This window comes from Pelodiscus sinensis, chromosome 16, assembly GCF_049634645.1.
Source record: "Pelodiscus sinensis isolate JC-2024 chromosome 16, ASM4963464v1, whole genome shotgun sequence".
In the NCBI taxonomy this organism is placed as follows: domain Eukaryota; kingdom Metazoa; phylum Chordata; order Testudines; family Trionychidae; genus Pelodiscus; species Pelodiscus sinensis.
Window position 1 is genome coordinate 27,223,768 of NC_134726.1, and position 69,288 is coordinate 27,293,055.

The 69,288-nt window shown below is 50.0% G+C and overlaps 1 protein-coding gene across 4 annotated transcripts; it reads right to left on the reverse strand.

The window, feature by feature from the left end:
• Positions 1 to 17,213: 17,213 nt before the first annotated feature.
• Positions 17,214 to 58,399, reverse strand: MICALL2 (MICAL like 2). Of its 4 annotated transcripts, none has more exons than XM_075899568.1 (18): positions 57,592 to 58,399; positions 42,773 to 42,821; positions 38,901 to 39,042; positions 35,849 to 36,039; positions 34,230 to 34,351; positions 34,023 to 34,091; positions 32,937 to 33,590; positions 31,634 to 31,848; positions 30,462 to 30,537; positions 29,963 to 30,087; positions 26,190 to 26,306; positions 22,890 to 22,954; positions 22,008 to 22,131; positions 20,994 to 21,084; positions 20,491 to 20,564; positions 20,116 to 20,230; positions 19,194 to 19,240; positions 17,214 to 19,109 (listed from the first exon to the last, which is right to left on the reverse strand). In XM_075899568.1, the coding sequence occupies exons 1-18, from the start codon at positions 57,732 to 57,734 to the stop codon at positions 19,012 to 19,014; spliced, it is 2,517 nt and encodes an 838-aa protein (XP_075755683.1). In that variant the 5' UTR covers positions 57,735 to 58,399; the 3' UTR covers positions 17,214 to 19,011. The 4 variants fall into 4 exon arrangements, with proteins under 4 accessions (XP_075755683.1, XP_075755682.1, XP_075755685.1 ...); XM_075899567.1 differs by having other exon boundaries at positions 30,462 to 30,540; positions 57,592 to 58,398; XM_075899570.1 differs by lacking the exon at positions 34,023 to 34,091 and having other exon boundaries at positions 57,592 to 58,396.
• Between the last annotated feature and the right edge of the window lie 10,889 nt (positions 58,400 to 69,288).

Genomic DNA, 69,288 nt, shown 5'->3' on the forward strand with positions numbered 1-69,288 from the left:
GTGTGTGTGTCCATCCTCCCCCATCTTTTCTTTGCTGTTTGAATTATAAACTCTCCAGAGCAGGGGCTACCTGGCACCCTGGAGCTACAGCAATAATAGTAATTGAGGGTGGTCTCCAGCAGGAATTTAGTACCACTGCTGAGCCACAGTGAAAAGAATAGGGACTTCCATCCGGAGTTGATGCCACCCACGCTAACGCCTCATCTCTTCCTCTAGAGCGTATAGAGGATAATAAGGCTTCCTGATGTAGTGTCAAGGATCAGCAATGAGACAGTGAGTCTGGATCATTCACACAAGGTATGTCTACATTACAGAGTTTTGTCAGAAAAATGGCCATTTTTCCGACAAAACCTAAGTGACGTCCACACTGCAATTGCATTCTTCCAAAAGTCGAAAGAACAGAGGGGTTTTTCCACCATTGGTAATCCTCTTTCTACAAGGAAAGAGCTCTCTTGGAAAAAGGCACGTGTGAATAGGGAAGAGGGAGTTCTTTCGAAAGAAGAGGAAAGAGGAAAAAGCACAGGTGCCCTGGTGGCCACTCCGTCCATAGCAATCCCGTCCATAGCAATCCCATTCAGTGTGGACGCTCTCTTTCGAAAAAGCAGATCACTTTTTCAATGAACTTTTGTGTGTGGATGCTCTCTTTTGGAAGATCTCTTCCAAAAAAAAGGTTCTTCCAAAAGAAGCCTGCAGTCTAGTAGCCCCAGTGCCTAGGTGTCTCAGTGCCAGTAGTATTAACGGGACAGTCTCTACCACGATGACCCTACCTTGTTCCAGCATCAACAGGGTGCAGGTCCATTACCAAGCTCAGAGAACAGGAATGCTCCCAGGGAGAGGGAGCTGTAAAGAGAGCCAGGGTTTAAAGAACATGCTCAGAGAGTTACAAAGCCAGCCATAAACAAGAGAAAGAGGCACAGGCTTACTGTAGCCTTTTCAAAGGAATGTGTGTCTCTGTCAAAACCCCTGTGTCCCCTCTCAGCCAAAATGGGCCATAATCCTGTGATGGATAGGAGGAGTGCTGGCTAGCACCCAGTGACGAAAGGGTAAAACTTAGGTAGCTAGTAAAGGTGTTGGCAGGGGGCCAGAAGAACCAATGGGGTACAGTGCTGAAATTTGAATTGCATGTAGATACCTTGCATGCTCTCTTTTTTGTGAAAATTTCTAAGTTAAGCGCTGGAGGGAGCAAATGCAGAAATCAGAATTACCATGCCTATAAAAATATTGGACATGGGAGTGAACTGGGCCTTGAACTACGGATTAGCATGGATCACGAGTAGAGGGAAAACATATATTTAGTCATGAACAGGGTATTTTTCTTTATTTTGCTGTTTGGTAAAATTTCTCTGTGTGAAATCCATGTGCTCTCCTTCCCCCCACCCCACCTTTTACTATTTATGCTGTGCCCACAGATACCATTTTTTCTCTATGTTTTAATCTGCTCTTTTCTTAGTTGCTCTGTAACGTCTAGCAGCCAAATATGCTTATCAAATATATCTTTGTGTTTTTGTTAATAAAATCATCTTTTTTAAGGTGATGATTTGATTCTTGTGTCCTGGAAGGAAACAGGAAGTCTGTGTCTGTATATGCATGCCTAAGGGTGCATCTACACTGCACCATTATTGCGAGATAACTAGTGTTACTTCAAAATAATGTGAGCATCTACACAGCTATTCCATTATTTCAAAATAATTTCAAAATAACAGATGGCTTATTCCAAAATCTGTAAACCTCATTCTATGAGGAATAACACCTATTCTGAAATAGCTGATTCGAAATAAGATGTGTGTAGATGCTCTACTACTGCTATTTCGAAATAGCCCCTTACCAGGGCCATTCTAAATTATTCCTCCCCAGTGCCCCCTGGGGCTCTAAAAACAAACTGCAGTCTCTGGTGCTGACTGCATGCTTATTTTGAAATTAACTATTCCAGAAAAGTTATTATGAAATAGCTTATTTTGAAATAGCACATCTACATTAGGGAAGCCTGCCTCAGACTAATTTTGAGGCTTCTCTGGAGCATAGACGTGCTATTTTGAAATAAGCTATTTCGGAATAACTATTCTGAAATGTTTATTTCAAAATAAGTGTGCAATGTAGACGTACCCTCAGACAGAGATCAGCACCAGAGACCACAGTTTGTTTTTTCTTTTTTCCAAGCTCTGTTTTGGTAAAAGAGCTTGGGGATACCCCTCTGGAAGAAGTCCAAGTGCTTCCTTCCTGGGTTCAAGAAGAAAGGTATCTCTTTTGTTTCACTTGGTGGTGGCAACTACCTCCCAAGGCCAGGGACTCTGTGGCCTTGGTGAGCTTTTAAGCAGAAGCCTATAGAGGCAAGGTATTTTTAAGATCTCCTGTAGGCCTTCTGCACTGAGCGCGTGGAACAGCCCTGACAAACCCCACTGCCGTCCCTTTGTTGTGCTGTCTTCTTACTCCCAGGCCTGCTGCGCGTGGCATGGATACCCTCCTGCTTCCCAGGTCATCACTTGGGACTGGATGGAAAATTGCCCCTCTAAGCTTTTCTAGCACGGCTCCTAATGTGATCTCACCAGTCACCCAGGGCAGTCCCATTTCCCCATGTCCTTACCAAGCTACTATACCCACACATACCCCTGACCGCCTGCTCCCCCAGCAGCTGGGGAGGACAATTGTTATCCCCACTCCCCAGGTCTTTCTGGAACCTTCCTTAGCCCTCCAATCAATGAAGCACATGAGCAAATGCTTAAATGCAATTGAAACCTATAGAACTTAGACAGGTGTTTAAGCGCTTTGCAGAATAAGGATAGGCAGCAGAATCAGGGCCTATTAAGTTATGCTGTATATGTGTGACTACCATTCCCCCCTAAGTTCTCCATTGAACCCCCCCATCCCTCCTACAGCTAGGGTTACCAGGTAGACCCCCCCCCAAAATATCCAACACACTTGATCACGGGCGGGGGAGGGGGGGTAGGAAGAGGAGGGACCAGCCGGGAGGGCGGAGGGGTGGGGGCCACAGGGATGCACACAACCAGAGGCTCCCAGCTGGGAGGCGGGGCTGCGATTGGCGCTGGGAGCCTCTGGTTTTGTGCAGAAGCCGGGCAGGGGGAGCGGCTGGGAGTCCCAACCACTGCCCCCTCCCTGCCCCGCCTGGCTTTTGCACATGACCACAGGGCTCCCAGTGCCAATCATGGCCCCGCCTCCCGGTCGCTGCCCCGCCCCCACCAGGCTTCCGTCTGGCGCCCAGCTGGAAATTCAGAAAATACCGGACATTGCACGTGTCTTGTATTTTCTGAATTTTTCTACCGGAGAGAGGACGCAAATACTGGACTGTCCAGTAGAAAACCAGTCACCTGGCAACCCTACCTGCAGCCCTTGCACCAAGGAGAGGGGTAGATGAGGAACCTCTGTGTGCTCTCTGCCCCATCCGAGATCTTTTCATGTTGCAAGGTCAGGGGAGAGGTGGGTGATTATTTCATACACCCCTTCACCCAGCACTGGTTCAAAATGCACCCCCCCATACACACCTTTCACAGCCTTCCCAACCACTGCTGCAACAGTGGCATGCATGCACACAATGTGTCAATGCAAGAAGCCATGAGCTAGCAGCCAATGTAAATAACGTGCAACCAGGGGAAAAAATATCCTCTTTAAATCTCCAGCGACGCACGTTCCGTGCAACGCTACATTTCTGTAAGGGAAGCATCAGTTGGTCATAGCTGCAGGTGCTCCTGCATGGGGGAGGAGCGCAAAAATGAAGTTGTTTGCAGCTTTTGATTCCATCCCTGGAATTATTTACAGCTGCAGGCAATATTAAACTATGTAGAGCAAGTGTCCTCATTTACATGCTAATTCATTTATACCCTCTGGATTGATTTCTCCAATTCATTTTCAGCCCACTAACTCTTCTGATATGAATTATATTATCCCCTCCAGAATAGCAGTGGGGAAATGTAACGGTAAGAAGCCACCTCAGCCCTTCTGATTGCCCTGGTTGTTCAAACACCACATGGCCAACCACAGCTTTGGCTCCTAGCTGGTAGCATTCTCCTCTGCTAGAGGAAAGCCACTGGGTCTGCTCAGAGAGTAAACAAACATACATACCGGGGGAGGTCATAAAACACATAGGACTCACCAGCCAGTGGATGTAGGGTTGGTCTCTTCAACACAGACCATTTCCTGGCTCTGCACCGATTTTCACAGAGCAAACTTGAGGTTGACCTACAGTCACTGACAGCAGAAAATCCTGGGACCAGGGAGAAATGGAACTTATCTTCCCAAGGATCTTTATCCTGTGCTGGGCTTCTAGGGCCTGCTGGACACAGCATGCTCATTCCATCACCCTTACAGTGGGAGCAGGAAAGAGAAGAAGTTTTGTGCTGAGTGCTGGTGGGTAGAAAAAAAAGTGATGCAGCCAATGAAGAGGGATGGAAGGTTAGGCAGAAAAAAGAGATCAGCCCTATAATAAGCTATGATAGGGAGGAAATTAATACATACTGAAAGGCATGGCCACTTGGACCAACATGGAATTTGCATTCAGAGATGAGTTTTTGATGGAGCCCAAGAGACAGTTTAAGTTCACTGTCGAAGTACAGCTTTGAGAACATTTGGTTTCTTCTTTTTATAGTACATTTTCTTTAGGAACAATGGTACAACAAACAATATATTAGATAGCATTTCCAGCTCTTTGTTCCATTGGTTGAGTATTTTGCCTCTTGACTTCTGGGGAAAGTTGGCTATAAACATAAGGCATCAACATCTCTCTCCACTACTGGACCAGTAATGTTTCAGCAATGATCATTCAGGGTTTTGAGATATGGAAGTGGTGACAGAAATGTCTGTTGGATCAAATGAAGACAATATCCTCTTCCTGTCTCCCTGTGCTAATTGCATCCAGGAACTACTACTTTGTAATCAAGAATACATCCAGTTACGTAGAAGGTAGAATTACACCTGACTTTTCGGTCTTCAGCAAGCTGGTAGCGTGGGGTATCTCTGCTCATATCCTCTGGCTCTTAATCACTGGCTAAAATGGATGTAAACCCTGAGTCCTCTGGACATGAGAGTCTACAATTGGTGGTCATCATCAAGGAGAGAGTGCAAAGACAATGGACAAATTGCAATTATTTTGGCTGTCTGAATAGTTCTTTCCAACTGTGCCCATGAAAATAATTCTGTGTTGGAATGAGGACTAGTAGGCCTGGAGACCAAGTGAGGAGATGGCTATAAATGCAGGTGAGGAGGAAATGAACAAAGTATTTTAAAGACTACAAGACCCCTTGTTTCTATGGCATCTTTCTCTTTTGCTGCAGTACCCAGCCATCTCTATCTTAGTATGTCTACACACAATCTGGGTTTCTTTTTTGGAAGATGCTCTTCCGGTATTTATCCATGTCTACACGCAGCCGAAATTCTAAATAAACCCCTATTTTGAAAGACTCCCTTATTCCTCCTACAATGAGGTTTACGGGGGTCTTTTAAAATAGGGATTTATTTTGAAATTCAGCTATGTGTAGATGCGGGTAAATACCGGAAGAGCATCTTCCGAAAAAACCCCAGAGGAAGTAAGCAAATGCACAGCTCTATTTGCATCCTTCTCCCGAAATAAAAATTGTATGTAGAGACATACCCTTACTGATTACGCTAATAACATTTTTTCACAGAGAAACTGGCCAATCTGTGCTGTTGGAATCAAAACCTAAATATCTGGGCGGGGTGGTGGGAGTGGGCGGTTCTTGACGCTTTCCCAGTGATTATTTTTGACCCAAAATGGAAGCTACAGAAACTAAAACATAAATTGAAAAATCTCCCTCACCACAACAGAGATGTCAGCTCATCACTCCTAGTTACACCATTTGAGACCATTAACTTGGGAGGAAAGAGAAACAGTTACCCCTGGTACCCTTTCTTTAACACTTTTGAGCTGTGCCCCTATCTACCTAAGAAGGATATTTGGGGAAAAAAAGCTCTACCCCCACCTCTCTGAACATATGGGGGAAGGAGGAAATTGTCCTAACTGGAATAATAATAGACTGTCCCTTCCTTATGCTACTTCAAAGCTCCCAGGAAAATTGATAATTCAGTCAGTACAGTTTCTTTAAACTTCATCATTTAGCTCTTGAAACTGGGCTATTGAATTCATATAGTTCTTTGATCAAGACCAGTTAATTAAGTTATTCCCTTGATATGACTTATCATTTTAGCTCCAGACCTACATCACACTATACAATTCACATATTGGCTTTGATAGGCATTCCATAAGCTTCCCTGACCACAATCACTAAGTTCCTATAGATTCACAACTAGCCAAGTTGGTTTCACCTTTCACATGTCAAGTGCTGTTACTTGTAGGTACTTTCATCAAAGAACCATTCTGAGAACCAAATGTATGCCTGGTATAGCATCACTGAAGTAAACAGAATTACATCTGGGGTGAAACTGACCCCATAGCTTCTTCCATCAGAGTTTATCTTTAACAAACCCTAGTGTTTAAAGAAAACCTTCATCTTCTTTTAAATATCACCTGTTATACTGATAATTTTATGAAGCACATGGAAAGGAATCTAAACATTTGTATCTCCCCATCGCTTTCACACCTGAATGTCACAGCTTTCTTGTCCCAGAGCTGCGTAATTTTTTCATTATATTGGGAGTGTAGCATAATTGTTATAGGAAAAGAGGGAAGAGCTAAACTGAACTGTAAAATGAAAGTGGAACCAAGCACAAATGTACATGCTATACGCTCCACTAACGAGTCTAGGAGGGGTATTCAGCACATTTGATTAACTATTTTGCCCTCCCCTTAAATTCTTGAGGCATTTCCTGGTTCTTTACAGACATTCCCGATGAATCATTCTGGGACAGCCTGGATCCCAAAAGCTCTTGTTCTGGGAAGTCGTTAGTACCTGTGTTGTCCCACAATGATGCGATCAGGAATACTGGCAGCAAATGAGAAGGCACCATGAGGATTTCAGCAAGTGGCTGGGATAGAAAGTTTCAAAAAGTTAGTTAAAAACTCTTTCTATGCTCCTTCTCCCCACTTCACACCCCATCCTGGAAAGTTTGGGGGCATTCAGAGATTCAGTCTGTGGTGGTTATTAACCCTGCTTTCATTAGTCATTCACCATCACAAAAAAAAAAAAAAAAAAAAAAACCACCACCACTAAAAACCCAAACAAACAAACAATACACCCTGAAACACCAAACCGAGCACCTTGAACATAATGGCTACGTCTAGACTGGCATGATTTTCCGAAAATGCTTTTAACGGAAACATTTTCCGTTAAAAGCATTTTCGGAAAAGCACATCTAGATTGGCAGGACGCTTTTCCGGAAAAGCACTTTTTGCGGAAAAGCGACCATGGCCAATCTAGACGTGCTTTTCCGGAAAAAAGCCCCGATCGTCATTTTCGCGATCGGGGCTTTTTTGTGGAAAACACTACTGTGCTGTCTACACTGGCCCTTTTCCGGAAAAAGACTTTTACCCGAACGGGAGCAGCATAGTTTTTCCGGAAAAGCACTGATGATTTTACATTAGATCGTCAGTGCTTTTCCGGAAATTCAAGCGGCCAGTGTAGACAGCTGGCAAGTTTTTCCGGAAAATCATCTGATTTTCAGGAATAACTTGCCAGTGTAGACACAGCCAATAAGAATAAACATGAAGCAATAACGGTGTGTTGTCTCTCCAGAAGGATTCCTTTGAGATCCAGCATCTATTAGTATTGAAACATAAATGTCTAGTAGATGATTGTGGGGATGCTTACATCAGAATTGCTGCATCACACCAGACATTTTAAATAACCATGGAGGAACATTAAAGAGTTTGATAGTTTGGTTCAGATAACCACCTGGAAATGCATCTGAACTATAGTGTCCTCTTTGGTCTAACATCCTGAGCAGGAAACCGCACAAGAACCAGAGAAGCTTTCATATGACATTTTGGCCCTTTGGGAGACCTCCTGAGTTTCTCACCACCAAATTGAAACAGCCAAACCTGAACTCCTATTCTTTCTCCCCAAATCACCCCACTCATCATCACCCTTCAAGCCATGTAACCTATCTGTTTATCCCTTCCCATTTGCAATATCCCATTCCCCATATCCAGCTTCTTCTGTTTCTTCCCCCACATCACCAGTGAAGTCTGACTCTGTGTGTCCATCTCTCATCGAGATGTCTCCCCTCTTGATGTCTGCAGCCTCGCCCTGCTCTTCCATACAAAATGCAACTGGACAAGTGCTAGCCCAGTGATGCAAACAAGTCAATCCTCCTCCAGCCTTTTTCCTCTACTACACCAAGTGGAACCTTCTTGTTTTGAAGTCCAGACTTCAAGGCCTTGTATAACTCTGCCACAATCCCACACAGTTCTAGTTCCTCATCACATCAGCCCCAGCTCTCGGCTACTCCAGTAGTAGTCTTGAGACCACCTTCATTTGCTTCACCCACCACCTGCTCAGTGCCTTCTTCCCCATCCATCCTCATGTGTGAAACACCCTGTGTGGTAGGGTTTCTAGAGCTGCTCCCCTTGCCTCTTTCAAATCCCTTCTGAAGGCTCTTTGCTTTCATGAAGCCTACCACAAATCTGAATAGTGGTCTTCTCGGTCATCAGCCACTCACCTCCCAAATGAGATCTGAGCTCCATTTCTCTCCTGTCCTGTTCCCCATCACAGGGCACATAGAATCCTAGAATCCTAGGACTGGAAGGGGCCTCAAGAGGTCATCGAGTCCAGTCCCCTGCCCTCATGGCAGGACCAAATACTGTCTAGACCATCCGAGATAGACATTTATCTAACCTACTCTTAAATATCTCCAGAGATGGGGATTCTACAACCTCCCTGAGCAATTTATTCCAGTGTTTGACCACCCTGACAGTTAGGAACTTTTTCCTAATGTCCAACCTAAACCTCCCTTGCTGCAGTTTAAGCCCATTGCTTCTTGTTCTATCCTCAGAAGCCAAGATGAACAAGTTTTCTCCCTCCTCCTTATGACGCCCTTTTAGATACATGAGTCTCACTGATCAGCCACATCACCTTAGCGAAGGGATCCCTGTCCTCCCTCCTCTCCCCTTCCCTGCCATCTTGTTGTCCACCAGCTCCAAAATTAATTTGTCAGCTCCTGGGACAGGGATCCATGAAACCCAGGTGGTTCATCCAGACACCTCTCCTTAGCTCTTCCCCTGTGCCTCCTGACACTGTCTGTAGGTGTTTCCTGGCACAAAGTGGTTGGTTAAGAACTTCTCCTTAGCAAGGTTTGATCTGCACTGGCTTGCAGATTACATAGAGAGAGACCTTTCCTTTAGTGTGTTATAAATCACTGACACCGTAGACAATATAGGAAGAGGCGGGGGGGGGGGGGGAGGAATCAGCATTTGGGCTCAGATTTTCAGAACGTATTTAGATGCCTATCTCCTGTTGGAGCCTAATTTCCTTTGAGCATCTGACCTTAGGGCTTGGATGATGGAGAATGAGGGGAACACAGCCCCAGCTTTTCATCAGGTCGCTTCCCCCCACCCTCCTTCATCTCTGCCTCCTCAGTGCAGTGACTCAGCTTGTCCCAACTCCCCCTGCCCCCTCCCCAGCTGCCCACATCCAACCCCACTCTGCAGCTGTAGTAAAAAACGCAAAACAGCATCCATTTGCTCTTCATCGGCCAGCTCCTCCTCCTCCTCCCTTCCCTTGCCAGCAGCCCCCCACCCAAGGTGATAGGTGCCAAACTGGAATTCAATTTTAGCCTTTAATGCTCATCTGATGATAATTTGCAAGGCACTCTACCCACTGCCCCCCTCCTGATGAAGCATGCCAGGCCCACCCCACGGTCCTGCTCTCAGCTCCTAAGGAAAAATGGTTTAATTTGTCACAGACCAATTATAGCTTCTCATTCGCCCCTGAATGACTCCTGGTGGCTAGTGTCTAGGACAAAGGGTCCCTCTGCGAGGAGATTAGGCATGGCTATTAACAAGAGGAAAAGTGTCCACTGTCTCACCTTGCTACGGCTGCTGTCTCCAAAGAGCTAGGAAAACAAAATGCTTGGTGACTGACAGCTGGAGGGAGGGCTCACTTGGAAGAATAGCCTCTTGGTATTCACGTAATACCCATGCCTGGCAGGTAAGGGAGACCCAGCTAGAAGGAACAGCAACATGGCTGTCAATAGCCTTCCCTCAGTCGTTTGTTACACAGTACCCCAGCAGGCCTGGTATGAGCCCAGCCTTGGAAGGCTGTGTGGAGAGGAGCTTGCCATGCAGGGTGTAACATGGACAGAGAATAAGTGCAAGGGGGGTGGCATAGGTGTGTTTTACCAACCACTTGCCAGTAGCACCAGAGTTGCCCCTTTAACTTCTCCCCATTCTCCAACCTGGAAGGATGGTTGGGGCGATTCCCCTGGGAGAGTCAGTCTCCCTGGAGCACACCTGAATATTCCTGCATTGGGAGTGGACACAGTTCCCACTCCCCCAGTTCCTTTATCACCAGGAGCTTTGCATTCCCCCACCATGCTGGACTCTGGGTTTAGCCTTCAGGACCAAAGTGCTCCTGGTCAGTAACACCCTCAAAAGCCAGGCTGGTTTGTCCAGAGAGTCTGTGTCCCGCCTGGCTGACAGTTAAGAGGATATGAACGGAGAGAGAGCTCACATCCCAGGCCCAAGGATTTTCCACTAGGGCTGAGGAGCTGGCGTGTTACTCAGCTGCTATATCCATGAGATTCTTTCTGCACATTGATCTGTTGTGCAAGACACCCCAGCCAGCCAGATAAGAGCATAAGAACGGCCGTACTGGGTCAGACCAAAGGTCCATCTAGTCCAGTATCTTGTCTGCCGACAGTGGCCAATGCCAGATGCCCCAGAGGGAGGGATCACAACAGGTAATCCCCACATGATTCTCCCATCACTCACTTCCAGAGAAACAGAGGCTAGGGACACCATTCCTACTGATCCTGGCTAATAGCCATTGATGGACCTACTCTCCATGAATCTATTTAGCTCTTTCTTGAACCCTGTTAAAGTTCTAGCCTTCACTGCATCCTCTGGCAAGGAGTTCCACAGGTTGTGTGCGCACAGAGAGAAGAAAAACTTCCTTTTGTTTTAAACCTGCTGCCTATTAGTTTAATTTGGTGACCCCCTCGTTCTTATATTGTGGGAATACGTAAATAACTTTTCCTTATTCACTTTTTCCAAACCAGTCATGATTTTATAGACCTCTATCATATTCCCCCTTAGTCTCCTCTTTTCTAAGCTGAAAAGTCCAACTCTTTTTAATCTCTCTTCAAAGAAGAGAGCAGCCCCCTTCTTTATGGTCATTGTAATGCCCGGTGACAGCAAGATAAACTGGAGGGTGCTGCTCCTCTGTCTCAAGCTGATCCAGGGTGCACAACACCTGCTGGACTCCCTTGTTCCATGTGGCTTTGATCCGTAAGTGCTGACTCCATGGGTGCTCCAGTCACAGAAAAGAAACGGTGGGTGCTCTGCACCCACCAGGCCCGGCTGTTCAGCCAGGCCCAGCCGACTGGCTCTTTGGTGGCTGGGGGAGGCATTTGGCTTTGGGGAGGGAACAGGAAGAGGTGGAGCGAGGGTGGGGACTTGGAGAAGGGGTGGGGTGGGGATGGCACCTCAGGGCAGAGCTTCCCAGATCTTCCCTGGAAGAACAGGGAAAAGATGAAAGTTAATTTCCTTTTGTGCTCATCGAGACTAATTCGGCGCATTCCGCTTGTTTACTCTGAACTGTTAATGAGCCATCTGAAATTACCTCTGAGATGGTCATTAAAGAAACCTGCCAGGGGGAGGGATGGAAGGCTGAGTGTACAGAAGTGAAGGCTCCATCTGCACGTACAATTGGCTAGGATGGACTGTTGGCCCCACACCTCCCCTCCAGAACGCCTGCTCTGCCTGCTGGAGTCACACACCCTGCGCAGGAGCCCAAGGACATGGTTGATGGGGGTGCAGAATCTCCCTTTTACTTCTAGCTACAGAAAAATGAGCTGCCACACACTGGTCACATGTGAACCAAGGTGGGCAGCAAACCCCAGCAGGAGCCCATAGGAAACTAGTTCAAACCAGCTCCTGAAATAGCAGCAAAAAATTCACCTTTCCTCCCACATTCCCATCATGGGCCCTGGGAGGAAATGCACCTGTGCACGTGCACACACAGGTATTCTCGCTCTCTCTGGAGTCTTGCAAACGCCCTCTCCCTTACAACCCAAGGCTCTGGGCTTGATGGTATCACAAACGCTAAGTGGAATAGAGTTCGCAGGAAATTTCTCCTCATCTTTCTAATGATTCACAAGGGAGAACTAACGGGTAACTTGCTTCACAGCAGATTATAGGAGGGGAGGCTGGGTTGCATAATTATTTAGGGGAAGATAGCTGTGGGGGAGGGACTCGCGGGAGAGTCGGAGTCCCCCTCCCCTCCCTCGCCCCAGCAGACCTGAGGCCACATGCTGCTGAGTTCTAGGGCAGACAGTAGAACCGTTCCTATCAGAAAGGGGTTCACCCCTGGGGATTTTCTCAGCAGAAGCTTCGAATAAAGCTGTCTTTCCCTGATCCCCCCCTTCCCGAGGTTTTCCTTGGGCTGGAGCTCAGCCCTTGGTTAATCAGAGCAGGGGGCCTGCAAATCCCAGAACACAGGACCTGCAAGGCAGAAAGAGGAATCAGTCTGCCACACGCTTGTTTTTAAAATGTAAAAATGCAGGACAGCATGTTAGCAGGACCTAGCCTGCGAGGGGATCAGCCATAGCTGAACCGCATGAGTCTGAATCACTACTTCAAACACAGGCAGCGTTTCCCACTCACCTTTGGCTGATATAAAGGTAGCCCTAGCACAGCAGAAGCATGCCTGATATGGACCAGATGGGACAGCACCTGGCTTTGCGCTGCACACAGACTAGTGCCTGGCTCCTACGTACACCTGTGCATCATGGAACGCCAGGAGGCAGTGCAGGGGCTAGAAAGAAAAACATGCAAAATCTCTGTGGAATCAGCGCAACGGCTGGTAACTGGGTCTCCCCCACTGTCCTTTAAAACCACCCATGGTAGCTCCCTGACAAATGCAGGTAGGTCAGGCAGCGCCATGGGCATCCATGAAGGAGAAACGCCATACTCCTCCCCCACCCTTCGTCATTGTAGCCCCTCCTGCTCACTAGCCCAGTATGAGGCTATTCAGCAGAGGGAAAGCCTTGTGACACAACTCTAGGAGACTAGGCTCCTTTGTGTGCACTGCATGGTGTGTCAGCGTGTGCGCACCTCACACCAGACCTGCTCCAGCAGCCTTCTCTCTGCCCGCAGCCTGTGTGTTCCCAGCTCAGTCCTTGCTGAGACCCTGCTGGGAGAGCAGAGTGTTCATTGTTCAACACAACCCCCCTTAGAACTTGTTCTAACTCCCACAACAACTAAGCCCCACAACAAACAAGCCCACGAGCTCCCTTTGTATCCCTTAAACACCTCTCGGGGGGCTCTATCAGTCCTTTTTGACCCTACCTGTGAAGAAAACACAACAGGATTCCAGTTCAGCAGTCTCTCCTCTCTGCCGTCAGCCTGCATGCTCCCAGCTCAGTCAGTACTGAGACCCTGGCAGGAACCAGAAAGTTCTCCCAACATGCCACAGTTTGTAGCCCACAAAGTGTACTTCCCAGGGCTGCTCCTGAAGCACACCAGGCTTGGGCTACACCATTACAGCTTGCATCTACAGCCCGGAAAGCAAAGAACGTCCGTGCCCAGTGGAGGAGCTGTTCACACACAAGAGGGATCTCACTCTAGGATTTCTACTGTGGGTATAGCACTTCTGCAGCATTACACCATCATGTCTTTTATCCAGTTGCCTGGGTCCCTCTGAACACAGCGTTTATTGCTCTGGGAGCAGGCCCCAGGGGTTTATATCCCCCAAGCAAACCCATCCCAGGCCTTGAATGACAGACTTCATCCCTGCAGTCTAGTTCCCAACGCTGCAGAGGCCACATGACTAGGAGCACTGGCACCAGTCACACAAGCGCATGCTGGCACGAGAGCCAGGTTCTCCAGAGGTGATACCACAGCCTGCGCTGGCAACAGATTTAGGAGCTGAAACAAAATCCCTGAGTCTGGAGATTAGTCATGTCCATCATGTGGGATTTGTCAGGGGAAGAACAGCCTAGGATAATGGTAGCAGAGAGCTGCATTTCAGCCAGCCAAACACTCCAGCTGTTGCCCCATCTCTAGCCTCAGAGAAAGCCAACAGGGCAGACTGGATCTGTGCCAGCAGTCCTACAAAAACTAGCTTTGGGATCAACTATTCGATGATCTGGAATCCCATCCAGATGGGCTCAGCACTTGCTTCTGTAACTGCCACTGGGTAAAGGGGAGTTCTGTGCACCCTTCCTGCCAGGCTATGCTTCAGAGAAACACAGAAAGGATGGTCCATTGTCCCCTGCCCTCGTTGGCCTTGCCCTAGAGCATCCAGCTGGCACATTATGGCTCTGTAGTGGTGTGTACAGAGTAGGACCCCTGTGAGAACATTGGGTGCTAGAATCCCACAGGTAGCATTTGCCAGACCAATGGCACATCGTGTCTGGAATTCTGCCCCTGCTCTGAGACAGTACTCAGGCCCGGCAACCTCGGGCAGGAGAGGCAAAGGGGCTGCCTCTGACTGGACAGGTCAGAGTGAGAGACACACTCCATGATGCTGGGGGAGAAGCCATGTGCAGGGTGGGGAGGGGTACCTGGACTCATCGAAAAACTCTAACCACAAAGAAGAGTGGTGAAGAAATTGCAGCTCAGAAATATGCACAGGTGCATTATTTTGTCTTGTTCTATGTATTTCTGGTAGTCAGGAAAATGTGCCTGGGCTTAGAACCCTGTGCAAAGTTGCTATTTGCTTCATTATCACTTCCCTCGAAGCAGTGACCAGTAAGCACAGAGAGCTCTTTCGGCTACAAGGGAACTGGAGGGGTCAGGAGATGGGCCACAGGGTGGCAGCTCTAAGGAGGGGGTGCTGGATAAAGGATCTACACTCCGAAGTCTGCTGAGACACCCCTTGCCTGGGCAGTGCTTGGACACTGTTGAGAAGTGGGTAATAAGTGGCCTGTGGGCTGGAAAAGTTCACCAGTTAGTGCCTGGCAGGCCACTGGATGTTTTATTTAGCTGAGCCACTCACAGCTCCCATTGGCCATGATTCGCAAATACCACCACGGACTGGGCTTCCCAAAGCTCCCATTGGCTGAAAATGGTGATCCGTGGTCAATGGGAGTTTCGGGAAGCACCAGGCTATTGCTTCCAGCAGATGTACCTGCAGACGTGGCCCTGCTGTGGCCTGCCAGGAGCTAACCCTCGCAAACTGCATCTGGTCTGCAGGCTGCTTTTTCCCCACCCTGCTCTCCAGACTCAAAGCACCCACGCTGGGCTCCCAACACAAGCACCTGGAGAGCTTCTGCCCAGGGCTGTGTGTGATACAATATCATATAAAATAACTGTAGGAGCAGCAGCATCACCCTCTTTCTGTAATGATCTGGGTGGGAGGCATCTACTTAAGCTGTTTCTCACAGGGCAGGAGTGCTACTGTTTTCCAGCATTGCAGATAATTAACAGCAACCCGTGCCACAGCAGGTGTTGGCTAAAGCAGAGAATCGCCAAGGGGGAGAGGAGGAAGGGGTGCCTAAGTCCCACTGGAACCCAGGCGGACGACAAATTCCCAGCCTGCCATATTTATGAATGGACTGGAGCCGGGGGCGAGAGCTGTGAAACTGCAACACTCACAGAGGCCCCAAATGCTGCAGGCTAGTCATGGTCAGAAAGGAGGATGGATGTGGGATTCTGCATGTGTGCCCTCTCCTCTTCCCAGGAGAGAGGGCTCTTGTAATAGCCTCACAGGCAAACCCCTTCAGGGGGTTCAAACTTTTCCAGGGCTGTAGCTGGTCCGATGATTTCTGTCTTTCATTGATGATTTGCAGGTGACCATGGGGCATGGCTCAGTAGAAGTTAAGGAGGTGAACCCTGCCAGCAGCTGGAGTATTTCTATCCTCCAGTACAGCTAGGTGTGAATGAAATTAGTCTCTCAGCCACAGAAGCCAATCCAATCCAAGATTTTACCTCTCCCACCTTGTCCCTCAAACTCTTTCTATGGCTTGCACAGGCCTCAAGCCTACAAAGACTTCGGCCGACACTTACTTTTACGTGGGGACTATTAACGCTGGTGCTGCTCACCCTTGTAAAGTATGGGCCTAGTGCTTTGTTGGGTCAGAGCCATAACCTGAACCACGGATCGTATGTGGGTATGGGACAGTCACACCTGTGGGCAGGCTGTTGGAAGTCTTGTGCCATAAGTCCCCCTAGAGCTGCCCCTAACCCAAGGACTAGACATCCACCTTAGTATTTAACAACTATTAATACACACGCAGGCAACTTCCATTCTCCAGAAAAAGAGAATTACTGGACTTCTCTAGGCTTACCCTTCAAGGCCCTGTGATGAGCTAACCCAGCAGATCCATCTCCTTTCTCTGCTTCTCTGGAGGCGTGGGCTGTCGGGCAAGAACCATGGCTAGAAATGGGCCTTCAGGGCTGCAATTACCAGATCTGCTTTGTTTGATGAAACAATTGTTTGGCTACCGTGCTTCCAGCAGACATAACACATCCCTGGTGCAACGAGCTGGAGCACGAGGCAAAATTGGATCCATCAGCCAAAAGCACCAACTTCCCAGAGCTTGGGTGTGGAGACAACGGGAGAAGCAGGAAGAGAGCAGGTACAGCTTTCAGTCTGGGGTGGAGAAGAGGGAGCTTGTGATGTGTAAATGCAGTCAGTCAGCAATGAAGGCTGCAGACACATGTTGAGCCCACTGTAGTAAAGAGCAGGTATAGTTAGCAAAACAACGCTAAAGAGAGGAGCTAGAACAAAGGTCGCCTTGGACAAGTTACAAATTCACTAAGTGATTCCTGAAGAGGGAAGTCTCCCAGGTAACCCCTTCGTGCTAACTTGTTTCAAAGATCAGTGTGAATTTCAGACGATTGCTTTAGCTCCACAGAGGCAAACAGCTCTTCTCCACTCCTCCCTGCCTGTTTAAACTTACCCTACTGCCTGTGAAAAGTGCCCACCACCCTGCTAGGAGGAGGGAACCCTCTCTGCACAAAAAAGACACACCAGAGGCAGGGTCTAGCTGTCCCTTCTCAATCCCCCGCCAGCGCACTGTTCCCCCAGCCTGGCAGGAGAGCCAAGTTCACTCCTCACAGACTGGCCAGCCCTTGCAGATGATCCCACGTCCAGCAACTCCACCACCAGAGTCACGTCACACGGGTCTCCACGTTTCCTCTAAGTTTTATTATTTATTGAACAGAAACAGACCAATACAAAGCAAATCCCCAGAGGCCCCACTGACTGTAGACACACAACACACACTGTACCGAAAAAGGGCTGCAAAGGCTTCCTGAGCAAATCAGCTGTTCACTGCCCTGGGCAAAGTAACTTGGTCAGAGAACCATAATGCCACCTGGCGGAGGAGGAGAGCATGACACCAACATACTTCCGGGAGGCACAGACTGCAAACTTTTCCCACCGTGTGACCACCTACTTCCCCGGAGAGAGACAGAGTTTCTCTCCCACCAGAGCAGATGCTAAGGAGATGCATGGTATCGGAGCCAGGGAACAACCGCAGGGAGATTCCACAGCTTGCAAGTGCTGCAGAGGATCTAGTAAGATTTGTAAGCCCTCCTCCCAGTCTTCGTGCTCATTGCTGCAGCCGTGCTGAAGACCGAGTGTCTACTGGTCAGATCGGATGCACAGCTACGGTCCTTTTCTGCTTGTACCCAGAGGAGGGACGGGGAGAGAGGCGTTGACTTGAGACTCCTTCAGCCCAGTAAAGAATTTCCCCTGCACCCGCTGCCTCCCCTTCCCAGCCGGAACGCAACTCCCTGGGATAGCTGGTTTACCCTTAAAGGAGTCTCCCTAGACAACTGTTTAGCCCACTGTGAATGGGGGAGGGGTGAGCAGGCTCATGCCCACCGCCCCCTTGGGCTCCTGAGTTACCGGATCATTAGAAGAGGTTCTGCTGCCCCCTTCAGAGTGACGGGCTATAGGCAGCGAGGGTCCCACTTCCCAGGCACTCCCCAGGACAGCCCTGCAGAGAGGGGCAGGGAGTGTCATGTCATGGGGATGCCTGGCCCAGACACACCGGGCCTGTGGTTTGGAAAGCTAAAGGGCTGCTCTACGTCCCTGCAGCAGCCTCTCTCCTCTAAGTCCAGCCAGGTCCTTTCCGCCCCTCACCTCCTCACACAAGCCAGATGCCCATCTCCGTGCCCGCCCGCCCTTCCCTGTGCTGGGGCCTGTGGAGAGCATGCGGGGTGTTCCTCTGCCCCAGGTGCCCACAGCGACTCCCGGCCGTGCAGCCTTTCGGGGTAGGGCTGCACTGCAAGAAGACACCCCCCCCCATTGGGCTGCGGTAGCTGACTCGGGATTGCAGGGCTATAAAATCGCAGTGTTGCCGCTCACGTTCCGGCTGGAGTCGGAGCTTTGGGACCCTTTCCCCGCATCAGGGGGTCTCAGAGCCTAGGCTCCAGCCTGAACATCTACACTGGTGTCCTACAGCCCACGAGCCTGCGTCAGCCGAGACAGGCCAACAGCAGGTGCTGTCCTGCAACGCAGCCAACGAGCTTCCGAATGTTCGCGGAGCAAGTGTGTGCCGGGAGGAAGGCTGAGGAGCCGCTCCCCAGCACGTACCCATCCTGGGCAGGAGGGCTCCGTGGTACCTCAAGGGCTCGCGTAGTTGTGCTGATGAGCATCAGAACGGGTGTGAGCAGAGAGTCAACGTGCTAGCCGCCAGCGAGCAAACCAGCGGCGTGCTGGCTCAATGAGTTCCCAAGTCCCTGGCTCTGGCAGTGGCTGTAGCTCTCACTCAGCTGAAGGAAGGGGAGGGGAATAGCACCTGGAGCCCCCTATCTCCTGCTTCTGAGAGGAGGGAGAAGTCACACTGCCCCCCGCAGTCCTCATGCCTGAGTCCCCGTCTCATGGCAGAGCAGCTCTGGCTGACTCCAGAGCAGCAGGGCTGGAGAGGGAATGTTTCCTGGAGTCTGTGGCCCTTCACGCTGCCATGCAGGGAACCTCACTGCTGAGCTTTCTTCTTGCTTTTCTGCTTCCAGATCTTGGACCAGCGGAACTTGTTCTTCATCTTGTTGGGGGCTTGGCTCTCGTGGGATGCATCTGCAGGTGAGGAGAGAGCACAGAGCATGAGCGCCCTTGTCCTTACCGCAGCAGCCCGGGTCCGCTACAACAGACAGTCCTTACCCAGCTTCTGGATCATGTCTGCCAGCACCTGATCCTCCTCTAGCTCCCTGGGAAGGGAGAGGACCGTGTTAGAGTCAGGCCCCAGGAATGCAGTGAGCCAGTACCCCACACTCCCAGGAATGCAGTGAGCCAGTACCCCGTGCTCCCAGGAATGCAGTGAGCCAGTACCCCGCGCTCCCAGCAGGACAGGGGAAACTGCACAGCAAGCCACCGAGGGCTGCTCCTCGGCTCTGCCCAGTTGCTGTAGGTTGGGGGCGATGCCCTCAGCGGAGGGGCACAGTGGCATTGCTTGCTCTCGCATGCTCCACCCCCCGGGTGCCCTCAGCACTGCCACCCGGCCCCACAGGCAGCCGCGAGTAGACAGAAATGGGCAGTTCTGTAACTGCCCAGGCCCCAGTGTGTCTGCGCACTCTGGGTGGCCGATGAAGCTGATAACACACGCTAGGGTGGGGAGGGGGGCTTGGCCAGGCTAGGGAAGGCCGCCTTTAGTCAGAGCATGTGGAGCATAGGTCTAGGGCAGCAGGAGAGGTGGCTGCCAAAGGAGTCTACACAGGAACAAGGAGTAAGACAAGCACCAAATTGATCTTGCAGCTCTTCCCCGCGCAGCCGAGCAGCATGTGAGTGTTTCACAGCCAACCACCAGCCACGGGGAGTGGGGTGCAGGCGGTAAGGCCTACACAGGGCAGCTCTTCTGCACAGCGCGGGGCTTCCCTCAGCTCTAGTGTCTGCCCATGACCCAACCTCCATCACCCCCTTACAAGAGGGGTTCTCAGAAAGCTCCAGGCAGATGCTCTTCCTCGGTCCTTGCAGCCTCAATCCCAACATGAACTTTTTAACCTTCAGACCCTGTTTGGCAGGGAATGGAGAGCGGTGGGATACAAGCAGACTCCGTCTCGCCTCCCCTCCGCCCCAGGTCCTGTACCTGAGTCTGTCCTCATCCAGGCATTCCACGATATCGTTTCGGTCATTGACTATGTTCACGTACGAGTCCAGCAGCTCCTGCTCCCGCATCCTCTCCATGCGCGTCTTCTGCTCATCTGTGCAGCACAAGAAGAACCGGTCACAGCAACACTGTGCTACACTGCTGACATGTTTGTGGTGCCAGACACCCTGCCTCTCCTCACAAACCTCCCCCGCCCAGCACTGCTCTCTCCCTGGTCTGGGTTAGGTGGACCGGAGACCAGGTGAGCCTTCTGCAGAGGAGAATCCCAGCAAGATGCAGAGACAAGGACTCTGCAGAGACAGGGCCGGGTCAGAGCACCTCCCTTGGAGGATGGCAGCCGACTGCCTCACTTACCTGGTTTGCTCATTAGGTGCCGCAACTCACTCTCGATATTCCACTGCTTCTCCTCCAGCTTCTGCTGTTTCGATCTGCGGGATGCCAGACGGGCAATAGGTGATTCCCTCGCCTCATCCCAAAGCAGGGCCCACACAGGTCGCTTTGGAGCTGGGGGTGGGAAGCTGCTCTCCGAACTCCCTGGCAGGACTCAGGAGAGGACCCAGCCAGGGCAAGAGGGAGTCCTGGGCTGCCCCCTATCACTCTGTCTCCTCACACCCAGATGTGGGGCTAGAGGGGGCCATCAACCTTTGCCACTTGTGAGGGACCCCTGCCTCTCAGCACCCCAGCATGGTTCTGACAGCTGAGGTCTCATCACCATAGTAGAAGCAAATACCCCCCAGCTAATACCGTCCAGCCTTGCTTGCACCTCCCCACCTGTCAGTCTGACACCCCTTCTCCAACCCCCACACTGCCGAGGTCACCTCACTGTCTGTGGGCAGGGGAGGCTGCCAGGCACTCACTTGTACATCAGCTCTGACTCCAGTCTCAGCAGCAGCTGTTTCTCGTGGATCAGTTTGAACCAATCCACCATGAGAGCATCCTCTGAGTCATCTACAGACAAGACAAAAAATACGTCCATTCCCAATGCACCGCGATTACAAGAGCCAGCAGCGGCTGCCCAGCTAGGACAGCTCAGGATAACCTACACTAGTCACAGGTACAAGCTTGGTATCCCTCCCATCACAGGTAGCTCGCTACTACGCAGGGTACGGATGATGAGCATCAGGGGCAGATACAAGTAAACTGGCCAAGGACTTCTCTTCTCATAGGCTGCCCACCTCACCTTCCATGCAATCTGCCAACCTGTGCCAACCTGAACAAGGTTATTGAGTATTTTGCCCAAGACTGTCCCTGGTGACAAAGTCCATGACCTGAATTCCCTCAGGCAGGTCAGCTGCAGCCTTTCAGTTCCTGAACTTCCCTGACCCGCCGCCACTTGGCAATAGAGCAGCAAGTTCCTGGAAGAGCACGTCAGGAAATGGACAGAGCCAGCTGGAAGTTCTCCACCACGTTTTATCAGGCCTCACGCGTACGCCAGCTCAGGGACCGTACTAGGGATGTACAATCCCAGTTAATCAGTTAACTGGTTAAAAGTCCAGTTAAACATTAGGTTAACTGACTAAAGCGGGATCCCAATAGAGCAGCTCCCAACTCACGGGGCTCCCACCCCCAGTCCTGCCTTGGCACTGGCTTTGCTGGTGCCCAGCCCTGCACTGCTGCGGAGGAGAACAGGCTCTGTCCGCAACAAGCCCCCCACAGGGCAGGCACAGCCCCCTGCCCATGGCAGGCAGGGAGCTGCTCCAGCCACCATGGGTTACTAGTTAACTGGTTACCCATTCACATCCCTAGACCCTACACACTACGTGAGCTGCTAGGATCAAAGCCACCACGCCCTGTAGATGGGACACTGACCATGGGATTCGAGACTCATCCTTCCCGACTCTAGTTGAGAGGATCTTTCTGGCCTCCCTTACCTCCCTCACAGTCACGCAGATGCTTCTCCAGATCAACTCCTTTGAGCTCCAGCTCATCCAGCTGCTTTTCGATCTCTCGCACCTTCTCCTGGATTTCTTCCTCAGGGATGTAGTCTGGCTGGAGCTAAGGGACAAAGTCACAGAGGAGTTACGAGCTGCTTCTCACATACCCGCCCTGACACCCTGGGTGGAGCAACAAAAGGAGACCGGCTGGAATGGACCATCTCCCCCTGGGGCCACATCGTGGAGGCACCAAACCCAGAGAAGATGGGGAGCTGGGAATTCACAACAGAATGGGCCATGCTAGGAAGTCGTCACAGCATTCCACGGCACAGCAGCAACGTCTGCCAGTCCTGGTGCAGCCCTCCCGCCTCATCCGTAACACAGCCTGTGCCAGCAGCCTAACATTTCTTACAGGCACTGTCCTATTGCAACCCAGTTCTCTGCCGGCTTTTAAATAGCTCCCTGCTGGCTTTTGCCACAGCTCAGCCAGCGTTTGCCAGAGCACCAGGATGCACCCGCTTACTTTCACCTCCGGCCTGTGCTGGAAGGTCTCAGCCGTATCAGGGCAATGAAGCAAGCACCTGGCTGCTGCCAAGAGGAGTTCCTCTCAGCTGAGGTGAATTACACCACTCGCTTCATGGCCATGTCCTATATTGCAGCCACCACCCTCCTGCTGTTTAGAGAGAATCCTGCTTCTCCCCCCCAATTCCCTCTGCTCCCCTTTTCTGAGGTTTCACATTAACCCCCTGCAGCGGAGGCACGGAGGTCGTGTCAGCAGAGAGGAGCAGGGTGCCCCAGACTGAACTGAGCCATACGGGGCTGTCTCTGGGGAAAGTCTTCATGACCGCCTTGCTTTGCCTCTCCCATCGCCAGCCATACCTTGCTCGGGGATGCCACTTCATTGCTCACAGGGCGCTGGAAGATTTTTGGAGCCAGTGGTTTACCTAGAAATTAAAAAAAAGATCACCCAGGATATCACCTCTGCAGAGTAACTACTAGGGGATTAGAGAAAGACAAGGTAGGAGAAGTAATAACTTTCATTGGACTCACTTCGGTCTGTCCCATAAATGAAATTAACTCACCCTCCTTGTGTCTCATCCTTAGAGCCCTGCAAATCCACTTTATAGCCACGCATGGGGATGAGAATATCTCCCCCTCATTTTTGCAGGTATGGATGCGGCTGCGGATACAAATTTTGTATCTGCGCGGGGCTCTGCTTATCCTGGGACCAGCACAGCAATGCTGCAAACAGCTGTGGATCTGAGACTAGAGCAGATCCTGTTCCATCCAAAAGAGGGCAGCGACGACACACACACTTCAGCCAGGACCGTGCGGAAGCCGCCTCTTACTACTGTCCAGACTCTGCTGGGGTCATTCCTTTCTCTACGCAGGAATCCACAAGCCCTCTACTAATTCACTGGCCTGTCAACTCCTCCTCCACTGCAGCACACTCCCTCGGGAGCCACTAGACACCCAATCAACCTGGGCTGGCTGCAAAGGGACCAGGAGAGCCCTGATCCAGAAGTTTATGAAAGCACCGTGGTGGCAAAGGCGCCAAAGTCAGCCCTAAACAAAAATTTTCCCTCAGCCTTGAAAAGTCCCCAGACTATTTATAGTGACAAAGAGTTAACATCAGCCCCTTAAGAGCTGGGCTCTCGCTATGGGAGATCTCTGTCACGCAAGTGTCACTTTAACCAACTTACTGGCATTGAACAAAGGAAACAAAACCCAGATGAGCACATGCACTTAGAAGATGCCCAGAGACTGGGAGGGCAGAGATGACCCAGTGGTTAGGGCACTAACGTGCTACTCAGGAGACCTGTGTACCATTCCCTGCATGACCCTGGACAAGTCATTTGGGTTTGTTTACCCAGCAAGATCCCTCCAGCAGCCAGGATCTACAGACTCGGCTCACACTATAGTGCTAACAATACCTGTGTAGACCTTCAAGCATGGCTGTGTATCCCATCCCACAGCCAGAGCCTGACCACTCACACAGCTCTAGCACAAGTCTGTGTCTCTAGACCCAGCTCTGACACTCATCCCCAATAGGGTTTGCTCTTGTCTCTCTGTGCCTCAGTTTCCCATTTGTCAACTGGGGATAATACCTCACAAGATAAATCCACTGACAATGGTGAGGCACTCTGTGGTGCTAGGTGACATATAAATACCAAACCAGACAGTGCATGCACAAGAGGGCCATGGTGCTAGAAAGGCAGAGTGACCTATAAAAAACACCATGCCCAGGAGTCAGGGGAGAGTGCAAATACAGCAGGAACAATAAAATAGTTTGGGGAGGGGGCCATCAATATTCCCTCTGAGCTCTTCCATTTACATGAGGATTTTTCCCCCATTCGTGTGCAGAATAAATTTTGTTATGTGCACCAAGGCAAGTGTGAATGTGCACCACAAGCAGAAACAGAACACCTAGCTGTGGGCACTCTGCTAACCAGCTGGGTGGCATTTGAATCTCACCAGAGTAGCTGCACAAGTGCCCAGCTTACAGAAAACACTGAGGGGGAGGAGGAGTACCTAAGAGCTGCTGGCAGCCACAGAGCCTTTTACTGGAGTACCAAACACACAGGCCTGAGACCACAAAGCTAGGAAGGAGCTCATGGGCAGCTCTCAGCACAGCCCGATCCTCAGCTCAGAGAGTTTCCTGGCTTTACTGCTTCTTCGGAAGAAAGCAGTGACTGACCCTCTGCTATCTCTGCTAAACCACCGAACGGCACTCTGACGCAGCCTTGTATCGGGCTGCCTCCCCCTCTGCGCTGCCTCAGACGTAGCCCTATAGGAAGGTTCCTGCTGTGAGGAATGTCCAGCCTGACAGTGGCCCTCCACAAATGAGGTGAGCTAGCTTAGTGAGAAAGCCATCTCCCAAAGAGCCCCTGCACCCAGGTGCTCCCTTTGTGCAGCCTCTGCAGCGCCTCCCGTTGAGGGGCAGAGCTTGGAGCCTGCTGCAGGTCACAGGGAGACACAGCACCCGGTTAGCTTGGCTTGCTAATCCTACCGCATGCTTAAGGTAATCTTCCTCCCCAGGATCCCAAAGCACATTCATTCAGGGGCACAATCTATGATGCAAGGTTTATGTCCATGTCACGGACAGGGAAACTGAGGCAGGGGAAGTTAAATGATGGCCCACAGAGAGTTAGTGGCAACACAGGAACGAGAGCCCGGGAATTCGGACTCTTTGCCCCTGGCTCTAATCATTAGGGAAAACATTGCCTACAACAAAGGAGCTGGTATTATCTAGTACCAACCACAGAATGGGCACCTATGAAAATGGGAGAGACATACAAGGTTAGTGAAGGGATAATAAAGTTAGCACTTGTGACCAGTCAGCTCTCTCTCCGTACTGAGCGATTCGGAAGCTCTAAAGGGACCCTTTTTCTAGCCTCTAGCAAGGGGGCTTGAACCTCTTCCCTAATTCATAGCTCAGAACAATGGAAAAGGAGCGTGACAAGTGGTGCAGAGGAAAATGCCATTGGCCGTTTTGAAAGAATATCATGTTGCTTGGCCTATGCAGGGCCAGTCCTGAGACTAGTCAGGAAGCTACTAAAAGGCAGCTCTTCATCCTGGGTGTCCGTGCAAGCTCAGAAAGGCCACTTCCTGAGGAAGCAGCCAGGGGTTACTGGGCTCCAAACCAGAGTAAAAGGGTGGGCGTTAGTGGATTGTGATGTGGAGGTTAAACTAGATGCTCTGATGGTCCTTTCTAGTGTCAGCCTCTGTGACTGAAATGTGTTGCATAGGTAAATGAGGGGAATGGGTTAGGAAAGTGGGAGCAATGGCTAAGAAAAGCTGAAATAGGTGGGCTCCCGTCTACACTGGACAAAATCAGTGTGTTCAAAGAGCTGACGTGTTAAAATCCTAATAAAAAACAGGGCGGTTACAGTTTTAATGCATGACAGCCAGAGAGGTCAAACCTGAACTGGGGTTTTACCTCAACCAGCTACTACGTGCTAAAGGATTTGACTGGCTTAGGGAGCACAAGCTAGCTAGCATGTCAGACACACAGCTTTTTCCCTAGTGAAGACAAGGCTGTGGAGACAGGTTTGAGAGCAGAGATCTCTGGGTACAGCAAAGAATTCGTCTCTCACCTGCAAGTGTGGCTGACAGACAGCCCTGGGCATGCTCAGAGGAGAAAACTGTTTTCTAGAGATGTAAAAGAAAGGCTCTTACCTGGAGCAGACACCTGGTTTGTCGGGCCTGACTCCTCCTCTCCACATTTTCTCCAGTCACTGCTAAGACTCTTGTTAGGGATCAGTTTCTTCTTTTGAGGCAGCGCAGCAGATGGAGCTAAATTAAAGAGCGCAGACACGGTTCTGGGGGTGAAAGGCACCAGGCTTCAACCCTCAACCAGCAAGACTAGCCAGTCACCTTCAATTACCATCTCTAAACTCAAACTAAACCCTACTGGCACCTTCACTCTAACGCCACCTCAGAGCAACAGCAAACCTACAGCGCTACATACACGTTGACCTTTTCTTTTCATTAGCAGGATCCCTACGAGGCAGTGTCAGCTCTGCACACCCAGGCTTGGCTTTGGAATAATGGCCCCGCGCCAGATGCTACACAGATGGGCATGTCAACCAGTCACTAGACTGCAAAGCCATGAATGCCAAACCCGCTGGGGTACTTGAATTAGGTCCTGGAGGGCTGTTCCTTGACAGTCATGAGAGATTATAGTTAAACCCCAACTTATCTCACCACGACTTCCCATCCTCCAAAAACGTTGAGCCCTAAAAACTAGGGATGTAAATGGTCAACCAGTAGGGGATGGAACAGCTTCCCACTGTCCCCAGCAGGGGGCTGCTCTAGCCCTATAGGGCCTGCCAGAGCAGCTCCTGTCTGTGGTGGGCCTGGCCCAACTCCCCCCACAAAAGGTTACGCCAGGCCTGGGAAAAATATGGCCCACAGGCTGCATCTGGCCCACCAAGCCACCAGATCCAGCCCGTGGAGGCAGTAGGGAGCCCCAGGCAAGCTCCCCTGCTTGCCTCACACCTCACTCAGAAACATGGCTGCTGGGCCTCATTTCTGTTTCAAAACTGGAGGGGGGGAAGCTTCAGGAGCTGCCCCCACCCCAGCACAATCCCATTGGCTGGTTTCTAGTCAGAAACTGGCCAATGGGAGCTGCCTGTTTGAATAACAGGCAACCAAGAAGAACCATGCCCCCTCTCCTCGGCTCAGTTATCCACACATGCACATGGCTGTGCAGTCCGTGCAGGGCAGGCAGGCAGAGAGAGAAATGTTTTAAGCTCTGCAGGCAGGCAGGCTGGTTGGACTGCTGGCTGGTAAGTCTCCTGGCCAAGGCCTGCCTCTGGCACCCCAGCCCCTCCATTCCCCAACCCTCTGCCCCCCTCTTGCACCCATACCCCCTCCCAGATCTGGCATCCCAATCTCCTGCCCAAGATCACAATCCCCTCGTACTTTAGGTCACATCCCAAGCCCCTGCACTCCAGTCCCCTGCTCTAAGTCAAAACTGCCTCCTTCACCCAAACTCCCTCTCAGACTTCAGTCTCCCTCCTGGAAGAGTGCAGGTAATGGCCCCCCACCAAAAATTATTGCCCACTTCTGGGTTACACGCTGGCTCCCTGGGAGTGAGGAAGAGCAGCAGCTCCTGCCAGCCCTGCAACCAGGGAGACTTTGCAGTATAAAGCTTAGTTAAACTTTATTGTACAGAGCCTACTAGGATTGCTAGGAGTTTTAACAAATTACACAGTTACATTTTCAAAAGAATTTTTACATCCCTACTAAAAACACACCTGAAACCTCAACTTTCATTCATTTGAATCCCAGCCCTGAACACTGGCTGGAGAAAGGACGCAGAGTGAGAGCTACACAGTCTATCCAAGAGGCAGTCACCAAAACAAGCTAAGAGGAGGCCATACTATGAAAGCTGTGAAACAGAGAATGTCGCCCAAGAACCAGTTCTCCTTTCTCCACCTACCCGCCAACTCCAGGTGAAACAATGCAAATGCACACTCACCCCCTAATAAAAAAATAATCAAAAAAGGGGGCCTGGGGATTTTACAAGCAATTTTTCTTTTCTGTGGACAATTTTCAAAATTTCACATTTTCTACGCCCAAAGCCCTGCCAATTACTTACCGAAATTTGCACTGATTTTTTTTTTAATGAAAAGCTTTAAATTGGTCCTACCAGCACGTCAAACCAAGCCCACCTCTTGCCATGCTCGCCGAGTAGCGCAGAACAGCCTATAGCTGAGAGCAGGCAGATATGCCCCTGTGTGCCAACAGGTGTGGAAAGGAGGCTGCTTCTGAGGAAACAGGGGAGCCAAAGAAGGGGAGAAAACCAGACACTACAGAGGAGGAAGAAAGAGAAGGGAGCTCAAGGATGAAGAGAAAATAGAAAACAAGTTTAAAAGGACAGGATTACACCCGGATTGGAGGGAGCGGTGTGTGTGCGCGCGTGTGTGTGTCTGTCTGTCACATACAGACCCAGTGAGGTCTCTCACAAACAGGGTATAGCCACACTGCAATCAGCAGTAAGCTCTGGCAGGGACCCTGTGCTAGCTTTTGTCGAGCTTGCATGGCTAAAACTAGCAGTGAAGGAGCAGTGGCCCGGATGCCAGCAGGGGCTGGGTGCATGCACCTCCCCAGCAGTCCAGACAGCCTGCACTGAAGTCTGCCTCTCTTTGTTCGCATCCCTACATTTAAGCCCTGCCAGCTAGATGAAAGCTGGCGAAGCTCTCTCTCCCCAAGCTGCAATGCAGACAAACCCACAGTGTGACGGGCAGCAGGCATTTCTTCTTCTTCTATCCCACCCCACCACAGACTTCAAAAAACAACGTGGCACATTTGTGGACAACATTTGAACACCGCACCCCTCCCCCCCCCCAAATAAAAACCCAGCCAGACTAGAATCCAGATCCCTTGGCATGTGCAAAGGGAGGGCATGAGATGAGATGGCAACTAATCCATCACGAACAAACTAGGATGAGGCTTTGCCAGGGGAAATGTGACAAGTCAAAACTGTCCATGCCAAGGGTGTGGGGAATGGGCTAGCGAACCATTAGCAAACCGTGGGAGGTCCCGCCAGTATGCGGCACCCTGCCCTATTCTGCTGTGCTGACTGTGAGGATACATAAAAGTGCTGGTCTCACACAGCAACAACAGAACGGTGCCTGTGCTTCAATTTCCAGCCGAGGCACCGGGGTAGCACTTTGGGAGCCATCTTCCCTCCACTGGTGGATTTTTAGAAGTACATACATTTCTAGGGAGTCCATGCTCCCTGGTCTCATGTGTTCCATGCACCCCTCCATATTTTCAAGCCCCTGGTCAGCAAGATAGGGAAGGAAGGGGAGTGACAGCGCAGCAGAGGGAATACCAAGAGATCCTGTCTCTTGAGGATAGAGGGGAAAGCCAGCACCACTGGGGGAGTCTTCTTCAGTGCACCAGCAGACTAACCGGAAGCAGCTGCCATGCCCCAGCTCTGTACTAGCCCCGTAGCCAGCCAGAGCAGCTAGGACTTTAGTGCCAACATGAAAGTGATTCTAAAGCCAAGGGCAGAACTCCCATGAACACAGTGAAAAACCAACCCCCTCAGCAAAAAGTTGCACCTGGACCTGAGCCTGAGAAAAGCCCTGGGACGATGACGTGATGACGCCAGTGGCTGAGTGGCCTCGTTATCTCAGGCATCCAATTATACACCTAGAGAGCAGCAGAAGTCTTGCCTCCCACCAGCTAGGGGAGAGCGAGGTTACATGAGAACTGGCTCGTCTTCCACAGGTGAGGCTGCTCCTGCCAAGTGAAGACTGGGACCCCTTGGGGACCCAGCCTAAGGTAGAGGAGGGGAAACACTGTTTTGAATTCTCCCCACTGAATTTCTGGAATCCAGCACTCTTGCTGTCACCAACCTAGCATGCCACGCTCCTGGGCAGCTGGAGAAATGGTGAGCAAAGCTCCCGCCCTAGTAAGCTTATAAGCCATCTTACCAGTGTTCTTATTTGCTGGCAAGGCAATGGATGAAGGTGACTTCTCCTGTGTGGGGTTCAGGGCTGCGTTGCTGGGCACTTTGGCACTGTCCATAGGTTTCTTAGGACCGCCCTGGTTGGAGTCTCTGCCAGGGAAAAAGATACAACTTAGAAAGTTATATACATGCAGGGGGTTGGACCTCAGTGAAGCTCTTGACTCCATCATCTGTGATCTTCCCCAGAAACAAGGCCCAGGACTTTCAAAGCAGCCGGACAAAAGATTCACCCATTCCAGGTGCAGTGAGTTGGAATGAGTTCTCCTGCCTCTCAGCCCTGCCCTTAGAAAGCCAAAAGCCAAGCAGCAAAACCCACGCTGTCACAGTCAGGGTTTAAAAATGAAAGAGTTTCATGTCAGAGTTCAGGTCTCAGACATTCAAGCTTCCGACTGAATGGCAGCGCTAAAACGTTCACATGCTCGCATATGCTCAGCACTGGCAGCTGCTAACTCTGGGACACTCACTTGTTGGCTGCTGGCTTCAACATGGATCGCCAACCTTCTGGGCTCTCTAACTTCTCTTTGGTGGCATTCACTCCTCCTGCTGGAATAGAAACAGCAAGTAAAGAAATCTACACTTGACCCAGCCAGCTGACCTGCTCCAAGCCGGATCCCTCCCTTTGCAAACCCAGACTAAGGGAATTTCAAGCTGTTTGTGGCTCTTAGGATATGCTAACCCCTAATTTGGTGACTGTGATGTGATAAACCCAGGACAAGACCACACAGATGGAGATTAAACTTGATGCTCTTGTTCCTTTTTCATTCAATTCCAGCTGCCCATTCTCTCTCCCTCCCCCTCGGATGAGACATGACCTGTACAACATATAAAACCTCAAAGGATCCCAAAGCACTTCAAAACCTATATAGAAACCTCCCATCCATGCAGAAATTCAGCCAGATGGGAGATTAACTGGGGGAGTTGTTTAACATCTTACAGCAACAATGACTACTTAAAAGCTGAATGTGGAAAATATGGTCTCGCAGTTGAAACTTCAAGAGAAACCAGATGCAGGGAGCACACAGATACCCAAGACATGAGCATCAAAAGACAGCTAACTTTTCCAAAGACAGACATAATCATAAGGGGTCAGGCTATTAATGTCATGTTTCATCCAGAGGACGATGCCTGCAGAAGAACTGTGCTTAAGACACCAAGCTTAGTTGCTGATTCTGTGTTGGTGCCATCTTTTAGATCCCAGAATCTTTACAAGTGTTCCTAGGAGGCCTCCAGTGTCCACTTAACTTGTGACACCTGACAAAAATCACAAGCTAGTGTTGTAGGGCAGCTGGGACACTCCAGACTTCATGGCATGACTCCTCAGTGAGACAGACTTCTCCACAGGCCTGCCCTGGAGGGACATCACAATTACAGTTCTCCTGGGACTGATGAGTCCATGTTGTGCTCTCTGCCCCAGAGATTGGACAGTTTTAGTGTGGGTTACCGACTGGTACAGATGAAAATCCCAGGCTTGCTGGCCATTTATTTTTTAGATCTCAAAAAGCAGGGCTTTGAAGGTGCCAGAAATGTGAAAGGTAAAAATTTGAAGGACATCATGTAACACTCTAACCTAACCCTCAGAACCATGTTAACCGGGTTTTTAAAATAATAATAATAATAATAAAATCATCGCTCTCACCTCTGGCATCCTTCGGGTCAGGTTTACACACTGTGCTGGCAGATCTGGGGATGGTTGGGCCCTTCTCTCTGTTCTGCGTGACAGTCGAAATTCCTAACTTGCTTCCTGGATGTTTGGGTGAAGGTTCATGGATAGTTACCGGTGTCCATGCAGCAGGCCCTGGTTTTTCTATATGACCTGGTTTATTGGCCTGTGTTTTGTGATCGGGGCTCTGCCTAGGGGAGATAGTGAGAGAAAAGCCGTGAAAGTGAACAGGAAGAGTCTTGTGCAGGCCCGTCAATGGGGGGAGGAGGGGCAATTGCTCCAGGGCCTGGCAATTCAAAGGGCCCTGGGCAGCGCACTCTAGACCAGTGTTCCTTACTGTATTCTGTCGGTGTGCTGTGAGGCAGTCGGAGGTGTGCCACGGAGAACAGAGTTCAAAATGGCCACCCTTAAAGGGGCAGGCGACCCTTTTTTTTTTTTGGCTCAACAAAAAATTCTTGGTGTTCCGTATTAAAAAAATTATTGTTTGGTATTCCTGGGTCTTAAAAAGTTTAAGAAACACTGCTCTAGATAGTGCTAAGAGGAGGGGGTTGTGGTCCCAGTGGTGCTGACAACTGGTTGCCCCAGCCCTTCTACCTGAGGCCCCGACCCTTCCAGGAGCACAGAGCAGGGGCCTGGTCAGACTCAGCTCACCTGGTCTCATGAGTCTCATCTTTATTGGCCTCCATTCCAAAAACCCTCTAAGGGTATGTCTACACTAGCCCTCTAGTTCGAACTAGGGAGGCTAATGTAGGCATTCGAAGTTGCAAATCAAGCCCAGGATTTAAATATCCCACACTTGATTTGCATCTTCCTGGCCGGTCGCCATTTTTGAAATTTACAAGTCTGGACTATCTGCCCTGTTAAACCTTATTCCAGGAGGAATAACAGGTAGTTCAAACTAGGGCTTTATTTCGAACTACCGGGTCCCTGCTGCGTGTAGACGTGGGCAGTTAGTCCGGACTTGTAAGTTTAAAAAAAAAAAATGGTGACCGGCCGGGAAGATGCAAATCAAGCGCGGGATATTTAAATCCTGGGCTTGATTTGCAACTTTGAATGCCTACATTAGCCTCCCTAGTTCGAACTAGGGGGCTAGTGTAGACATATCCTAAGAGTCTTAACAATAGATGGTCTCCTGTATGCCCCTACCCCTCCCCCCGCACCCAAAAGCAGAGTCTAGGGAAAGAAGGCTGGAAAGAGACTGACTCTAGCCATCCCCATTGCTTCTTCTGACCTCCCTTCCTTTTGCAGGAACAGATGATTGAAAGGCAGAGGTTCTTACCTGCTGGGCAGCAGGGAGCCATGCGAACTGACCCCTCCTAGCTTGTTTGCAGAGGCATTTAACCCAGGAAGAGCCTGTGTGAGATGCTGACGTGCTTTATCCTTCTCATTGCCACCTGAGTTTGCCTGGGAAATATGTAGACTGGACGTGGTTTTACTAGCTGCCTGTGAGGGATGAGAAGGAAGGACTTGATCTTTAGTAGCTGGTGATTTGCCAGTCGCAGACCCTGACGTACCCGTATCGGACTGAAAGAAATTCTCTCGCGCTTGCTGCGTTTTTGCTGCGTACGCTGTCCAAGAAGGCGAAGTGAGACCTTCATGGTGATCTGATTTATTCCCAGCTGATGGTGACCATGGAGCAATTAGGCTTTTGGAGCCGGAGCTGGAATTGCTTCCAGCATGTGACCCAGACAGCCTGGTGGAACTGGGGGGATTGGAGGTGGAGCTGGTGTCTCTGTTGAACTGATTTGGTTTCACTAACACCTTCTGGGGATCTCCTGAGGCTGGGGAGGTTCTGGCAGGTTTGTTCTCTATGCTGTGTGGTCCAGAATTCCAGAGATTGGGTGGCTGCTGGTGGTTGGTACAGATGTAAGTCCCAGGTTCTGTCCCAGTTTTGTAGGCCCCCGAGAGTAGAGTGTTGGAGCACTGCTTGCACCTAGGGACAGTCGCAAAAAAAAAAAACCCCAAGCTATTAGGAAACACTCTCAAGAGAGCTGGGTGCCACCAAGACGAACGCAGCAGCCAACTGCAGGGACATCACAGAGGAGATATGGACACGCAGTACTGGGAAGGGCCAAACCGTCAGTGCAAGGAACACCACGTAAAAACCCCATGGCTGCCAAAGAGAGCCATGCGTGTGCCATGCTGCCGCCCAGATCTCCCCTGTGCCATGCTGACATCCCCCCCACATAAACTCTGAAACATCAATCAGCATGACCCGCGCAGATCACCGCCTGGCCAAGAGGTGCAGAGGACAGCGAACCAGTGCAATGGAAGTCCCCTAGATGTGGATGGTTTTACCACATCAGTGTCATAACAGCTGAACAAGGAGCAATGTCCATTCCCTCATGCTCCGAGTCAGGCATACCCCACCCAGCTGGCTCTGAAGAGCCTGTTTATTGTCCAAGAAGCAGCCATCCTAGTCTCCAGAAGCTCACTGCAGGTGAAACACAGCAAGTCACGGAGGTTAACAGGCAGCGAGGCAAGGACAAGCAGTGCACAGAGGCTCTTCATGGCTCTTCTGCCCAGAAAGAGGGTCCTCCCTCCCCTTCCCCCCTCCTCCCTACGACTGTACCTGAAGCAGTTTCTGTGATAGAGCTTCCCATCGACCAAGTGTCGCTGCACCAGGTGCACATGACTCCCACAGATGGCACAGCCGCTGCTGCGGATATTACCACTGTCTGTCAGGACCCTTTTCTGGGGGAGAGAAAACAACAACAGAGGTGGGAGCCATCATTCCAGCACAAAGCCGGATCTGTCCCACACAGGCTGCCCAACCTGGAACATTCGACAGCAGCAACCAAGCTGGAGAAAAATTATCGTGGGGGGGGGAGGGGGGAGACTGGCTGGCTCAGGAGCCCTGCAATGGGACAAAGCCTTGTAGCACAAGGTCTCTGGAATAAATCCAGCCCAGACTGATAGCAGCCAGAAGCCACTGCCAGGTGAACACTGTTGGATGCAAATATAAAGGGAGGCACGTGGTCTGAGTGAAGATCCTAGTGATGCTGACGCCATTTAATAAACCCACCACCCCAGCCAGGACCTTTACTGACAATCGCACCCGCAAGATCAAGGACGAGCTGCACCATGAAGAACTTGGTTGTTTTGCTTCCTCTGTTAAAAGCTAAGAGGAGGTGGATTCTCTCTCTCTTCACTGTTATAAACCACTCTGTCACTAGCACACCTATTGCAGTGCTGCATGCAATATTAGCACGATTAGGATCCATGCCACCATATTCTAGTGCTTGGCATTGTTTTGGAAAGCCCCTGGGATCCCCACCAAGTTTGCCCTTGTATAGACAGCAGCATTTGCCACTACCATCCACTCTTGGTACAAATTAATATATTAGGACTTAGAGCATTACCCTAGGGCAGAACCCACTGGGGTTCTGTCCGGGGCCCACAAGACATTCCGTCCATGTGCAAAGTTGTCAGATTGTTCTGGTTTCCACCCGCATCCTTTGTTTCCTAACAGTATCACTAAAGTGACACACCTGTAAAGGACGCATGAAGTGAGGTGCATGCTGATTGCGCGCAACAGTGACTGTGAGAGCCGTGCGCTCCCTCTGCATCCAAAGGCTGCTACAGTTCAATCGGCACCTCCTGCAAATTCTAAGTGCACAAGCTCAGCTAGCAAAACTTCCCTCTCTTGGGAGACCATCTTGGTAACCACAATCTTGTGCCCCGCTGAGATGAAGGAGGCCCACTCACTAGCCTGGGTTGCTCATTGTTGCCCTAGGGGCAGAATCATACCAGAGTTAAGATATTTTATGCTCCTCCCTTCTTGCCACCAGACGGCACGCACATCTCCCTGGGCTTATCCAGGTCAACCATTGATCCTGAATGGGGAGAGACTCAGCAGCAGGTGTGAATTTAATCACCAGCACAAAGAGCATCTAAAATCAGCGCACAGAGCCTGGATCTATCCAGTGGGGTCGCACAGGCCCTAGACAAGCAAGGAATGGCCCACGTCCAATTGCCACCTGATGGATCACGTTAACCAGGCAGATGCGCTCTCACAAGCTCGTGGAGCACGTCAGCCATAAGTAGGGCCTCTGGGTTTAATCCCATGATGGGAGAGTTGGTGAATGATCAACAGTGGGTCAGGATTCGTCCCCAGCACGTGGAGGCCTCCCAGACTGCTTCTCTCACTCCGACCAACCGGCTCAGAGTAAGTGAACCCTCTTTCCTTACCGATGTCACCGGGGGATTCTCCTTGGGCAGATCCCGCCCCGGACGTGCTGGGTCTGTCTTGGCTGTGGGCGGGGGATGTGCTGGTGATGGCTTCACAGGAGTCTGCTTGATGGGTTCCGAAATGACCTTTTTTCCGGGTGGCTCCTCGCTGGATTCAGAAGTGGGACGTTTGATTCCAGACAGGCCTCCAACTGGCAGAAAGGGACAAGGGAGCATAAGCCAAAAACACAGGCCTGGAAGGGATCTGTATTTCACTATAATGTCTGAAGGGCCCCACAAGGCCCCCTTAGGTACTATACAAACACACAAGGTGACATGGGCTTCCCCACAAGGAATTTTCAGCTCAATTCAGTCAGATGCAACAAGGGAGTAAACAGGGGAGCAGCGGGTATGCCTGGCAGTGCTAGCTGCTGATCCTCTCCTTCTTCAAAGAGGCTGGGACCATCTTAAAAAAGGCCATTCCTCTTGGGAAATTCCAAGGAGGAAATGTGAAAAAGACACCCCATCCCGAAGCTGGGCAAGTTCAGCATATCTATGTTGGGTACTTATAGAGCCCTTGCTACTAAATATCTAAGCACATCACAATTTGTAATGTATTTCTCTTCACAAGACAGAGCAGTGCTGGTATCCCCATTGTACAGGAGGACAACTGAGGCCCAAAGAGGCTAAATGACTTGCTCAATATTACACAGGAAATCTGTGGCAGAGCAGGCATCTGAACCTAGGTCATACAAGTTGTTAGGTAGGCTCCTAATCACTAGCCCATCTTGTCTCGTAGGCTTTTCCATGAGTATGTGTGAACAGAACTGGGAGGTACCATAGGAGCAGCTATGCAGAAATAAACAGGATTCAATACTCAAAAGGCTTGGGATGCATGTGATAGATATGAGCGAGGTTTGGGAGTGGGAGGGACTCCTTAAGGTTGCAATAAACAGTTGGGGGGAAAAAGAATCACCAAATGTCCCCAGAGTCCAATCAGGAACAGGGCACAACTGCATGACAGCCGCTGGAAAGGGCAGGGAGAGAATGGCCCTTTATTAGCTCTACAGTACGGTCATGACAACAGACCCTGGCCCAATGTGACAGGCTCTGTTATTTAGTCCATCTTGCAGGTCTGTTCTTTTCCCTCCACACCACCATCCATGTTAGCCACATAGTGGTGGAGGAACCATGCTTTCTGTGGGACAAAGAATTATTCTAGCTGCAATTTTGGTTTTAACGGCCGAATGAAGGAACAGCCATCTGCAAAAAAAGAGCTATAAATACTTCAGGAGAGGGAATGGGGCAAGAGAAAGGGTGAGTGATTCATGGTGCTGTATGAAAGTTGCCTCCTCCAAAGGCGGCTCAGGAAAGCGATCCAAACAAATAGCAAGTGCAATTTCACCGCAGGGACCAGCAGGGTCACAGTGAAAGGTCTAGATTCCAACTTGCCATTCCAAGAACCCTGTGCAAGCAAAGGACGCTTCAGTCCTGCAAAACCTCAGTACACATCAGCCATTCCCTGGTTTCGGGGCTGCAGAGAAGGAGTGGTGTCTAGCAGGAATATGCAATAAACAGGACGTCGAGGGCAAAAGGTCGCTGCCCCTGGAATTCACAGTCTGCTGCAGGTCAGAGGGCGCATTCCTGGCAGGCCTGTGGGCTTGGACATACACACTTACCCCAATGTTCTCAGCACAAACATACATTTTGTAGGACGCTGGAGAGTACAAAAATGTGGAGTGTTTAATGATGTGGTAGGCGAGCTCCCTCTGGAGAGACCCCCAAACTGGCACACAGCCCACCACTCAGCACAAGCACTCCACAGCAGTGTTCCTTGTAAGCTCTGCGCTCGTGCAGGCGCTCAGGAGAGATTCAAATGCTGCCCAGCTGATTAGCAGAGCACCACAGCTAGATCTTTTGTTCCTACTGGTGGTGCACAGTCACACATACCTCGGTGCCCATAGAAAAATTTATTCTACACAGGGACAGAAAAAATTCACACATGGACAGAAAAAATTAGAGGGGACATTGCTCCAGAGTCTGGCTGTCTTTCACTTTTTGACATGGATTTAAAGAGACAAGACCAGGAGGGCGGGGAGGAAAAAGGGCAAGAGAACATTTAGCTGTTTGGAAAAAAACAACCATGTTTACAATGCAGATCCCAGTTCTGTAACTGGACCTCTATATTCAGGCCCCAAGCCTCACCTCTCCAAAACATTCTTCAGAGAACCCATCAGTCTGGCTTGTTGTATTATTTCATGTAATAGTATCATTTAAAGCCAGATACAAACCAGATCTATCATAATGTGCATGTAAATCCTGACTGATGGTATTTATTTTGCATTCAGTTATACGAGTGTAATAATCTCTGAAGCCCTTGGGCCTAGTTTACACTTAAAAGTTTTACTGTGGAACTATGCCAGCACGGGGGGAGATTTTACACTGACACAGCCATGTTGGCAAATGCCCTAGTGCAGATCAATTATACTGGTATAACTGTGCTCACATGGGGATAGCCTATACCTGTGGAAGCACACTCAGCCTCTGCAGTAGCTTTTTGCCTGGGAGTGTCAACAGGCATTTCATTCTCCACTAGGGATATGAAAGGTTAACCAGTTAACTGGGGGGGGGGGGAGCTGCTCCAGACCCAGGGGGCCCACCATGGACAGGGTCTGGAGCAGCCCCTGTCCATGACAGGCCCAGCGCCTCGTGGCTGTTCTGGACATTCAGAGCAGGCCCTGTCTGGGATAGGCTGGGGGTGAGGGCCGCTCCAGCCTGGGCACAGCGGTCTCTCCTTAATTAATTAGCCGGTTAAATATTAAATAAATTCACATTTAACTGGTTAACCAATTACATGGGATTTTACAACACTGGGCTCCATGTTTACCACAAGCCCCTGTGTCTTGTGTGCGGGGGGTGGTCAGGATGCATGCACACAGGAGATCATAACAACTCTCTGATTTGCTTATAGGTTGCCGACTTCCCCACTGCAGACTGGTGGGCAGGGGTAGGAGGACAAGGCAGAATTCCGCCCTGTGCAGGGCACCTGGCACACCAGGGAGGGGCTACTCACTTGGCGACCGTCCGTGGAAATAGTTATAATACTGGGAGACATAAGTGAGGATGCTCAGCCTGTCCGGCACCTTCAGAGCCACCATATCCTCAGCATCCAGCAAAGCAGGAATGCCCAGCTGTTCTTCAGCCACTTGAAATGCCTGCAGTGGGAACAGAAGGGAAGGGGTTTGTGCTCGCCCAGTGACCGGCGCAGTCAGCCAGCCATCAGGAGTAAGAGACTCAAGGTAAGGAAGCACCACAGCACATAGACTCCTCTGGCTCAGAGCTATACAGAGGAACAGCTGGACTAGATCAGCTCCTACATTACATAGCCCTTACGGGAACTCTGACAGTCACCACTTTGAGCCATGACAGGCTGCTGCCAGCTCACTCCACTGGAACTCAGCTGGGTTTCCCCTGCTCTTCCTTGGAAGGGTGTTGCTCTCGGTAGATGGATACATGCTCTTTTGTAGAGAAGAGGGGTTGCAGCCCAATGGAGAAGGCCGAGCTGGACGTGTTGAGTGGGACCATCAGGCCTGGCTTGCAGGTTTCAGTCCTCCCCTTAATGCTCCCTTTAGAGGGGTTTTGGGAAGCAGTGGTTCTCGGGTCTTGCCTACGCAGCAAGTTAACGCACAGCAAGCTAGTGTGTTGTAGATTCACACCCTAGCGTGCCAAGCTCTAACTCGCCATGTCAACAAACTCCTGGTGTTTATGCAGAGCTTTTCACTCCAAAGTCACTGCCAACAGTCAGCTTCCCAAAGTCCTCCCCCTGCGAGTTAATGCAGTTAAATGGACCTACTTGGCCAAGGTCGCCAACGGAGCCAGAAGCAATATTAGATTCAAAGACTTCCTGGTTCCCAAGTCTCTGTTCAAATCGTGCATTTCTAATTCATGTTACCTACTTCAGTGCTGCCTACCAAGCCAGGTACTTAGGGCAGCCCTGGAGAGCATGTACTAGTGCTAGACAGACAGAAGTAAAGAAACTCTGAGCAACTCTTTTTCCCAACACTGAGGACGACACTTAAGGGGACCAAAGAAAAGAGCAATATCCCTGCACCTACTGTCTTTCTACGTCCCCACAGAGCTTTTGCCAAGGACCTTATCTGCCCATTATTCTTCCTGGCTTCCAGACCTGGCTCATGTACCCTATCTGTTGGAATATCCCCCTCTTAATGGAAAGACCCCAATGGGAGCTTAGCTTTTCAGAGAGCAGACACAGGGCCTCAACAGAAACAAAGGATGAAAGTCTTTAAGACAGGGTCTAACTCAGGGCTGGGCAAAATACGGCCCAGGGCCTGGATCTGGCCCACAGTTCTCTCTGCTGGGACCCTCAGGCACACAGCTGCTGCAGATTTAAAGCTCAGTCCAGTGGCTCTCTGCTCTGGAAGGAGGGAGGGGGAGGTTTTGTGTGATCTCCCCAGCCCCAGCCCAATCCTCAACTCCTATTGGCCAGAAAGAACCGGCCAGTAGGAATTGACCCCATCCAATCTCTCAGCTCCTATTGTCTCAACATGCTTTACAGAGAGGGAGAAAAATCTTTTAGAGATGGAGAAACTGAGGCACAGAGCCATGAAGTGACTTGCTCAAGGTCAGCAGGAATAGATCTCCCAAGTCGCAGTCAAATGCTCTCTTTTCACTAGGCCACACTGCCTCCCAATAGTAGTGCAGGAAAACGAACAAACATCTTCCCCTTATTTACATGTTTCCCTTCCAGTAACACAAACAGCCTCTGTTTATTTTTTGGCATTTGGGGAAAGACACATTCTTCCTCGCCTCAAGACCTTGTATGGCAAGTTTCAGCCTGGAACAGATTTTTCCAGTTGTGTAATAAAGCCCCAGCAAAGAAGCCTGTGAGCAGCAAGGCAGCAGCAGGGACTGAACAACAGCAGAAGAAACAGCTGTGGGAGCAGTTACTCCCCTACACGTCCCACAGGCATTCACAAGTGCCAACAAAGCGTCGGTCGGGTGGTGCAGAGGGGCATGGGCTGCCCTCGTCAGAGTCCCATTAGCACAGAGACAGGCTTCCTTATAGCAGCAAAAGGGGGGAGAAGAGACTGAAAAACAAAGGACATGAAGAGGACAGAGGCCAAGATATGGAGAAAGACACAGAGGGGGAGACCGACGGGCTGGCACCGGAGAGGAGAGACAATACAGACACAGGAGGCACACAGATATTTTCATTCATAAAACCAACCGAGGCAGCTTGTGCGGCCCATTGCACAGAAAGAAAGACCGACGGAAAGCCGCCAGCCACAAGAAGCTAACAGCCATCCAGAACTTCGCAGCAGCCTTGCTGAGTCCCACACCCCGACCACCCAGGCCCATCTGGAATGGCAGTTTGATGTGAAGCGAGCATGGGCCGCTGCCAGCCCGGAAGGGAACAGCAGCTGAATTGGCAGCCCATCTTTTACAGAGGAAGGAAGGGAAAATTCCTTTCTTCAAGGACTCGTCCCACGCTTGGTTTGTGGAGCCAGCCCAGGGAGCGGGTGGGTGATCTGAGCTCTATCTCTTCATGGAGGAAGGAAGGAAACCGCCGCCCGAGTCTGCCCTGTCCCCAAGCTGCAGCAGCAAATCCAAGAGGGACACCTTCTCTCAACATTTAACTCTGCAGGGTGTGGGGGTGGCAGGATAAAGCCAGAGGCCCCTTCCTTGTGCCTCACGCTATCCACCAGTCCCCTTTTGATCTCTTGAAAGCAGCACACAGCCAGTGCATTAATGCATCTCTTTCCTGGAGGTTTCTCCCTCCTCCAACCCCCCGCCCTCCTGCCCTGGCTCCCTGCGGTCTCCCTGCTCAGGCAGGCAGAGGGCAAGGCAGCATCTACATTCTGGCACCCCGCAAGGAGTCCATGGCCACATCAGGGGCAATGGGGAAACGTGGGCCTGCTCCTTCGGTACACAGAGCACACCGCCCCCCAAAGCCTGTCCCAGACAATTGCCGGGGGAGCTCCCAGAGACGACAGGAACGGAGCACTCCTCCCAATACCTTTATTGAGGATGGTAGAGGAGAGCTCAGTCATCCCCTTAGTTTTCAGCTCCCAAACCGCTCCCCATCTCAGCATTCACCCTGCAGCACCTCCTCCGAAGCCCCACAGTAGCATGGCTGTTCTCTGCTTGGAGCCGGAGCACGGGCTGGACCGGGTGAGGGTTACAAGCAGTGTTTCCGGGAAGCTGAGCACTTGGGCAGCCACCCAGGAGAGAGTCAAATGCCACCCAGCTGAGTAGCACAGCGTACCACAGCGTTTTTATGGTGGTGCACATCCACCCATGCCTTGGTGCACATACAATTTATTCTGCACATGGATGGAAAAAAAATGAGAGTGTGCACTGGTTACAAGAGAGGAGTCCTACATGGCCCAGGGCAGGCGGCTAGCCCTGGTGCCCGATTCTTGGAGCAGCAACATGCTGCCCTCACTCTCTCTCACACACAAGCCTCTGCCTCTACTCTGTGCTATAGTGTCCATGAGCACTTCAACTGCTGAGAGCTGACCACCGCATGCCCCTTCCAATGTGCCTTTCATCTCTGCTTACTCCACAAGAGAACTCTCCCCCTCCTCTCCAACTGAGAAGCCAGTGAAGATGGAGCAATCGAGAAAGCCCCTGTCTGGGGATGCCTGTCTAAACAAAGGTGACAGCACTCACCCAGGTAAGAAAGCTGAAGGGCTGGGTGCTGTACAATAGCAGGGGAAGTTGGGACACTATGAGTCACCCCATCAGCTGCCCGTAGAACAAGCCAGCGGGTTTGAGCATGCGGTGTTTTAACATGCGCCATTCACGGAGTCACCACTGGTGAACTGTGGCTCACTCCATGCCGAGCACACAGTGGAAACTGGCTGCCCCAGGCATAGCACGGCCTGGCTACCAGCAGAGAGCAGAACCGCAAACGTCACTTACCAAGTGGTTGTTCTCATAGACGTTTTCCTTACTGAGGATGTTGAAGTTTCTGAAACGCAGAAGGAGAGAGAGTGCTGTTAGCGCAGCATTGGCAGTCCCGCGCACGCAGCGTCTGTCCCTGCTCCCCAGGACCCTGGCTCTTTCAGAGGAGAATGGCAGCTTCCTTCCCACTCTGACTGCCTCCGGGGAGAGGAACTGTACTGGGCTCCACTGGAGTTCAGGTCTATGCTACAGATTTATTGAGCAGGGGTGTGAAAAATCCACACCCCTAAGCGACACTGATAAACCAACTTAACCCCCCAGTGTAGACAGTGCTATGGGTGGAGCTCTCCCATCAACACAGCTGCAAGGAGGTGGATTAACTAACCCACAGCAGCCCTGGACAAAGGTGTGAGCTCAGCATGGGAGACCCATCTGTGCGGGTGCGGACTGTCCTGACAGCTGGAACTAGAGCACTGTTTCGACTCCCATTTTCCAGGGCTGGCCTCCCCCCCCCCCCCCCCGTCTGTATCACACACACAGTGGGCTATGCCACGCCCGTCAACCATGCTACACAGATTCAAGGCTTCTGCAGTGTGGGAGAGGAGAAGGCTTTTACCTCCTGCCTTTATGAAATCCTTGCTCCCCATTCCCCAGCAACCCCCAAAGACAGCTGCTGTGGACAGAGCACAACTCTTGTATTGGTATTATCATCACTCCTCCTGTAGCAATCACATTCCCCAAATGGTCATATGTGCAGGTCCCCGCCCCTCCGTCAGAATTAAGAGCCCCTGAGACTTCCCACATGGCACTTGGGCTCTCATCCTCCAGCAGCTGGGCAGCCAGAGTCTGCCTCTCCCCCAGAAAAGTGGTGAATATTGTGAACTTCTATGGCACATCTACCTCCTGTGATCGCAGGGAGAGGCAGATCTAAGTTCTAGATTCAAATCCTGTCCCCCGAGCCATTCTCTGCTGTTACATGACTTGAGTCCGAGCAAGAAATATTTTCCCCTGCGATACAGCACTCAAAAAGGCTTTGTCTACACTGGAAATTGAGCAAAAAAGCTTTAGTTATTCACAGGTATTTGAACACACGCCCCTCCACGACAAAAGCCTTGGCAAGGGGGTGGGAATTTTATGTCAGCAAAAGGGCAGACACAGAGTGTTTACAATGCCTGAATTGTTGACTATGTCTACACTGGGAAGGTTTGGTGACAAAAGGGCTATCAATATGCAAAAGTCACCAAAAGTGAAAACCGATGAAAACCATTTTTTTGCCTCCCACTGTCGACATTTCATGGCCACCTTGCTAGCTCCCCATTGAGCATCCCACAGTGCAGTGTTGTGGGAAGGAAGAGCTGATCCCTGCGCTTCTTGGGATTCCCTCATAGCTCTGTGAGCTCTCCCGGCTGATGAATGTCAAAACAGCACAGCGGTCTCTCCAGCCCTTCCCCTGCAACAGCCGAACAGTAGCATTCCAGTGATTTGTTTTTTGTTTGTTCCCCAAACAGAGCAGCTCACTCAGCTGCCAGATACTTCCCAATGCTTTGAAAGGGAAGGGGTGCATGCCTGCAGGGCAGCAAAGATCACAAGACACTGAGCAGAGCCTTCAGGGCAGGCACTGTGGGATACCAGCGGAAGCCAGTTCTCCCCACAAAAAAACCAGAAGAGTCCACACTAGGGATGTAAGCAAGTAGTCTACTAATTGATAAGCCTAATCTAATCAGTTAGCTGAGTCAACTACTCACATTCCCTCACACACACTTTGCTGCCTCTCTATCAGAGGAAGCAAAGGTGGGGGGGACAGGAGCCAGTGCTGGGGGGAGCCAGATTAAAAGCAGGTATTAGAGGCAGCAGCGTGGCCGGGAGAAGCTGTCACAAAGCAGCTCCTGTCTGCAGCAGCCCAGGCTGGCCGCGGGCAGAGGCTGCTCCAGCAGCAGCCCCTGTCCACAGGAGGTCCCATTTCTTCACTGGGACCTCCTGCAGACAGGGGGTGCTGCCAAAGTAGCCTCTATCTGTGGCCAGCCTAGGCCCCCGCAGACAGAGGCTGCTCTAGCCAGGAAGGCAGCCCAGCTCAGTCTTGGGTCGCATCGGGTCTGGAATATATGACCACTGCAGCTCTGCAGTTTAAATGTAGTAGGAGTCGGGTTGCCTGCCTGCCTACCCAGCTTTTACCACATTTAAACAGCAGAGCCGCAGGGGGGGTAGTTCCCAGACCTGGTGCGAGCCAGGACTGAGCACTTCTTCCCGTATCGATTAATCGTGTAGTCAATACAAATTCTGTTGACTACACAATTATCGAATAACTCACCTCTTACCATCCTTAGTACATATTGACTCTTTGTCAACAATAAAGGGAGGGGAAAAGACAAAAATCTCTTGCAGGGATGGAAGTTTTTGTTGCCAAAACTGAGTGTTTTATCCAACAAAAGTCACATTGTAGTATAAATGCTCTCCCTGTTTGGTTGCCAAAAGGCAGGTTTTGGCAACAAAACCTGCCAGTGTAGACAAGATCCAAGTGACGTGGTTGTGTCGACAAAAGCGGTGTAGCATAAACATACCCTAAGAAAGCAGACATCAATGAAATCTAGTTCTCTTTCTATTCACGATGCTGATGGGTCTCTCAGCCTGAATAGTGGCAGACAGTGCCACTTTTATTACTACTCTCTAGTCCAGGCATGTCCAAAGTCCGGCCCGCGGGCCAATTGCGGCCCGTGTTCCGGTTTAATACGGCCCACAGGTAATTTGGCAATATCTATTTTTTATGGCCCCCAACGAATCCATATGTATTGAGATGAATACATTGTAAAATCTCAGTTAATGTCAGTTGGTCTAAATCAGTTATAAATATATTTGGACACAACATGTATACTTGGTGTTATGTTCCTGTTCATATTTTTTGAACTTAAAAGTTGACAGACAACCTTTATTACCAATAATATGTAATGTACTTTACAATGTTCCTGACATATATTTCAGCTTCCTGGATTTTTTTTTTTCATCTGGCCTTCAGATATGAAAGGCAGAGTGATTTAACACCTGTTTAGATTTGTCATCCATGTGACGAAATGAAAAGTATGCCGTTTGCAATAAACTTTGCATAAAATAGTTCATTTGCGTTTAATTTTAATGGTTCAAAGAATGTCAGGCAAAATGGTCGGCCCTCACGCATGTTCACTTCATAAAATCTGGCCCTCTTTAAAAAAAGTTTGGACACCCCTGCTCTAGTCCAACACGCTCTGATCCGGCAACATCCATGGTCCGGCATGATTTTAGTGAGCTGGATGTTCACTTATCGTGGGTGTGACCGAGTTTCGTGCAGTCCCATAAGGTTTGTTTATAGCCACCAGTCCTGGCTCTCAGTGCTTTGTGCTGTTGCTTAGCTCTAATTTCCCAGTATAATGTCTTCTAAGAGCCCAGGAAGCAGCGAAAGTGTCGGTAATGCTGCTAGACAATATTGACCTCCTATGGTTCAGCAAATTCTCTGGTTTGGTACTAGTCAGGTCCTGAGGGTGCTGGACTAGAGAGGTTCAACCTGTAGTCAGTTTCACTCTCTCCAGTTGTCACAGTGCTACAGTTTAGGTTAGAAACACTGCAACAGAATGTATAAAGCATGCAGGGAAATTACTCATTAATTACAAGGTAACAAGTTATTCATATGACATTTTGCAAACATTTAGGCCAAAACTCTGGGTTTTCTTAAATTCTTAAACAGCCTTCCCTTAAACACCAATTCATACATTTCCCCAAACTCGGGCAACCACTTCTATTTAAAGGGAACAAAGCATGAGTACATGAAAACTCCCGAATAAAGCTGCCACACACTGTGTGGCAAAAATGCGTGGATACATCTCACAATCAGAGTCATCTGCATGACTGCTACTGAAAACATGGGACAAAGTGTGTCCTTTATATAATTCATACAAGACACAAATGATAGGCACCAAATAAGGGACGTCCCTTAAAATACATGACAATCGCCTGCTTCAAACATTACAGTGAGATTTGTCCTTCAATAACAGAGGGGTTTGAAAAATTCCAGTTGCTGATTTCAGATTTCAAAGTGATCAGAGTAGCTTGTCTTTTAAATCATTTCCTGTCTTCCAAGGCACAGATCACCATCTCTTCTCTATTTCTCCCACTTTCCATGGAGCACTGAGCGTTTACCCACAGGAACTGCTGAGCCTGGCAGAGGCAGAATAAGCTGCCACTTGATGGTGAAATCTCACTTCTGAACTCCCCCAAGAAATGCACAAAGACAAGGAGCAACCCAGAGTCCTCCACCACCAGGCTGGAGAAAGGAGAAAGACCTGCCAAACCATCCCATTCATGCTTGCCCAAGTGAACTCCTGGGTGGTATTTTCCTGCCTGGTGATAGTGGCTTAAAATATTATTCTGCATTCATAAGGAAGCTGACTGCATTGCTGAGACAACAATGAAAATCATCCTGCTTCATCTCAGCCAAACCGTGTGGGTCCCTCCTACCTCCACCTCAGGGAGCAAGTCAGTCACAAGTTCCCCTCTCACTCTCCCAAGCCCAATGGAGAGCTTGGATCACACCAGTCGGTCAGATTAACAACCAAATGCACGTGGATACAACAGCTGTTCCGCGCCATGGATAACAGCATGCACAGCTTGCTTGCCCCTTTCCACAGGCTGCCTGCTGCTCTCACCCCAGTAGGAACTGCAAAGATAGACTGAAGATAACACTGTTCGATTGTGGAATAACCTGCTGTAGCCAGACATGAACCCCATCTTGGTTTCCTCCCCCCCTCCCCCCAGAGAGCAAGAGAAAGGCAGTCAGCCTTTGATGCCCTGGAAACCCAGGCGTACTGCCTATCCCTGACTCTACCATAAACAGAAACCAGACAATAAATGGGCTAGCTGACGACCCGGGGCCTCCCGTCGCCCTGATGGCTAGTACCAGTAGTTGACACGCCTGCACTGTCCCAGGAGAGGAATCTTCGCCCATCACATACCAGAGGTGCCCATTGTCTGCATTTTCCCAGATGTGAATTATGCTTTGCACCCTGCGTGGGAAACTTGGCATTCAAAGCTATTTTTCCTAATTGGCCACTTGAGACCAGGAAGAAGCCTATGTGACCCAAGGGGTATAAAGAGGGGTATAGTAGCCCACCCCATTTGAGCTCCAATCATCTATACCTGCTGGCAGGTATTGATTGTCTCCCAAGGTCTGTGGGACGCCCAACCTCGCCCTACTTCTTCCCGAGGGATTGAGAGAAAGACGCTGGCCACGCCAAGTCTGGAACGCAGGGGTGAGAATATATACCTGCTAGGTGTCTATTTTGCAAGCATTTAATAAGAGCTCAGAGAACCAAAAGGATTTCATGGTACCTGTAAGTGACTTATTAGTGTAATTTCTGTCCTGTCCTTTGTAGTGGCTGTGTTATCTGTAACACAGTAGTAGCATTTAACAGCTAAGTTTACCCTGTAACAATAAAATAGTAACTGTTTAAGCTTTAACCTGACTCCTTCAGTTGCTGTAACAGAACCAAGCACAATTTAAAAGAACTTCAGCCGGTCATAAGGGACAGGTATAGGAAGAGCTTGGGCGTTTTGGATCGTGTCACTCCCAGGTGACAGATCCATCGGGGCATCTCTCAGTCTTCCCTAGACTGCCCGCTGCGAAGGGATCCTGTATCCAAGCAACTGAAATCTGAGGTGTAATAAGCTCTCCCTGTAAACTTCTTGGGGCGCCTGTCAACCTTCTCCAGGTTGCCCGCTGCGAAGGGACCCCGGTCTCAGCAGTTGAAGTTTCAGGTGTATAACACACACACACACACACACACACACCACTGCCCTGACCATCGGCTGACACCTGCCAAAAAGAGACTCGTGGCTCGAGTCATTTAAAGCCAGGCTGGACAAAGCACTTAAGAATATTCTGTAGGAAAAACTCAGGATGGGCAGGACTTGGACAAGACAACCCAGCAGTCATTTTCCATCCCCAGCTTCACAGTGCTAAGGAAGACAGACCAGAAGCCCAGGGAATGTGTCCTCCCCAGCAAGCCCAGTTAGACTGCACTGAGCAATGGAAAGACACCACAGAGACAAGGCAGGATCAGGCTTTGCTCTCATAGAACCACAGAGCTGGAAGAGACCTCAGGAGGTCATCAAGTCCAGCCCCCTGCTCTAGGCAGGACCAATCCCAACTAACTTTCAACCTGCCAAAGCACAGAGGTGGGGCATGCCAGAAAAATATCCATGCCCAAGGCTTCACATAATGCTAGATTCCTTTATTTAGCATCAGTCACATTTCCTGCCACCCTGTCTCACGAGGCTGCTTCTCTGAGCTTCCTTGGCACCAGTCAGGGCCAAACCGAGCCATTGTAGCGCCCTGGGGTGGGGGAGGGTGCATGTGTGGCCCTGCCCCTGCACGTGGGGGAGGGCGCGCAGAGCTGGCAGTGGCAGGATGCACGTGCCCAGCCCGGCTACCGCCCCTGGCATGCAGTCCAGGGCTGCCCGGGGCGGGGCGGCCCGAGCCTGGCCGTGCAGGGCCCCGCGGTCATGGGGGGAAGGGCGCTGCTGGCCAGCCCTGCGGGGGTTAATGCAGCCCCCGCCCCAGGTGGCTGTTGCAGGGTGGCCGCAGGGAGCTGCTGCAGCCCGCGATCTGGGCACGCGGCGCCTGATGGCACTGCGCGCCCCTTACAGCTGTCATCAGGCGCTCCCCCATAGGTTGGCGCCCCGGGCAGCTGCCCGGCTAGCCCATGCCTTAATCCGGCCCTGGCACCAGTCATCGTGGGGACAATATCAAGTCTATGTGGCAGAAGTAAGGATTTGGGTTTCTCTTTGCTGAAAGGTTCTTGAGAAATCTGCTTGCAGTTCACTGGAGAGAATGTATACAGCCAGGCTATTTGGCTACCTGACTCTCCTCTTCACATCCTGTACTCCAAGCACTGCTTCCCACCTTGGCTAGTTGGTTGAGTTCATTGGGAAGCAAAGAGGAGTAGGGATGTAATAGTAGAGTTGATTAACCAATAAGCAAAAGCGTATAGGTTAAATGTTATAGACTACATGCAATCCCTTCCCCCCCCCCCCCAGTAAATTTTTTAGCAGGCTGGTCAGCAGCCTGGTTCAGTCCTGGCTTGTACCAGGTCTGGGACCTAACCCTGCTGTGGCTCTGCATTTAAAGTATATTAGGAGCTGGGTGGGCACTCAGTTCCGGCTCGTGTTGGGTTTGGGAGCTCAGACTCCACTCCACACCCCCGGACAGGGGCTGCTGCCACCTTGCACTGCTGCCTCTGTATCAGAGGCAGCAGCACAGGGCGACAGGCAACCGGTCTGCAAAGGGAGCTGGTTTTTAAACTGGTTCCTCTCACAGACCAGCTCCCGCCTGGTACCCCACACTGCTGCCTCTGATACAGAGGAAGCAGCGCGGTGTAGCAAGGGGCTCCTTGGGAATGGGGCTGGAGCACATTGGCTGGCGGACCCACCCCCAGAGACTAAAGTATAGTCGAGTAACCGATAAGAATCCGTGAGGTTTAATCGACTATTCAATTAACCGATATTTAGCATCCCTACAAAGCAGACGCATTTACTGCACCGCAGTGGAAGGCGTAGGGCAGTGGGGAAGAACAGAGTTTGTCTGCTCAGGAAAACGCAGCTTTGAGCCCCTATACCAAGTTTTCATGTAGCTGGCCGAGATGCCCCCGATCCCAAGGAGCTCAACAGCATGCCTCTACTCCAGCCCTATCATCAGCACACAGCTACAGCATGGGACCTGAGAGGCTTTCCCTCCCGAGCACAGGTGTTTCCTTCCGGAAGATCCTGTCTGCTCCTACATGCCCCTCAGAGGCTACAGCAGCACAATGGGATTCCACCGCGGCTCACCCGGAGACTTGAGAACAGGAAGCAACCCAAAGGCTGCCTGTGGAGAGAGGCCCAGAGAGTAGCCAGCCCTCTCTGCAAGGAATTCCCTAGGAACAGGGCAACCTTTCCAGCGTAAAGGATCCTTTGCAAGTACAGTAATTCCTCATTTAACACGGGCCCGCTTAACATGTTTTCGTGATAGCACGATTTTTTTTTTTAGGGAACGTTTTTTTGAATTACACGACCGTCCGCAGAATAACACAATTTTCCCAGCCGGCCCGTTGCCGGCGGCTGTGCAGGGCTTCTCCCCCCCCTCCCTGCAAAGCGGCGAAGGGTTTGCCGCTCGCCGCGCTGTTCCCCACTGACTCCCCCTTGCCGGACACCTTGCGCCCTCTTCTCCACCCCCGCTTGCAGGCTGGCAGCTGCGTTTCCCCAGCTGGCCCATTGCCGGCGGCTGCGCGGGGCTTCCCCCGCCTCCTTGCAAAGAGCGGAAGGTCCGCCGCTCACCTCGCCGTTCCCTAGCAACCCCCCCTTGCCGGATGCAGTGCGGGTCCTGGCAGACCCATCACAGGGGCATACTCCCAACCCAATCCCCCTCCCCTCTCCTCCGCTTCCCTTCCCCAGAGCCAAACACCTCCCCTCCCTGCTATAACCCAGTCCCCTTTCTCCCCCAACCTTATGTCCTGGTCCCAACAGACACCACCGCTTGAAACGCAACCCCCACCTTTTCCATTATTTGCAATGGGAAAATTGACCCTGCATAACATGTTTTCACTTAACACGATCATTTTCTGAAACATACCTATAGTGTTAAATGAGGAATTACTGTAGCAGAGGCCTTATGAGAACACAGACCTCTACACAAGAGAAACTTGACCTTCCTCTGTAGCATGGGGCACAGATCACAGCTGGAGGATTCTCTGCGTCTTGGGGCCTTCAAAGTATTTGAAGGCTTCAATATCTGAGACATAGGTGAGAGGATTATTCTAAGAGGGGTGGGTGAGATTCTGTGGCCTGCACTGTGCAGGGGGTCAGACTAGATGATCATAATGGTCCCTTCTGACCTTAAAGTCTATGAGTCTATGAGTCCTTGCAGAGTCTCTGTTGCAGCCAGCTCTTCCACATATCATGTGCTTACTACAGCAAAGGCAGCGAAGCCCTAGGCTTGTACCCATACATGCATACACTCACCAGACCGATCAATCACAAAGACAGGCCAGCTCAAAGACCACAGATATGGTCCTGGAGAACTGATTACAAATAAAGAGACGTGTGTGCAGCCCTACAAGTCTTACTTTGCTTAGGGTTCACCTAAAATGCAACTAAAGAGCAAAGCACAACCTGAAAGGTGCTAAAGTTCAATCCATGCCCATCCTCCAGTATTCTATATAGAGAGAGACAAGATGGGAGGGATAACGGCTTTTATTGGAGCAGCCCAGCAAAACTGCTTGGCAAGGCAGAGTCTGTTGGCCTCTCTAAACTAGTGGTTCCAGGAATGCTTAGGTTTGTTGATTTTCCAGGTTAACAAGGAAGAGACTTGCAAATTTTATGGCTCTACATTTATATGCAAATTTACTGTTGCAGTCTGATTGGGTTCCTCTTGCCCTATCCATTCTGTTCCTACTAGTCTCCTAGACTTGTCCCCTCCAGAGCAACCCTGCCTGGCTGCTCCCATTCTAGCTAGCCTATCATGACCATGCTAAGGTCCTGGAGAATAAGTTTCAGAGGGGTCGCTGAGTTAGTCTGTAACAGGAAAAACTTAGATTACAAATAATCTGGTAGCACGTTAAAGACTAACAAAACATGTAGATGGTATCACGAGCTTTCGTGGGCACAACCCACTTCTATAGATAACCAGAGTGTTGGAAGTCCAGAACCAAGAATAAATAAGGGAAGGGGGGCAGGGAGGAAAAAATTGGAGGGGAGGGGGGGAAGAGGACATTGGGTAGAGAAGTTTCAAAGGGTTTTCCAGTCTGCAATAGGAAAAACTTTAAAAATAGCAAATAGCATCCTACAGACTAAATAGTTAAAAGAGGCTGATAAGAACTTAAGCTGATAAGAAGAAACTTCTCTACCAAATGTCCTCTTTCTCCACACCCTCCAATTTTTTTCCCCTCCCTGCCTTCCGTCCCTCCTTTCCTTATTTATTCTTCGTTCTGGACTTCGAACACTCTGGTCATCTGAAGAAGTGGGCCATGCCCACAAAACTCATGGTACCATCCACATGTTTTGTTAGTCTTTAAAGTGCTACCAGACTATTTGTTGTTTTTTAAGTTTTTCCTTGAGAATAAGAGCAAGCAGCCACTGTTCACAGCTCACCAGTTCCAGCCATGCAACTCTACCTAGCCTGCAGCCTGCCACAGCCTCCAAATTCCTATATGCTGACCTATTAACACATTTAGCAACCTGGGAAAGAATAGCAACCCAGGGCAGCAGGGAAGAGGGAGGGAAAATGACTGAGCATAATCAAAACCTTTCTACCGAAACATCTGGAATTAATACTAGAGCGAGTGAGCAACAGAGCATAATTTCTCTGCTCTTCCAGATTCACTTATATCAGTGGTGGGCAACCTGCGGCCCAGGGGCCACATTAAGCCCACCAGGGCTCCACCCGCAGCCCACAGACCCCCTGACTGCTCCCCTCACAGCTCTGGGAGGGAGGGGCAGAAGCAGGGACGGAGTGCAAATCAGGCACTCGGAAAGGGCTGGGAGAGAGGAGAAGGAGGAGCAAGTAAGTGCAGCACTCTGGTGCCCAGGTGCGCTAGAGGCACATGTGGGAGGGGGACCAACGGAGGGGAGGGGCTGCAGGTGGAATCCCAATGGGCCACGGGTGGCTGCAGTCCACTCCCTATTTGTATCCATCCCTGACTTATATCCATACCAGCTCAACACCCACTAACAGGGCTAGCAACTTCACACACCCCAAAGAGAGAACCCTGCAGAGGTCACATCTGGGAAGTTTCTTCTTCTTCTGGCAAGAATAAATTAATTCTCTGTATTCGTTTCCCACCCATCATGGACTCAAACCAGCCTGGAATGGTGTCTGCACTGTGTATATGGGGAGGGGATGTTGAGAAATCTTCCTCTATTGGGGCGAAAGGGGAATTTAATTCCAAACTTATTCACTCCTGGGTTTCTTCCTTAACAGAGTCCAACCTGCCCTAGCCCAGAGCAGGTGGGGAACGCAGTTCTAGTTGTACCCAGGCTGCCTTGTGCACTGAAAGCAAAGAACCTCTTGCCCTGGCTGTCTGATCTCAGCTAAATTTGGAAGGCATTATTGTTCCATCCATATGTTTTCTTGCCGGAAACAGGAAGATGGAAAAGACTGTTATACCAGCCTCCCCTCTGACCTACGGGCTGAAAACTCCAGCATAGAAAACCATGAATCACACTGTATTTTGCTTCCAGCCTGAAGTCTCCTGCTACTCCCCACTTCTCCTGGCGCAGGAGACAGCCCCTCTTCACTGCATACCTCTAGTGCTACCATGTCACCTGTGTAGGCCAAGAGAAGGAAATGTATTGCAAAACAATTCCTGCAGATTCACAGATCAAGAGAATCTGTGGTTTATACACATGAATGAGCTGTCACAACAGAGCTCATGAAACCCTAATTGTTCCACTTTAGTGCATGCGGAAGTCTCCAGTTTTATGTGCTTAGTCTCCCACTAGGATTTTTCCCAGAAGTAGCAGAAGCTCACAAACCTCCAAAGAACCAGGGGACACGTGCACATGTCCTACGTGTGCCCCAATTGTTCCCATGTGTTGGGGAATTTTACAAATTATTTTATTGGGTATCATCTCCCACCCAGCAGCACCTCAACCAGCCAATCATACACCCGCAACTACGTTGTGAGACTCTGCAATTGCTAACATGAATGGGGAGACCTGAGCCAAAGACTTTGCCATAATTTAACCAACGCGTGTCTGTCTGAGCTGCACTGGACATGATCTAGCACAGAATTCGACAAAAAAATGGGGAGGGGGAATCACAAGTGTTTGAAGCTCTAGTGGAGAGAGAGTGTTAATTAAAAGTGTGTCTGTCCCCTGCTCAAAAATGCAGTCTAAGCAGTTTATCTAGACACCAATGAGGCCTTTTCCTGCAGCTCAGGTAGCCAAACTCCTGCCCAGATGTCCAGGTTTGATATGATGTGACACATGTTCAAACAAGGCCAGCTAGGACTTGCGTAAGTCCTTTCTGAGGACTAGGAATGTTAAATACCAGTCAACTGAATAGTCGAGTAACCGCAAGAATTCTTATCGGTTAGTCGACTTGTCTATAGTCCCTGGGGGCGGGGGCGGCAGCCAGTGTGCTCTAGTCTCACTCCTGAAGAGCCCCCTGCCACTCTGTACGGCTGCCTCTGTATCGGAGGCAGCAGTGCAGGGTGCCAGATGGGAGCAGGTCCCCGAGGGGAGCCAGTTTATAAACCAGCCAGTTTATAAACCAGCAAACCAGCTGACTGTTGCCCTGTGCTGCTACCCCTGTTAAAGAGGCAGCAGCATGGAGTGGCAGCAGCCCGTCTAGTGGGGGTCTGAGCTACCAGACCCAGTGTGAGCTGGGCTGCCTGCCCACCTGGCTCCTAATACACTTTAAAAGCAGAGGTGCAGCAGGGGTAGATCGTCACAAGCCAGGACTTAGCCCGATTGCTGGCCAGCCTGCTAAAAAATTTACTGGCAAGTAGGGGGTGGGGGATGCGTGTAGTCTATAGCATTAACCTATAAGCTATTGCTTATCGGTTCATGGACTACACTATTACATCCCTACTGAGGACCCTGTTACTGACGCTGGATTAAAGGCAGGCAGGGGAACATCGCAAAGAACTCCCAAGTCAGTAAACATGGTGACGTGGCAAGAAGCAAACAGCAAGGCAGTGGCACCTGATCAAATAAGGGAGGAGAAACTCGTTTCAGAAAGAGAGGGTGGCTGCTCCTGCCATTCAAACAAGCCATTCATTTGCACGTGGCACAGAGGCAAAGTCCCAGGAAACCAAGAGCCTCGGGAGAGACATGTGGGGAGGCATTACCAGTGTATTAGGTTTAAACTAGAAGACAGACACCTGTTCAAGGGGCTGCCTCATAGAACCTGGGCGGGAGGCACAGTCCAAGGAATTGGAGAAGAGACCCAAAATAGAAGAGACAGCCCAATTCTTTGCCCGACTGACACGTCCTACCAAGGGGACCCCAGGACGCCAACCATTATGGCAGAGAAGTTCTCCTCCAGCTCCCTGCTTTGTTCTCACACCCCTTCTGCTATGAGCAAACCGTAAGAGTGAAAAGAACCCAGAACACAACTTTGGGGGCAGCACCCAGCACTCCCTTTCATGATGCCACTGCTGAGTCAGACACCACCGGCAGCAGCGCAACAGGCTGAGCACCCTGACCTCACGGAGGCACCTTTAATGCATAACAAAGTCACTTGAAGACGAGGGCTCCCATTCCCTTGGAGGACTGGGCTGTAGCTCTGCCAACAAGCAGTCGGGGACAAGCAGGCAGCTCCCGAGCTCTGTCTGTGGGTTAACAAAGAGCTCTTCTGAAAGCAGCCACTCTGTTCCAGGGACCAGACCGTGGGGTGGGGGGAGGGAGAGGCTGTCAATGGATGGGGTTTCCAGCACAGCTCTTTTAAGCTCCCCAGCATGGAAGTCTGCCTGGAAATTCCCAGGGTTTTTGTTTTGTTTTATTTAACTTGCATTTATTGCCCAGCTAATAACTGATGAAATTGCCATTTGGCACAGCATGGAAAGTGGAGCCTAAACAAACATTCCCCCAACTGGTGTTTAAACTTGTTTAGCAACAGAAGGGACATATTTTAACTGTTTACAGCTCAGCCCTAGCCTTTCGCAAGTCGGAGAGGAGAGGGAAGAAGCGGGAATAGGGAGAAACAAGCCACTGGCTTGGAGGTTTTCTGCTTTCATGACATCACAGTGAAAGGACTGCCAAAGCAGCCCTTCCTCTACCCAGTGCCTTCCCATTACACATGAGCATTATAGACAGACTCGGTAGGGTAGGTGATATTTTTTAATTGAACCAACTTCTGTTGGTGAGAGAAACAAGCTTGTCTCTCTCGCCAACAGATGGTCCAATAAAAGACCCCCCCCCACCTTGTTTCCCTCCTACCCTGGGACCAACCTGGCACCCCGCTTGTGCACTCTGTTATTCTCATGCAGCTAGAACTCAGCAAGCCCAGAACACAAAGTTACTCCACGGCAGAGGGTAAAAATGCACAAGACTAGGCGCTGTCATTAACCGGACACTGAAACACCAATGCTAGGAAAAACTTGGCATTTATGTTACCTCCCACCCGGCCTGAGCTACAATAGCTACAAACTCCAGAGAGCACCTTGGAGGGAGGGGAAAGAGATGGTATGCAAGCTCCTACCCTGCAAAGACCACACCACTCAAGGGCAGCCTGAAGCACAATTAATACTTGGAGTCACTACACTCTTCCACTCCTCTCCTCATTACCTTGGTCTTCAAGATTCAGTGACTCGCATGCCAACCCAGTCTCCCTTGGGCCCAGGCAATAGGGCAGCACAGAGAATTAATTCACAGCCTGATTTTTTCCCCCAACAGCCTAGTGGCACACAGGTGGCTACAATGCACTGAAGTTTCACATGAAGGCCATGATGCATCTCCCCACTCCCTGTCCAAGACTCTCACTCCAGCCAACCAAAACCCCATCCTACAGAGCAGAGATCCCGTACTGAGTGCTGAGAAACATAATTGTGTATGGGAAGCCTAAAGCGGCTATTAAGTCATTCAGGGCATGGTTCTGCCAGAATTTTCTGTAGGGGAAGTTTTAAATGAATCTTAATTGCTTTAAGATGAGCAACAATTTATACAACCTCAGTTCCATCGCTCCTACTTGTTTGTGGTATAAATAGTTTACAAATGAGAAGACACCAGATTTATGTGGGAGGGAGACAGATTTGGATCTAGCACAGAACTCAAAATACAAGCTGCTCGAAGGAATCAACCCAGAAGAGGAGGGCTACCTGAAGCTCCCTGTTACTCACATGAGCTCTGGCTTGTGCCGATGCAGGATAGCACAGAATGCCAGGCCGTCCCGGAAAGAGGTGGTCATATTGGTGATGCTGACATCCCGGTAGCCTTCACACTGTTGCTTGCACCACAGCTGTAAGTTTTTGATGGCTGCCATGCTGGGGTAGGGGCCAGGCAGACAGACCAGCTAGGCAAGGACAGAAGAGGCAAGGCAGATCCAAGGGGAAAATCTGACATCCAGAGCAGGACTTGGAGATGCCAGGAACTGAAGAGCTCCAAACTCCACCAGTTTCGCTCCTTACAGATCAAAGTCCGTCACCTGCTGAAAACTGCTTTGGCTACCAGCTTCGCCCTGGCCAGGAGGCTTCTGCAGGCAAGAAAGGGAACGCTGCAGCCAGACCCCACTGCTTGGGGGGCAGGCGATGCTGGCACAAGCTCTCCCCTGTCGTTGCTGGGGGGATGCAGGCAATGCTGGTGCTAGACCCTTGCCACTGCAGGGTGTGTGTGTGTGTGTGCAGGCGACGCTGGTGCAAGACCCTCCCCCCGTCACAGCTTAGGGGGTGCAGGCGATGCTGCTGCAAGCCCCCTGCCAATGAGGGTTGGGGGGGAGTTTGCAGGCGCTGTTGGTGCAAGACCCCTCCCCAGCTCCCGGCTTGGCTTGGGAGGGGGGCGAAGACGCTCGTCGGTGTCCGGGGGCGTCCCGGCTCCCAGCCGCGTTCGCAGGCAGCCGCCGCCGCGTCCCGTTGGCCGCCCAAGACGCGGGCTCGTCCTACAGCCCCGCTCCGCTGCTCGCTCCCCGTCCCGGCGGCAGCCCGCGGCGTGTGCAGCCAGGAGCCGAGCCGCGGCCGGATCTGCGGGCAGGGGGCGGGGAGAGCGCGGGGGAGGAGCGAGGGGAGGGAGCCGGGCGCCCCCCGCCGGGAGAGAAGCCCCTTCCCTGGGGCAGGGACCGGCCCGGCTCCGCCCCAGCGCCCAGCCCCCGGACTCCTGCTGCGGCTTGGGGGGGCAGGCGCGCGCGCTCCCCGCGGGGCCCGGGCAAGCGGGCGAAGGAGCAGGAACAGGAGCCCGGCAGGGGTGGGGGAAGTGGGAGGGGTCCCGGGAAACGCTGCGGGCGGGGGCGCTGCCTGCCGGCTCTGCGCGGGGCCACACACCGACAAGCACCAGGTAGGTGGAGACCGGGCGAGCTGCAGAGCCAGGTCTCCGGCCAGGGCGCAAGGGAACTTGCTTCGCTCTGGCTGAGCGCGCCAGGCGTGGGGGGGTAGGGAGCTTCCTCACCGGTCCTGGAGCCACCAAGGCCGCAGGCCTGAGCTGGGCTGTCTCTAGCCTGCTTTGGGCCAAGGGCAGAGCTGTCCTCTGGGGCGGAGTTAACAGGAGTCCGGCAGGTTTCCTCCAATGTGTCACTCCTGTCCCCCCCAGGGCAGAAGGCATCTCTGGGCGGCACAGCAGCTGGGGCAGTTGTGCACCTGGACAGGGGGTCGGAGGAACCATTCACGTGAGGGTTCAGAATCGTCAACTGAGTCTTTGCCTTGTCCTGGCCTCATGCTGCTTCCCCCCACATCTCTGCATTTGCAAATGCCCTGCCTTGGTTCTCAAGCAGCTGGCATCACAGGACATGCCTCATACTGTGCATCTGTCAGCCACAGTCACAGGCATTTGGGCCAGTCATGTAGCCTCACTTGATTGTCCTGTCTCCAGCTCCAGTGTAAAGTTGAGTAAGGCAGTGCCAGAAGGTCTACAGGTCATGTGCACAGAGTAGTAGGTGGTTGACTAGTGGGAGCTGGAGCATAAAGGCTACAGAGTCATTCTCTACATAAGAATGGCCATATTGGGTCAGAGCAAAGGTCCATCTAGCCCAGTATTCTGACTTCTGACAGCGACCAGTGCTAGATGGATCTATCCTCCATGAATTTACCTAGCTCCTTTTTGAACCCTATCTTAGTCTTGGCCTTCACAATATCCTCTGGCAAGGAGTTCCACAGGTTGCCCATTTGTTGTGTGAAGAAGTACTTCCTTTTGTTTGTTTTAAGCCTGCTACCCATTAATTTCATTTGGTGACCCCTAGTTCTTGTGTTATGGAAAGGAATAAATAACTTCATTTACTTTCTTCACATCAATCATGATTTTACAGACCTCTGTAATATCCCCTTTTCCTTAGTCATCTCTTTTTCCAAGCTGAAAAGTCTGTTTTATTAATCTCTCCTCATATGGCAGCTATTCCATACCCCAATCATTTTTGTTGCCCTTTTCTGAACTTTTTCCAATGCCAAGAGATCTTTTTGAGAGAAAGCAACCACATCTGCACATAGTATTTTTCCAGACTTGAACCCTTGTCTGTTTAGATGGTAATGTTAGAGGTTTAAAGGTAGCAAGATAAGTTATCTGAGTGAGGAAACAGCTTGAAGCTAGTTCCCACATCTGCCCATGCATTTATGCATCTAACATCTCCTAATTTTTCAGCAGACCGGCACCTGTTCACAGCTGCAGAAACATGACTGGAGTGCATTGGAAAGGAGCCTCAACCAAAGCTGCAAATTGAAACACTCCCTCCCTTTAGAAAGGTTTGGCTCAAACATAGCTTCTCCAGCTCATCTCGAGGGGGGATGTGTATCATTGCCTTAGCAAGCTGAAGTTCATGTACATATTTGCTGAGTTACCAGGGCAGCGCTGGTAGCTCCACAGGTAGAGGCAGCCTGCATGTCTGGAGCTGAAGAGTAAGCGCTTTCTTTCAAACACTACATGCACATCCCTGTCTGGGTTTGCTCATCTGGCAAAACCCTCGTAAAATGGAAGCCACTAGTGCCACGAGGTGATGCAAGATCAAGGCAGGATATTTAGAGAAGAGGATGGAGTAATTTATGTTAGAGCTCGGAAACTCCTGCTTCTACTGCATACATAATACAATTGAATTTAAAGGCCGGATTTAGACTAGATAGGGGAGGAGCAGATAGAGCGCAGCAAAGCTAGGCCGTGATAGCTCTAGGGCACTGCCACCCTTCATCCTTTGTGGAGTCAGACTGGATGTAAAGTGATTCCCACCCCCCTCCCCATCTGCTTGGCTCTAGTGTAAATAAATGAGCACACAAGACTCAGCACCCGGAGGTCCATCTTAATTGGGAATGAGGAGACTGAGGGGGGATATGATAGAGGTCTATAAAATCATGAGTGATGTGGAGAGGGCTGATAAAGAAAAGTTATTTATTAGTTCCCTAAATAGAAGAACTAGAGGACACCAAATGAAATTAATGGGGAGCAGGTTTAAAACTAATAAAAGAAAGTTCTTCTTCACACAGCGTGTAGTCAACCTGTGGAACTCCTTGCCAGAGGAGGCTGTGAAGGCTAGGACTATAATAGAGTTTAAAGAGAAGCTAGATAATTTCATGGAGGATAGGTCCATAAAAGGCTATTAGCCAGGGGATAAAATGGTGTCCTTGGCCTCTGTTTGTCAGAGGCTGGAGAGGGATGGCAGGAGACAAATCGCTTGATCATTGTCTTCGGTCCACCCTCTCTGGGGCACCTGGTGCTGGCCACTGTCGGTAGACAAGATACTGGGCTAGATGGACCTTTGGTCTGACGCAGTACGGCCGTTCTTATTTTCTTATGAGGCATAGGCCAGGCAGCAGCTCTAGCCCCCTGTTGTGCATTTCTCTCACGTTTCCCCACAACTGAATGAGCAGAGCCTGTCGGGCCTAAAGGGCTGGACCGAAAGGAGGGTGGGGATAGAGTGGGTTTGCTGGTGCTGGTGCGGTTGAAGTGAACCTGAGCACAAGAGAAAGGCAACTTCTGAAGGGAGCAAATCTCTGGAGTCTTGGATCCAGATTGTAAAGTCCAGCAAATGAAAGAGGATTTTACAAGGGCTAGTTGTATCTGAATTTAGGCCATTTTTACACTCAGCTGTTAGTGACTTGGGCCCCCTTCCATAAAGGTACTTAGATCCCAAAGTCCCAGTTCTCGCTCCACCATGATCCATAAAACTCCCACCGTCACCCTCAGTGCCAAACCTCTCTTGGCACCTACATTTTCAGGGTAAATGTTGCAGAGCTGCCTATGGGCACCCACGTTACTGCCTCCCTCCAGATGCCTAATTCCTGCCTCAGCCCCAGAGTGATGAACGAAGTGGGGGAAGTGAAGCATTTGGCTGCCTGTGTCACACCTGGGACCCAGTTGGCTGGGTGTGCTCAGAGGCCACGTATGCCATCAGGTCCCATTCAGACATGGGGTGGAGGAGGAGGAGGAAGGAGTGGTGGTGCCACCCTAACACTGTTAGCCCCAACCATGGGAACACAGAGCCATTCTCTCTGTCTCAATGCCTGTTCCACTGTTCATACTTCTGCCAGTGGGCTAGAGAGAGAATGGCTCTCCCCCACAGTGGTTGGGACACACACATGGAAGGTGGGCAACCCTGGGCCGGGTCCCTCTGCTCCAATCACGCTTTCATTATATATCCACGGGGAACAGCTTCAACCCGAGAGACTGAGGGACCCTCCTACATTAGACTAACCCCATTAGGCTCAGTGGTTAAAGCACTTTCTTGAGACAGGCCAGATCACTGTTCAGATCTTTCTCCCTGTCTGGCAAAAGGGGGACCTGAACCCAGGTTTTCCAAATCCCAGGGGAGTGCTCTGTAACCAACACGCTAAGCATTATAATGACCACTTCCTACTCCGGCCTTTTTGTGTGGCACAAGACAGGCACCTAAATCATTCCCACAAGAAATGCCTTAGACGCTTCACTCCAGCAGGTGAGTTCCTGTTTGTGGAACTCCATGCAGAGAGCGGCACCTCCCTGTCATCTGGATTTAGGTGCCTCGGTGACATGACGGGGCTTCATACATTCCCCTGCATTGGCATCTCCTATAACTGGCTTGTTTAGACATCTCCCCGCCTAGCATGCTGGCTTTTGTGATCTACATTCTTAGGCTCCCATCTCCCAGTTCATTGTAGAGATGCATAGGCTCCTAATTCGGGCTTTGGAGTGTGGTGTGCCTATGATTTTCTGTGTGCCTAAAAGTTAGGTATTGCAATGCTGAGTGGCGTGGCGTGGCACCTAAGACCCATTGTGTATCTGAGCATGGGTCAGATACAGACACACACACCTTCAGGTGAATTTCTGCCCTAGCATGTTACCCCAGGGATAGGTAGGGAGAAGGGATCATTACCATCAATCATCATTATCAGCTGAAAAGAAACCCCCGTAAAAGGAAGGAACTCACAAAAATATGTATAGTTGACAAACCAGTAAAGGACACAAAATAATGCTTTCCTCTAAGAGCTGCCTATAAATTAGGTATAAAGAATTAATACAGCCAATATAATATATTAATGGCATTTCTATGACATGATATGGATAATATACATTAATATATAAATACCTTACAAATAATTCACAGAGTGTTTCCATTTCATCAACAATCATCACCCAATGTGTTTACTTTATGGGAAGGATTATACATTTCATTATAAATGGCTTGCTGGGCATGTCAGCAACTTTTACATCTCCATTCACTTTATTATTAATGGCTTCCCGAACAGTAACCGCACAAAGATGCACACAATGCAGCATCAATATTTGATGTGGCATCTATAGTCTCCCATTTATCATTTATAACAGGCTACCAAAACATTATAAAACATTTATTACACGTTTATAGATCATTTTATACTAAAACAAAGTTGGGTTATAAATACATTATTAATCCTGTATGCCATTTATAGGAATCCCTTGTAATAAGGCCTTAGCATATGTTGCTCTGCAACTAAAACAATCAATAGAATGTGGGTGCTGCAAGGAAATATTACACACTCTGAGCCAGCTTTCTAGGCCTGTGTGGCCCCAGCAAAGGACCAGAAGGCAAGCATCTGTTTCTGCTCAGGTTACGTTGCCAGTGAAATTACCTTGACTGGGTCAGTCCAAAGAAATGCTGTATAAAACCAGGTTTATTTCACCCCATTAGACAAAATTGCAGATTTTGGGCAAATGTGAACAGACATTTCCTCGACAGAGAATTCTGGCCCAGTCAAATCTAGATTATCCAAACCAAGTCTCAACCCCCATTTTCTTGCAAACCTGTGAATGGTAATGGTCTTGTTACTGTGGCCATAAAGGCACCACCTTCAGTCCTCTTCAGGGGGATTGGGAGGGGCAAGTTCTGTCGAAATAAGGAGGCAGTGACAGATTTACAAAATTCACTTGTGGGATTTCTTTTTTTCGGTTAGGGACAACAGCGTTTTGTAGAAGTAAGCATTTCCCTGCAGTGTTCGCTGCCCAATTATTGTAGCGCTGGCCATGTGAAAATGATAGTGACTCTGAATTTAGTCCTACAATCACAGGCCACCCAACCCCAAACATCCGCCCTGCAATTGGATAGCCTCACAGTCCAAGTCAGGTGATTTGATGCCAGATCTTTGTAAATTATATAAGACCATAAAAATGGCCATACTGCAGGGGAGGGGAACCAAAAGACTGGGGGCCAGATGAGGCCCCTGGGTTTGGCCCTTGAAGCTTAAGACTTCCCACAGCATTAGGAAGCCCACACTGGCACTTCTGCCACTCCCCCCCACCCCCCCAAACACACACCTTCCTGCAGCTCCCGGCCCCCGACTGATTTTTCTGTGGGTCAGCATCCCCCAACCCAAAAAAGGTTCCCCACTCCTGCCATACTGGGTCAGACCAAAGGCGGCCAATATCAGATGCCCCAGAGGGAGTGAACAGAACAGATAATCATCAAGTGGTCTCTCTCCTGTTATCCTATGACAAACAGAGTCTAGGGACACTATTCCTACCCATTCTGGCTAATGAGTATTGATGGACCTAGCCTCCATGAATTTATCTAGTTCTTTTTTGAACCCTGTTAAAGTTCTGGTCTTCACAACATCCTCTGGCAAGGAGTTCCACAGGTTGACAGTGCACTGCCTGAAGAAAAACTTTCTTTTGTTTGTTTTAAACCTGCTGCCTATTAATTTTATTTGGTGAACATTTCATATGTCCCTGCTATGAAAGTCCGGTGTCTGACTTTTCGAATGCGATGGATGGATTACGTTTCACAAGCACAGTGGACATCTGCCAAGATTAATTCCCAACACGTGCCCATAAACAGCTTGGAGGACTTAGAAACGTTGCTGGTAGAGTGATAAGCAGCAGCAGCTCAAAGGTATATATGTGCTGACCAAAAATGCTTCACTTTTAACTCCTCTTCTTCAGGTTTAATTCTAAATAACAGCATGGGCTGGAGAGCATGGGTCAAGCACATCCAGAATGTACCCAGCTGCCACTGAGATCAGCCCAGGCAGTAGCATTTGCCATCACTTCTTAAACTCATCCCTGTTTCCATACTCTTTATCCAGGGCTACCTAGCCTCCTTATTTTATCATTAATTTTGCAATAGTTGGTATTATTTCTAAAGTTCCGGAATCCTGTGATTGCCTGACAATCTCAGCTTTCATTATAAAATGGAAGTTTCTAGTCCTCTTTGTCATGGACAAAACCTTGGAAATGTAACCTGATGGCACCCTAAAGGCACAAAACCAAAAGGCTACTAAAAAGAACCCCTGCCCCTTTAAAAATGGTAATGTTTATGTCCATCTTATGATCTTAGGAGACCCGACTCTTTATTTTTGAACATTCAAAGTTGGTAATAATGATATCTTGACAAACCTCTGAACCCAGAGTGAAAATTACAATTTGCTGACTTGGATAAGAAGATGTTATCTCAAGGACAGGAACATCTTATGTTGTGAAGTTGCGTGGCATTTAACATAAGTTTGTCTTCTCTCAGTTGGGTTACACATACATTTGCTATTTCTTCCAAAACTAGTAGGAGCATGTTTCTCTGTATACAGAACAAACACCCTTATTCTTTCAAAAGGAATGACTTGTTTTAGATTAATGACTTAAAACAGGAAGGAAGTAGTTAGAGAGAGAAGGATATGTGCATCTCCTTTGTATCATGCTCCTCTGTCTCCTAGCTGATTCCTCAGCTATTTAAAAAGCTCTGGTCAGAGAAAACCAAGACCAATTTCATAACTCCACATGCCACTCAAAAGTGCATCCAAACTAATCACCCATGATGGAGGCATCTTGAATCAGTTTGTGGTTTTACCTGTGAAGTACCTGGAGAAAAATATAAAAGGCAAGTTCAAACATGACTTCACCTTGAAGGAAGCCGAAAATGAAACAAGATACTGCCGCAGGATGCACTTGTGTCAACCTGCCAATCCCTATGCTGGGTGTATTGGGGAGGCATCTCAAGCGGAAATATATCCCCCAATCTTGGGACCAAGGAATCTTAAGCATCAGGAGAAAGTGACACTCAATTATCTTGGTGCGTAAACTGATTTCTAGCAAGAATAAATAAATAAATAAATAAAGGGATCTTCCATGTGGGACTGGTCTTGGACCCTCACATCCCCAGTGCTCCTTTTGTCCTTGATGGTGAAGAGGGTCTGTCTCCACTCCTCTAATAGCATGGTCTCTTTTCCCACATATGGAGTTAAGAGACTTCAGGTGTTGCAGTGAGGACAGGGACCGGACAGTCACCCTATTCTGATTCTCTCAGATGGGAGAGTCAAGTCCTAAAGTATCAGGTGTCCTGCCAACGAGGGGAGTGGGACATTAAAAAGGTCCAGAAATAAATGGTGAGGCTGCCTCAGGATTATGCTGGGTCAAGTTTGACACACACAACAATTAATTTTAAAAGGGGACAAGTCTAAATCAAAGCCTTTGGAATCGCTCTCCGCTGGTCAGACAAATAAACAGATAATGATCTTTGCACTGTCTCCAAAACCCCCACTCTAGTTACGTGAGCATTCAGAGATCTTACCTTTCCGTATCGCTAAAACCGAAAGTGAAGCTTGGGTTTTCAAACCAAAACATGCTGAGTTGGGTGCGGTACCCTGTCTTTGTCTGGGCCTCACTACGCTTTACTCTTTCCCTCAAACTGGCTGGCTGTTGCTGTTCTTTGATATTTCCCCCCCAGACTCTTATCAGTGGAGCAAAGATTAAAGTCTGGTGAACTGAGATAATAATGTTTGTCAGCAATTAAATAGCACTTTCTCTCTTCAAGTTTTACGCAACCCAAGGACATGTGTGCAAATGGGTGTTATCCTTGCTTCACTGGAAAACTTAAGGGTGTGGCTACATTAGAGAGCTTACAGTTGTGCCACTAAGATCTCTTGTGTAGCTGCTCTAAGACTAACTGCGTTGCCACATTAGTGAGCTGCAACTATCTGGCGCAGGGGTGTGAAATAACACCTCCTCCCCGAGCACACAAGTTACAGTGCTGTAAAGCACCAGTGTAAACTAGACTACACCACCAGGCTCTGTGCTCCCAGTGCTGTTAGCTACTCCCCTTGTCAAGGTGGTTTACCTACAGCCCTGGGAGAGCACTCTGGGCACATCTAGACTACATGGCTCCGTCGACGGAGCCATGTAGATTAGGGTTGTAGGCAAAGGGAAATGAAGCAGTGATTTAAATAATCGCCGCTTCATTTAAATTAAAATGGCTGCCTCGCTGTGCCGATCAGCTGTTTGGCTGCACAGCGCTGTAGTCTGAACGCTCCACAGTCAGCATCAAAGGTATTTGTCGACCTCCCCTGTAAACCTCATCCCACGAGGCATAACGGGGAGGTCGACAAATGCCTTTGATGGCGACCGCAAAGCGTCCAGAATGAATTATCCAGTTTGCTTTTCCATCTGGAAGGCGAATGGAGCAGAGGCAATAATGGAAGCTCCATGTTGTGGAAACAGACCAGCCAAGTGGGGAGAGAGTCAAGTTAAATTTAATTGACTGGCTATTCAACCGTCAGCTCTTCAGGGCAGGGCCTGCCATCATCTTGGTTCTTGTCCAATGCCAAGCATGATTTTAGAGAAACAAGGTGGGCAAGGTGGTATTTTTTATTGGACCAGCTCCTACTGGCAACAGACAAGCTTTCAGCTATGCATGGCGCTCTTCAGCACCATGGCGCTCAAAAGCTTGTCTCTTCCATCAACAGAAGCTGGTCCGAGCAAAGGTATCACGTCCCCCACATCCTGGGCCTAACACAGCTACAACAACACTGCAAACAAGCATGACTTTGACATTTTTTATTCAGATTTAAACACTCAGGCGTCACCAAGATGATTAATGAAAAATAAATTGCATGAGAACATCAGCAAATTCAAGCCAAAAACTTCCAAACCACAAAATCACAGTGCAATGATGATGAATCATAGATATTCATAGATGTTTCAGGGCAGAAGGGCCCATTGCAATCCTCCAGTCTGACCTCCTGCTAGATCAGAGGTGGGGAGCCTTTTTTGGGTTGGGGGCCACTGAACCACAGAAAAATTAGATGGGGGCCCCACACAAGTGAGAAGTGGCGACCAGAGGGGGCACGGCTGAAGCTCTAGCACAGATCCCCCAATGCTGGGGGGGGGGAGAGCCCCGAGCCTTCGGGGGCTGGATCCAGGCAAGCCGGGGGCTGCATCCGGACTGTGGGCCTTAGGTTCCCCACTTCTGTGCTAGATCGTAGGATGTCACCAAGTAGTTCCTGCATCATCCAGCCCATAACTCAAGTCAAGCTAGAGTCTATCTTTCAGAAAGACAAGACAGATATAACAGACAGCCCAGGAGCTGAGGTCTGTTCAATAAGCCTTTTTTCTGTTGACCTCTTTCAGACTATTGTGTTTGACAGATGGATAAATCCCCATCACACACCAGTGAGCAAGAGACCAGAGTGGGTACCTTGTAGGGATGTAAAAAGTTGTGTAAAAATGTAACCATGTAACCGCTACAAATCCTAGCAGTTACACATGCTCAGGCTCTGCAGTATAATTTGTAAGTTATACTGCAAAGGCAGCAGCGAAACCTCCCCAGGGGCAGGGCCAGCAGCCCCTGCCAGCCCCACTCCCAGGGAGCCGGTATGTAACTGTAACGGAAACTGATAAGCTGATGCGTATTGGTTAACCCGTCACATTTTTATGGCCCTACTATCTTGAATCAGCCCTAGCTCTAAGCTACATTTCCAGAACTTTCTACGAAGTCCGTTGTCTTCCCAGGCAGGGAAAAACTCAAGGGACATTATCAATAATGGGCTTAAAGTGCAGCAGGGGAGGTTTAGATTGGACATTAGGAAAAAATTCCTAACTGTCAGGGTGGTCAAATATTGGAATAAATTGCCAAGGGAGGTGGTGGAATCTCCCTCTCTGGAGATATTTAAGAACAGGTTAGATAGACATCTGTCAGGGATGGTGTAGACGGAGCTTGGTCCTGCCTTGAGGGCTGGGGGCTGGACTCGATGACCTCTTGAGGTCCCTTCCAGTCCTATTATTCTATGATTCTATAACTTACCTGACCCCATTATCTCTGAGCACCCTGTAAGGCAGGCATGTCCAAAGTCCAGCCCGTGTTCCGGTTTAATACGGCCCCACGGGTAATTTGGCAATATCTATCTTTTATGGCCCCCAACGAATCCATATGTATTGAGATGAATACATTGTAAAATCTCAGTTAATGTCAGTTGGTCTAAATTAGTTATAAATATATTTGGACACAACATGCATACTTGGTGTTATGTTCCTGTTCATATTTTTTGAACTTAAAAGTTGACAGACAGCCTTTATTACCAATAATATATAATGTACTTTACAATGTTCCTGACATATATTTCAGCTTCCTGGATTTTTTTTTCATCTGGCCTTCAGATATGAAAGGCAGAGTGATTTAACACCTGTTTAGATTT

Excerpts from the sequence above, each read along its gene's own strand:
- MICALL2 (XM_075899567.1), bottom strand. The coding sequence starts at position 57,734 with ATGGCAGCCATCAAAAACTTACAGCTGTGGTGCAAGCAACAGTGTGAA. Across the intron at positions 33,591-34,022 it reads TTCAGAGCCAGCTGGGTGGG|GTGCAAGCAGTGCTCCAACA; the intron begins GTATGCCTGACT and ends GACTGTCCCTAG. Across the intron at positions 21,085-22,007 it reads TCTGCGTGACTGTGAGGGAG|ATGACTCAGAGGATGCTCTC; the intron begins GTAAGGGAGGCC and ends TCTTGTCTGTAG.